The sequence below is a fragment of the Acipenser ruthenus genome, chromosome 12 (assembly GCF_902713425.1).
Source record: "Acipenser ruthenus chromosome 12, fAciRut3.2 maternal haplotype, whole genome shotgun sequence".
Taxonomy (NCBI): Eukaryota; Metazoa; Chordata; class Actinopteri; order Acipenseriformes; family Acipenseridae; genus Acipenser; species Acipenser ruthenus.
In genome coordinates, this window is record NC_081200.1 from 19219705 (window position 1) to 19291793 (window position 72089).

Below are 72089 nucleotides of genomic sequence, written 5' to 3' on the forward strand. Positions count from 1 at the left end.
ACCAATCTGACGAAGATGGTTCAATCACGCCATCCTCTGTCATCTGATGAAGGTGTTCTTTAAATCAGTGCTTTTTTGAAGGGGCATCTCATCTGTAGTATAGATGGTGTGAGTACAAACTGTAGTCATGCCTAATTGGGAGGTGCACACGGCAGGCCATTTCTTCATGAGTTGCCGGAGATCCTGTCGCTGCATCCCGTCGTGTGTATCAGTAGGGGTATGCTCCTCTGTACCCTGGGCAAGACATGTAGGTGCATCAGGCTTCTTAGAGACAGCCAAGTAAAGATGTATGCGAGGCACGTCAGGCATGTTTTGTACTTTCCATGATGATTCCCACTCCATCCTGGGCAAGAATGGATAATATGCATATCCATTTTGTCCTTTGACTCCATACTGTCTCTTACGCAGATCAATCACGGTAGAGGTTTTATATAAAAAATCCAAACCAAGAATCAAAGGAAATGCCAGGTGTTGGTCTGACATAACATAAGTGTCGACCGACCAAATTTCGCCATGAAAATCATATGTAAGGCAGACTTTCCCTAAAGCGCTATGAGACTGTCCATCCGCCAACACAAAGGCTTGATCCTCACATGGCTGCAGCACGTCACTTGGCTTCTGAATTTGATGCCATAATTGGTTTTTCATTAAAGTAAATGTACAACCTGTGTCCAGTAATGCAGAAATGTGTGTGTTCCTTACCCCAACCTTCACGACTAATAGAGTCAATCCTGAGAGACTGGGGGTATCCGGGATGGATCTTCGGATATTTTGCATTACACTCACCTCTGCTGGTTTTCTTAAGGCTCCTTTGGTTCCTTTCTTTCCGGTGATATCTGTGGAAGTTTTATTATTTACTTTAGCCCAATACTGTTTCTGCTCGCTCCAGTCCCTTTCGATCCTGGTGCCTACGCAAACCAGATCAGTCACAGTACTCACTGTGCCACGGAGACCACTGGCGAGCTTTGGGTTGCTGTTATTCAGTATTTGTCGGACAATCTCTGTTTCCGTTATGTCCGGCTTCCACCTCAAGCACAGTGCGCGATAATCATATGCAAAATCTCTAATACTTTCTCCAGGGGACTGTACTCTGTCACGTAGCCTATCCTCTACAGTAGTGAGAAAATCTTCTGGGAGAAAAGCTTTCAGGAATTCATTTTTAAAATGACTCCATGAGCATATTCCATGTTTCTCAGTCATCCACCAGCTTTTGGCAGACCCCTTTAACACTGAAGATAATGTTGCCATAATTTCAATGTCTCTTAATGGCCGCAAAGCTAAAAACTCTTCACACAAATCAATATATCCCACTGCATCACTGCTCTTGTCACCTCCAAACAAAAGGAAAATTAATTTTTATCGGCAGTTTAGGGTCATGGGCCCCTCTAGAAGTGATCTCTGGCTCCTCCGTCCTGCGATCAGCTGGATGGGACCTTGATGTATGAAGGCGCGATGGTATTGCCGACACTCTGGGGGTACTGGCTCTTCTCTCTAGCTTCTTAAATTCTCTGTCCCAATGCTCATTCCAACGGTTAAAATAATCCACCACTGACCGCTCCAGCTGAGCAACAGATGATTCCGTCAAACTATCGACCCTCTGGAACTGGGTGTCCACATATTACCGAAAAGACTCCTCCCTATTAATACTGCTGCTTTGTGCCAGATTAAAACTTTCCTCAAGCGTCTTGACCTGTTCAGTTATCTGAGCCAGCCTATTACCTAACTCTAAGGTTTGCCGTTCCTCAGACAAGCACTGTTCTCCTATTTCCTCCTCTGCCTCATCAGGGTCTGGCTCATTAATGTACAATTCACTCAACAGGGAGCCCACTTCAACAATTGGCTCTCTCGGTCTTCTCTTGGTGATATAAACACTAGGTGGTTCTACTAACATATCAGAGGGACCTATCTCTCGAAACGGGGTTAACAAATCAAAAGACATGACTACAAAATACTACGCCAGAATGCTATAAAAAACGATGCAAGCTTACAACTTAACAAAACTCTTATCCACTCTAACTTAGTCCCCGTACGGGCCACCGCTTCTGTAACAAACTTACCTAGTGTACAATAACCAAACACCTAGGCCATAAGTGTATACTAGCACCGAGCATAAAACATTCAATACTACAGTCCCAGCAGGTAAATCAGTACAGCAAAAAACAAGGATTTCACGAGAACCAAGGGAGTAAATTTTAAACAGGATAGGTTTATTATGTCTATTTGTATATAGTACTAAGCACAGGTGTACCCTGGAGTAATCAGAACAGTAAGTCTTAAGTAAGATCAGAAATCTGGCAAATATCAACCCTGACTCAATGGTAAGCAAACTAAACATCCAGGTTGGTAGAACAAACAATATCCAGTAGAACTATTAGTAGAAGAAACTACCCAGTATATCTCTAGATAATCCTTCAAGGAGCACACCAACACTGCAATGCTAATCACATAAAAATGCAATTGGAATATATATATATATATATTATATATATATTATATGAACAGGCCTTTGTACCGATAATCACAATACCAATGTATAGCAAAACCATTAATAATCTGCCTCGCTGTTGGAACTTGAGTAAGCAAAAAAGAAAAAGAGAGGGAAGGAGACAACAAAAAAATACAGGCAAGCCAACCAATGATCAGGCTGTTCATTCTATGGCCCACGCAGTTGCAATAATTATATCCAAGTGTATGAGAACTTAAAAGTTTCAGTCCCGGGCTTGATATTAAAACGCACCCAGAAAGTAACAAAACAAACAAAAACAAACCAATAAAGTTCTAGAAAAATAACACAACAATCCAGCAATCCCAAAAGAACGCTCTCCAAACAAAAACCTGAATGGCCATCCAAAAAATATTTGTAATCCAAACTGCAGCAAAAAATAGAAAAGGATCGATCTCACCCGGTTATGATGAATCCGTGTGCAAGTCCTCCAGTTCATACAATGTTGGGAGTTGCCATTTGCTTGACTATCTTCTCTCGTTCCGTTGTCCCGTAAAAGCAGTAAAGTATCAAAGTAAATATATAAATCAAACCAACTGGAAGAAAAATAGGACCCAAAACGGAAGTATTGCCCAACGAGTACTGAGCAGCATGTGATACTAGCTATTGCACTAGTATTAGTCGAACCCGCTATAGAAACTGGTAAAAACCAAAACACGGTTGTTTGACATAACACCGACTAGAAGCATGCTATACACAGACTAACTCGTTTTTTCTGCCGTTTGAACAGGTTGCCTGTAAATTCTCTCTCTGTCTCTAATAACTCCGTATTTTTTCTCTCTCTTAAACAGACTTTATTTTTAAACCAGGCAAGGATATAGATTATATATACACGTATGTATGGCGAAATATTAAGGAGCTAATTAAAAACGCTGTCATGAAATAACTAGATTGCCTGGCCAGGCTTACTGGCATGCACTTAAGAATGCGCAGGTGCTACGCTTCTTGCAGCACATTGTGTGGCGGTTGCCACATGTTTACCAATATTATACCTACATTGTGGCATATGAAACATATTGTGAGAGTGGCAACAGTCATCAATTGAATCAAGCATTGGTAGCTTGAAATCATGGAATTAAAGTAATTGATTACATTGAACTGCACTAACTACAAATAAACACACACACACATTATATTTTATATATATATATATATATATATATATATATATATATACACACACACAGTCACAAACTAAAGTATTGGCACTCTCCATTTGAAACAATGTTATTCACTAATTTAATTAGTTTAATAAATATTGTTTATTAAACTATAGTTCTTTAGCAATGATATGTTTTTGAAGTTCACTGAACACTCATTCATTCATTCATTCATTCATACTAGTGAAGACTGCAGGTACATTATTTGAGTTCAGACATGCGGTGGAAATACTCATGTCTGTGACTCTATAGCGATCTCTGGAGTGGCAGTAATTAGCACCCCTGTCTTAACTTAATTCAATCAACTGTAATATTCCTCTCTAAGCTGAATCAGTGTTCAAAAAACAAAGGCGGCAGGAAAAAAGTGTCACTTGGTTATGACGATTCAACAAGGACATACACTTGCTCCAAAAAGTATTGGTCACTTGTTACATTAAATATTTACACTTACCTTGTACAACAAATGAAATACCCTGGGCATAGAGTTAGTGGATCAAAAAATAGGTACTACTACTCCCGTTCATTTTTAATTAAAAGTTTAATGGAATTAAATGAATTTTTTGCCAATATAGACGGAAATAATAATAATTATTATTATTTATTTCTTAGCAGACACCCTTATCCAGGGCGACTTACAATCGTAAGCAAATACATTTCAAGTGTTACAATACAAGTAATACAATAAGAGCAAGAAATACAATAATTTTTGTTCAAGTGTGACAAACCACAATTCAATAATACAGCAAATAATAATAATAATAATAAAAGGATATATACAGTCTATGCTGGGAAAACAACTTACCCTGTGATGTTTCACCTTCATCATTGCCTTCTGCTGGGCTTTGTGGTAGGAACTGCACTGATTTTCCACAGCAACCGCAGAATGACCTACTGTTCCCCAAAGTATTACCACAAAATGGACAATACATCCTAATCTAGAAAAAAAGAGTTATATTTTTAAGCATTAACTTAAATATAAAGGACTTCATAAAAACAACACTTCTATAAAATGTCACAAAGATTAACAAACGTGTCTTGTATAGCAAAATTGATTGGCCAAAAAATTCCTCAGATGGGATTTTTTATTATTTTTTTTTTATTAGTATTACAGCTCCCGAGTCTCAAGACCTTAGGTAATGAAAATACATATTCCCCTAGTGAAGTGCACATGTCAAAGCACATTCACCGTGTAAAAACATGGAACATGTGGATGGAGACATTTGCGGAACCCCGGTCACGTTAAATTTGACTTGACTGTTCCGTTTACAAAGCGGGGTGTTCACTGGGAGGACCCTACCATCACAGCAAACGGTGCTATAAATACTGTATAATCAAAAGCTTTCATGGTAACCTACCTGGATAGTTGTATTCATGTTAAAAAAATTAATCTAACTGCGTTATTAAAACAGCTTTTCATAATTAGGAGGAATCGAAGGGCAACTCCTCTCTGCTTTGCCCAAGTTCAGCCTACACTCCTCGTAAAAGTTTACACATAGGTATATTTAAATTCTTAAAAGGAAGACAGAATGCCTCATAAAGTTACACCATTATGTAATCACTCATATCTATAAAATAGCTGCTCTACATAGACTGTAGTAGTGGTGTGGAAGCTCGGCGCTCTTTACAAATTTATAATGCAGGCTACTATTTTGTATGCTCCATTTTTCAGTCCCACCTTTACTACGGTAATAATATTGTTTTTATAGAAAGAAAATGTGTGTATATATAGAGAGAGAGCGAAAGAGATAGAAAAACACATACCCAAAAGTGTACAAAGACGACAGCTTCCACGGTCCAGGATCACAGTAACTGATAAATATTCATCCAATCGGAGATCTGATTTATGTCTTTCCACAACCAACACCCGCCCACTTGTTTATGTCATTCCGTTTATAGGATTTGATTTGTATGGTGCTTTTTTTTTTTTTTTAAGATGTACGCGTTTTTTTTTTTTTAGTTTGTACGCACATTTTAAGATGTACGCATTTTTTTTTTGTTTTTGTACGCACATTTTAAGATGTAAGCCTTTTTTTGTGTTTGTACTCAAATTTTAAAATGTAAGCCTTTTTTTGTGTGTTTGTACACAGATTTTAAGATGTAAGCGTTTTTTTAATTGCAGGTAAGCTTTTTTTTTTTTTTAATTGCAGCCCTCTACTGTTTTTCCTTAGGTATTAAAGGGGAAATCAAGTGTGTGTGTGTGTGTTGCATGTTCCCATGTTGCTACAACTTCAAGTAAGGTATGTGAATTGTTTTTATTATTATTATTTTGACATCCTAACCATTTATTTTAAATAGTGTTTTCAAGATGGCTTCATATGTACCCTTCAGAAGAACTTCAGAACTACGTTTCTCATTATCCTGCTCACATATGTATGATAGGAGGAAATGGGAAATGTAGTTCTTCCAAAGGGTACAGAAAAAATTAAAATAATGCACACACCTTACTGTTGTAAGAACATGTAACACACAATACAAAAAAAAAAAAATTGGAATAGGTGGCGCCGGATATGTCAATTGTCATCTTACTGTAAAAGCACTATTTAAATGTCTACAGGCCTGCTCTGTACTATTCTACTGTATAAATGAAGGGAAAGTTTGATATTAAAAAAGTTGTTTGGATGCCTAATTTTATTTATGTAGTTTTACATTAATGCTTAAAATGTTTATCTGTAACACGCTATTCATCTTTGTATAGTTGAGGCCTTTGTACACATGTTATACTTCTCATTGACTTGTAATTGTTTGAACTAATTAAGGCTATACCTTTGGAGTGTGTAAACCAGGGGCATGACTGTACTCTTTCACATGAGAGTTATGTCATCATTCCTGGTTGTCTTTGCACTGTCTTCCCTTCCCTATTTCTCAAAGTGTTTGAAATAAACGCTTTATTTCAAATTTAAATATGTGAAATCTTTCATTTTGACATACTGCATAATTATTTATTACTGAATTATTCTGTTAGATCTTGCACTTAATTTACCAGGTACACATAGATTACATTTTAAAGTAAGTAATATATTTTAAACATATTGTAAATACCCAATTCATATATGAAAAATACATATTTAGTATGGATCAGTATATTATTTGTAATATAAAAAGTATTTGTTTTTTATATTTAACATGTATGTATGTATGTATGTATATATGGATAAATATTTTAAAATACATTTTGAATATAGATTTTTGTATATGACTAATATATTTATCCATGCAGTTGCAATATATGTTTTGGTCCATCAACAATATATAATTTTATTATGTGGCCATATATTTTATATGTTTCATATACCCAAAACCGGCCAATTTTGTGGTATTTTAAATATATTTATGTATGTATTCCCATAACTGACTAATATATAATGGACAATTTATTTCAAATATGTGCTTTTCTATATATTTTAAATATATGGTTCTTCTGTATGGGCGGTGCTATGTTTTGAATGCAGTTTATTCATATTGTCGCTTCAATAAGTGCTGGCAGCAACAACCTGCTTGTTTCTCTCCCGGTCGACTGTATAATTATTAAAAGTGAACTCCACCAACACATGTACTCATTCTTGCCAACATTTGAAAGCTGTTCAGAGGGATTGTCTCTTGGGGGGGGGGGGGTCATATGCATCATACACATGTGAGGAGTCATAAGTAAAACAACTCTCATTATTATATAATAGACGTACCTTCCCCCCCAACTCAACACGACACGACACGACCATCATGACAGTAAAAATAGACATAATGAAGTGTTCTTACCTTTATGTAAGTTAGTGATCTGCAGATGTGTCGGCCGCACGAAGTATTGTGCAGAATACATGATTTTTTTCTATGGGTAAATATCGGGACTTTTTTCTTATGCATCGGGACGCGGGACATTTGCTAAGAAGACTGTCCCGACCATATAGGGACTTTTGGCATTTATGTGTACTTTTAGTGTACTCTCCATGATGTTGTTGTTTTGTTTTTTTGGTGTCTGTGACAAAACTCAGAATTGACTATTTTCCTCAGGATTTTCTGTGATCAGTGATCCGAAATCTGTCTTTGCTTCCCGCCTAAACATTTTGATTCTTGTGCTCCCTGCTGCTTGTGACGTTATGATCACAGAACGGTGCTATAGGCTAGAAAGGTGTTTACTGTTTCCTTAGCAATGTTCTTAACCACCATGGCAGAAACCTGTTTATGTGCAAAATGACAAGGTGACTGTGTGTGTTAGAGAGGGGCTGCATGTATTGAAACAATGAATAAAGTCGGATGGAGACTTTTTTGCGTGACTCAAGTTGAGTCACGTCTTTTGAGCAGGGAGTTGAGTCGAGTCTTTGCTGCAGTGACTCGAGTCAAGTCGAGTCACGAAAAATTGTGACTTGATTCTTATAGTCTATCATCTGTATTGAAAAATAGCTTGCAATTTGGAAAAACCTCAACCCCCGGTAGAGATTAATCTTTTGGTGTTTTTGGGATAGACTAGGTCCTAATACATCCATCTAGGGTGGGTACGTCATTGGAAAAATAAAAAAAATACAGACCATATTCCATGTAATTACCTGAAATTAATATTTTAGAAACTATACAGGGGTTGTATTACAAATGACAATAACTGGGGTTTTACACACTGAATTAACACAAAAGTGGTATCAATGTATTCAGCAAGGCCTGTGTTTTTGTTTAATATGTCATAGTTATGAGTAATATAATCATGTGCTGTTGTTAGGGGTCAAAGGTTACATCAAGTCATTTTCTGTGGTGATTTTGGAAATTCTGAGTTTAGATAACCCTCAGATGTGTTCTGCCAGAGCTAGAAGTGATTAAGAAGGTTAGCAATATTACTCAGATTATGTGTCAGCTTTTTACCAATTATATTTGCCACATGTCTTACCATTTGGTTCTGACAGAGTGTCAAAACTGCCCCTTTTTTTACAACGGAATGTGTAATTTTCTGAACATTCTGTGAAAATGTACAGTATTCTGATTACCTAAATTCTATGCAAGTTATACATCTATTAAACACTCTTTGTTTCTCCATTATATTTAACATCATGTTTTTCAATATTTTCAGAGGTAGAAGACATTTTTAGATACTATTATCTATGCTCTTGGACATAAAGTATTTCATCCTGTATATGTAACATGCTAAGTCTTCAATTGAGATTGCAAAATCTAACTGTTAAAAAACATTGGTTATTGCTGTTCAGTTTCTTACTAGATAGGGAAAATACTTTTAACCTTCCAGCTGCCTATCACCCAGGTATGAAAGTGAGCAGTGTTACAGTACAGAGTTCTATAGAACGTGGAAGCAAAACATTTATATTTCTCAAATCTCTGAAGATAAACTCAAGAAACTGCCAAGCCAGCACATACAACTGGGACAGCTGTACATTTTGAAAGAGTTGGTAAGTTTGTTTCATATTGATATGCTTATTAATCATGAAGACATTCCTTTAAAAAAAAGTAAATGTATCCCACACTAGATGAGTTTTAAATAAAACCGAAATGATCATATCTCAATTTGTTTTTATTTTGTGAATTGCTATCTTTGTGGTTTATTTTGTTGCTCAGGAGGTTTTCAGTCTGTCAGTATGTTCTTTATGGTGATATATATATATATATATATATATATATATATATATATATATATATATATACACACACACTACTGGTCAAAAGTTTTAGAACACCTCCATTTTTCCAGTTTTTATTGAAATTTACGCAGTTTAATGTCTCAATGTACTCTGAAATTAAAGCATAGAACAAATAAACAATTGGAGATAAAAAAGAAATCATGGAATCGTTTTGTTTAACAAAATTTAATCTAAATTTTTGACTCATCAATATAGCCACCTTTTGCAGATATAACAGCCGAACACACTCGTGGCATTCTTTCTACAATGGAAATCAAATATTGTTCGGAAAGTTCTTCCCAACACTGTTGCAGAAGTTCCCACAAATGTGTTGCACCTGTAGGTTGCTTTGCTTTCACCCTTCTGTCCAGTTCATCCCAAACCAGCTCAATGGGGTTTAAGTCTGGAGACTGTGCTGGCCATTCCATGATTTGAAGCCTACCGTCTTGTTCTTTTCTTCTAAGGTAGTTCTGACATAGCCTGGAGGTATGTTTTGGGTCATTATCTTGCTGTAGGATGAACCCCTGACTAACTAGGTGCATACCAGAGGGTATTGCATGACGCTGCAAAATGCTGTGGTAGCAGTTTTGGTTCAGGGTGCCACTCACTCTGTGCAAGTCGCCGACTCTGGATCCAGCAAAACAGCCCCAGACCATCACGCTTCCTCCTCCATGTTTGACAGTTGGTGTCACACACCGAGGAACCATCCTTTCGCCTACTCGACGGCGTACAAAAACCCTGCGTGATGAACCGAAGATTTCAAATTTTGATTCATCGGTCCATAAGACCTTCTTCCAGTCTTCAGTAGTCCACTGGCGGTGCTTCATGGCCCAGGCAAGCCTATTTTTCTTATTTTGCCATCTTAGCAATGGCTTTCTTACTGCCACTCGACCTGTCAAACCTGCAGCTCGAAGTCTTCTCTTCACAGTTGAAACTGAGACTTGCTTACTTCGACCAGTGTTAAGCTGTGCTTGAAGCTGTTGTCCTGTGAGCCGCCTATCACGCAAGCTGTTGACTCTCAGAAACTTGTCTTCTGATTCTGTTGTGGCTTTGGGTCTGCCAGACCTCTTCCTGTCAGAGTTTCCACCAGTTTCCAAGTGCCTTTTGATGGTGTAGGAAACTGTACTCACTGACACCTTGGCTTTCTTTGCAATTTCTCTAAAGAAAAGACCTACACTTTTAAGGGTTATAATGGTCGGTCTGTCTTCCTTTGTTAATTGCCTTTTTTCTCGCCATTATGAGAGTGTAACAGGGCGAGCAGCCCTGTACATTGTTTTGTTTATTTTATTTTAGAACGAGGGTTCCCCCTCCGCCCCTGTGCAGTGTATTGTGTATTTATTTTTATTGTATTATATTTATGACTGCGAGCACTGTATGTTTTATTGTTTTGTTTAGTGACGGCGTAGCCGTTTGTTTATTTTATACTGTTTAGTAATGTGGATGGGAAGCCCCATCCACATGGTATTTTAAATAAATAAATAAATAAATAAATAAATAAATACACAATACACTGCACAGGGGCGGAGGGGGAACCCTCGTTCTAAAATAAAATAAACAAAACAATGTACAGGGCTGCTCGCCCTGTTACAGAGAGCAATATACTACTTCCTGCAGTACAATACTGTCCAAATAATGCTTAAGAGGGTGTAGTAACACAGTCTGTTTCAACACTGCTTTTATACAGACAGAGGGTTTCTAAGTAATCAGCAAAAGTTGGGACACCTGTAGGAATTGTTAGCATCAACTTTCAAGGCTTAATTTACTTCCATTGCTGCAGAACAGCTGTAAGTTGTTAACCCATTACTTGTTCCCGGAAAAGGCCTTTTTGTATAACTCTGAAATGTACATTATTTTTCAGTTTTTGGTAACCTAAACTTTTTTTTTTAAGTTTACCGCTTACCTTTGTACCATTTCAGGTTATTCACTGGACTTGAACTGCTTAAATTTCAATAAAAACTGGAAAAATGGGGGTGTTCTAAAACATTTGACCGGTAGTGTGTGTGTGTGTGTGTGTGTGTGTGTATATATATATATATATATATATAAATTTCGATTGGAGTAATGCCTAATATATCCATCCAAGATAGCCAGTATTACTGTAATAAGCCAGTGCTAAACTACACAAACATGTACAAGTTAAATTTCCATTCTACTTGTACAGTACTTTAGACATTAAGGGCCATATTAATAAAACTTAAGTTGTTTTTTTAACGTGAAAACAAAACAAATGTTTGAAAGCGTCACACATAAACAATAATAAACCTTGAAGGATGCTAATGTAGGTGTTACTAAAAGCAGTTTGATGTTTATTTTTTATTTTGATGGATGTGACAATAAACACATTTTTTTATATGTAGGAGAATGGAATCAAGTAGTGGAGAACCAAGTGCAAAGAAGAAGAAGAGCACAACAAACTGGGAAAGGTGCATCAGGTGCCAAATACAATCAAAGGAATCCCTGAGCAATGCAACTAAGGAGGCAATTGAAAGGTTTTCACTGGCGGCAGAAGAGGCGAGATGAACCATTTTTTAGGTTGCAGCAAGAAGATTTGTCCAGTAGGGTGGTTTTCTGGCACAAAAGCTGCTACAAAACCTATACATTACATAATGTTAAAGACCAAATAACAACAAGTACATCAGAAGCTTTAGCATGCAATAAGGCGCAAACACCCTCAACCAGATCAAGTGGGGTCGGAACACAAGATTTCAACAGATGTATAGTTTGCAACTGTTTGAAAAAGCATGGTGATTGCAAACTATTCACTGTTAAAACCTTGAGATTTCAGGATAAATTGGTTCAAGCTGCTTCTTTACGAAAGGATGACACAATGTTGGTGAAAATAGCCATTGGAGGGAAAGATCTGGTTGCTGCTGGAGCACATTACCACAAGCAATGTCATGCTCACTATATAAGTGAACACAATATTAAGGCACAGCAGAGAAAAATGGTAACTATATAACACAGCAGAATCCCTTCATAATGCTGCATTCACAGCATTATTAGAAGAGATGGAGTCTTGACTTTATAGGGGGGAAGTCCTTGACATGGGGAAAGTGGTGGAAATCTTTCTAGGGAAACAAAACTTGATATGTATCCAGTACATAAGCTGAGAGCAAGACTGTTTTTAAGGGAAGAGGGTCAAAGCCAGAGCTAGTCTACTTCAAGGATCAAGTGGAAGTTGACATCATACACAGAGAATCGGAGATCCAGGAGATAGATGACGTAGCAGATGAACAAGCACCAACTACAGAAGAAAATAACACCATGAAGACTCTTTTTGCAGCAGCTGCAATCCTTAGATCTGATTTAAAAGATGTAAAGGGTCTTGTAGTGAATCCAATCGACTGCACTGATATCACTTTGGAAAAAGCAATGAGTATGATTCCAAAGAGTGTCTATACATTTCTGAAGTTCGTTATTCAAGGAGAGATGAGTGAGGACTTCATGGCAGACTGTGAAACACCCAATAATAACATTCATCGGCAGATTTTGTCTGTAGGTCAGGATCTGATCCACATGGTCTCACAGGGTTCAAAGAAAACTCCATACACAACCAAACAAGGAGTAGTTCAATTGTGACTATGCTCAGTAAATTAGGCCATGGTAGCAGCTACAGCACAGTGGAGAGAGTAGACCTAGCACTTGCCAACTTCAACCTGGAGAAATACACAAAAGATGGCATAATAATACCATCTTGCATACATCCTGGGGCATTTACTCAAGTTGCAGCTGATAACATTGATCTCTGTGAGGAGACACTGGATGGCAAAAATACCACCCATTCAACAACAATTGTTTTATATCAAGGGGAGTCTGATCTGCCTAATACAGCATTCACTAATGATAGAAACTCACTACCACATAGCCAACTAATGGATGTTGCCAATCTCTACAACATCAAACCATTCTATGCATCAGGAAAGAAGATGGATACAGAAGAATACACCGGTAAAATTAAAAAAAAAAAAAGATTGGTTTGATCATCACCTCCGGAAAGAGCCAGAGATAGATTTTGCATGGATGCTGTTAAGACAAGGGTTTCACACTGATCCAGATGAGAGAGAGAAGCAGGTCACACCAAGTTGGTCTGCATTCCACTCTGCTATCACAACACACAGACCAAAAAAATCAGTCATTGGTTACTGCCCAATACTGCCTGCCTCACCAACCGAATACAGTACAGTTTATACCATCTTGTGTACAGTGAAAAAGATGATGAAGGTTTTAGGGCAGAAGAATGTAGTCCTGACACTGGATGAAGCAATCTAATGCAAGGCAAAGGAAATTATCTGGAGAAGGTCAAAAGAGTCCCCACACATGGTTCTATGTCTTGGAGGTATGCACATAACACGTGTAATAGGAAAGATGTTTGATTTTTCTGGCTTGGAAGATATTCTTGTTGAATCGGGTGTTTATGCACCGCTGCAAGTATTCTTAAAGGCAAAGTGTATAACCGAGGCATTTGTGCTCACAAGTTGGTCATGCAGGTAATGAAACGGTTGTCCTGGCAGTCGTTTAAGCAAATGGTGTGATCTCCTAGATACCCAAAAAGCTGTTATGGAGCAAGTCACCAGTCTAAAGTATGATGAAGCAATAAGGATATTCAAAGAGGGCACAAATTCCTCCCAACGAATTGCAGTTAACAATTTTGCAAGCAAGCTAAATCCAGTTATGCAGCTGCTGCAACAATTCAAAAAGGAGTATAGCAGGAAGTCACAGCTGTTTCAGTTCTGGCAAGAATACATAACTATGGTGCACATCCTCCTAGATTTCATCCGAGCAGAGAGAGATGGCAAATGGGGCCTCCATCTGAATGCAGCTGCTCCTATGCTTCCCTATTTCTTCCCTTTTGATCACCAGAACTACTCCCGCTGGCTTACTGTCTACATTTGCGATATGCGACTCCTCCCTGACACTGCACCAGAGGTATATATTCCGTTTCAGGAGTAGTGGTTAGGGCTCTGGGCTCTGGACTCTTGACCGGAGGGTCGTGGGTTCAATCCCCGGTGAGGACACTGCTGCTGTACCCTTGAGCAAGGTACTTTACCTAGATTGCTCCAGTAAAAACCCAACTGTATAAATGGGTAATTGTACGTAAAAATAATGTGATGTCTTGTAACAATTGTAAGTCGCCCTGGATAAGGGCGTCAGCTAAGAAATAAATAATAATAATAATAATAATAATAATGCCATTTCTAGATCAGGAAAGCCTTTCTCTGGTGTGTGGATGGACATGGCCCTTGAGCAGTCAGTAAACTGAGACACCAAGTCAACAGGAGGAATCATAGGCATCTCTAGGCAAGCCAAAGCTTTCAACAAGTGGTTCCTGACATCTCATCAAAGATCAGCTATTGTCACTGCAATGAAGCAAATGAACAACATGCAAAGTGATGGTGAATCTGCTCATAAAGAGGCTGGAATTCAAAGGATGAGTCATGATGAAAAAGATGTCCAGCAAATGTTCTCTACAGTCAACACCCTGATGAGGAACCCTTTTGCAGGAAGACTTCATACCTCTAGCAACATTGCAACTGGTATGGCACTTAAGAAGGAAGATACTGTTAGACTGCTTAGTGCTGAACAGTTAGGAAAGGAAGCACACAACACATTTGTTGAAAACAGACTACAGAACAAGTCACTGTCTGTCTTTGATCCCATCAAGAAGATGAAGTTGCCTACGTTTGCCAATATTAACCATCCTATGAAATCCAATAGAGGGAAAGAGAAGACAAACATTATCAAAGCTGATCGGGAGCTCTTTAGCAGACTGCTGACTGCTGATTGTTGCTCGAAAAAGGAAGATTCCTCTCCCTCACATGTTTATGCATGAGCTGTCTGCTGTTCCTTTCTCACTGTTCTCACCTGATGGTTCATACCACAAAACAGACAAGAGCACTCTGATGGCTGAACTGGTTTGTTACGTGCCATATCTGGATGTGATACAACAAGCGCCACTTGAACAAAAGCCACTTAAACATCTTCAGAAATTCCCAGTCAAGTATGCTGCATCACTAGGACAACTGGGGTTAGACCTTAATCTATCTGATGAAATTGTGAAAGGATGTGAAGCTTTCGTAGTTTCTTTATATGGTACCTCACAAACTAAGAGTGAAGAGGTAGATACATTAAGAAATGAGCGCTACTGTAAGAAGCAACTACTTAATGCATCTCTTCCACCCACTACTGACAGTCTTGAACTTCACTTGCAGAGGGCAAACTACCAGACCTACATCTGGTAAAGAGCTGACAGTGCATCTGCAGAGATTCCATCGCCAGTAGGTAATGGATGGGAGCATGATAAGCATGGACTTCTGGTGCCAGTGTATATGAAGAAGATGCAAGCTCCAGAAGCAGTTATAGAACTCTCATAGTAACAATAAATTCAGAAAAATACTTAATAGTTGCTGAAAATGCTTTTTAATTGAGGAAGCTTAAGGTTGATTCAGCTGACATAATAGGCCTAAAGCAACATGTTACATATACAGGATGAAATACTTTATGTCCGAGAGCATAGATAATAGCATCTAAACATTTCTTCTACCTCTGAAAATATTGAAAAACATGATGTTTAATATAATGGATAAACAAAGAGTGTTTAATAGATGTATAACTTGCATAGATTTTAGGTAATCAGAATACTGTACATTTTCACAGAATGTTCATAAAATGACACATTCCGTTGTAAAAAAGGGGCAGTTTTGACAATCTGTCAAAACCAAACGGTAAGACATGGGTCAAATATAATTGGTAAAAAGCTGACACATAATCTGAGTAATATTGTTAACCTTCTTAATCACTTCTAGCTCGGGCAGAACACATCTGAGGGTTATCTAAACTCAGAATTTCCAAAATCACCACAGAAAATGACTTGATGTAACCTTTGATCCCTAACAACAGCACATGATTATATTATGCATAACTGTGACATATTAAACAAAAACACAGGCCTTGCTGAATACATTGATACCACTTTTGTGTTAATTCAGTGTGTAAAACCCCAGTTATTGTCATTTGTAATACAACCCCTGTATAGTTTCTAAAATATTAATTTCAGGTAATTACATGGAATATGGTCTGTATTTTTTTTATTTTTCCAATGACGTACCCACCCTAGATGGATGTATTAGGACCTAGTCTATCCCAAAAACACCAAAAGATTAATCTCTACCGGGGGTTGAGGTTTTTCCAAATTGCAAGCTATTTTTCAATACAGATGATAGACTATAAGAATCAAGTCACAATTTTTCGTGACTCGACTTGACTCGAGTCACTGCAGCAAAGACTCGACTCAACTCCCTGCTCAAAAGACGTGACTCAACTTGAGTCACGCAAAAAAGTCTCCATCCGACTTTATTCATTGTTTCAATACATGCAGCCCCTCTCTAACACACACAGTCACCTTGTCATTTTGCACATAAACAGGTTTCTGCCATGGTGGTTAAGAACATTGCTAAGGAAACAGTAAACACCTTTCTAGCCTATTGCACCGTTCTGTGATCATAACGTCACAAGCAGCAGGGAGCACAAGAATCAAAATGTTTAGGCGGGAAGCAAAGACAGATTTCTGATCACTGATCACAGAAAATCCTGAGGAAAATAGTCAATTCTGAGTTTTGTCACAGACACGAAAAAAACAAAACAACAACATCATGGAGAGTACACTAAAAGTACACATACATGCCAAAAGTCCCTATATGGTCGGGACAGTCTTCTTAGCAAATGTCCCGCGTCCCGATGCATAAGAAAAAAGTCCCGATATTTACCCATAGAAAAAAATCATGTATTCTGCACAATACTTTGTGCGGCCGACACATCTGCAGATCACTAACTTACATAAAGGTAAGAACACTTCATTATGTCTATTTTTACTGTCATGATGGTCGTGTCGTGTCGTGTTGAGTTGGGGGGGAGGGTACGTCTATTATATAATAATGAGAGTTGTTTTACGTATGACTCCTCACATGTGTATGATGCATATGACCCCCCCCCCCCCCCCAAGAGACAATCCCTCTGAACAGCTTTCAAATGTTGGCAAGAATGAGTACATGTGTTGGTGGAGTTCACTTTTAATAATTATACAGTCGACCGGGAGAGAAACAAGCAGGCTGTTGCTGCCAGCACTTATTGAAGCGACAATATGAATAAACTGCATTCAAAACATAGCACCGCCCATACAGAAGAACCATATATTTAAAATATATAGAAAAGCACATATTTGAAATAAATTGTCCATTATATATTAGTCAGTTATGGGAATACATATATAAATATATTTAAAATACCACAAAATTGGCCGGTTTTGGGTATATGAAACATATAAAATATATGGCCACATAATAAAATTATATATTGTTGATGGACCAAAACATATATTGCAACTGCATGGATAAATATATTAGTCATATACAAAAATCTATATTCAAAATGTATTTTAAAATATTTATCCATATATACATACATACATACATGTTAAATATAAAAAACAAATACTTTCTATATTACAAATAATATACTGATCCATACTAAATATGTATTTTTCATATATGAATTGGGTATTTACAATATGTTTAAAATATATTACTTACTTTAAAATGTAATCTATGTGTACCAGGTAAATTAAGTGCAAGATCTAAGAAATATTCCTGCATAAGGGAAGACAGTGCAAAGACAACCAGGAATGATGACATAACTCTCATGTGAAAGAGTACAGTCATGCCTCTGGTTTACACACTCCAAAGGTATAGCCTTAATTAGTTCAAACAATTACAAGTCAATGAGAAGTATAACATGTGTACAAAGGCCTCAACTATACAAAGATGAATAGCGTGTTACAGATAAACATTTTAAGCATTAATGTAAAACTACATAAATAAAATTAGGCATCCAAACAACTTTTTTTAAATCAAACTTTCCCTTCATTTATACAGTACAATAGTACAGAGCAGGCCTCTAGACATTTAAATAGTGCCTTTACAGTAAGATGCCAATTGACATAATTTTTTTTTTTTTTTTTTGTATTGTGTGTTACATGTTCTTACAACTGTAAGTAAGGTGTGTGCATTATTTTAATTTTTTCTGTACCCTGTGGAAGAACTACATTTCCCATTTCCTCCCATCATACATATGTGAGCAGGATAATGAGAAACGTAGTTCTGAAGTTCTTCTGAAGGGTACATATGAAGCCATCTTGAAAACACTATTTAAAATAAATGGTTAGGATGTCAAAATAATAATAATAAAAACAATACACATACCTTACTTGAAGTTGTAGCAACATGGGAACATGCAACACACACACACACTTGATTTCCCCTTTAAAACCTAAGGAAAAACAGTAGAGGGCTGCTCTAGTGTTTGGCCTTTTTTTGTTTTTTTACAGAAAAAAAACAATGTTAAAACTAAGAACAGCAAGTGGATTTGCAAACATATAGGGCATGTCAGTTTTCATCTATTATTTTATTATGGGGAAGTTACATTTTTTACATTGTTTCTGAGCTCAGCTATTTTCCTGTTTATAGTATCTCCAATGGTAGACCTGCTAGTATCTGGAAATGTCTTTAATGTGGCCCATGAATAAAAAATAAATAAAAAAAAAGGAAAATGTAATTATTGAATTCCAATTGCTGTCCAAAACATTCATGGAACTGTAACTTTATGACAGTAATAAAATCCCATGGCCAGTATTGTTTCTTTAGGTTGCTTTTGAATGTGTGTCCCACCCCCAATTGTTTGATGTCTCTAGGAAATAACATTTTGAGGTCATGGGACATCATGCTCATTAAAATAATTTGCATATATTTGAAGAGTAGACTATCCAACTAAGGTCACCAAGGTTATAAAGGTTCATAGGCATAATTAATAAGTAACAGTACAATACATTCAAATTACAACATTAATAATAGTTATAGCCTATATATCTATACACTAGATCCATTTGGTACCTGGTTTGGTTGAGAAGAACAAGCAAGTGTTGACGATGTTGGATCCAGAAATTCTCCTGTAGTAGATGACTGGGAAGAACCGGAGCAACACTTTTGCTCTGTCAGAGCAGCTACCTTTTCAATTAATCCAGGAATCTCTGTCAAGAAAGAAAACCATGCTGAAGAAATACCAAGTATATTTAAAATAAATCACGTATTTGAAAACCCATATATTTAAACAATGTAATTTCAATTGCTTAAAGGTAAGGTCTAAAACTATTTCAAGTTGGCAGAGGATGGAATAACTATTCCAGCATCAGTTTAAATATAAAGCACACTTGTCCTGCATTACTTACACATGAAGGTTTTATCATTTGGTACTGCTATGTATTCCAAACTCTTCTACTGGCTTCCACACCTTTGACCTTTCTTTGCAGCTAATAAAAAAAAAAACGAATGAACTACAATTATAGAATTATGAAGAATTAAGACATATCAAGAAACTGCTTCGTGACACCTAACAATGCACAGTGCATATAATCGGCATATAGTCAGGTGTATGATTAAACAATTATACCAAACAGGTGCTAATGATCATCAATTCAATATGTAGGTTGAAACACAATCATTAACTGAAACAGAAACAGCTGTGTAGGAGGAATAAAACGGTGAGGAACAGCTCACCTCACCTCAACTCAGCTAACAAGGTGAGGTTGCTGAAGACAGTTTACTGTCAAAAGTCATACACCATGGCAAGACTGAGCACAGCAACAAGACACAAGGTAGTTATACTGCATCAGCAAGGTCTCTCCCAGGCAGAAACTTCAAGGCAGACAGGGGTTTCCAGATGTGCTGTCCAAGCTCTTTTGAAGAAGCACAAAGAAACGGGCAACGTTGAGGACCGCAGACGCAGTGGTCGGCCAAGGAAACTTACTGCAGCAGATGAAAGGCACATCATGCTTACTTCCCTTCGCAATCGGAAGATGTCCAGCAGTGCCATCAGCTCAGAATTGGCAGAAAACAGTGGGACCCTGGTACACCCATCTACTGTCCAGAGAAGTCTGGTCAGAAGTGGCCTTCATGGAAGACTTGCAGCCAAAAAGCCATACCTCCGACGTGGAAACAAGGCCAAGCGACTCAACTATATACGAAAACACAGGAACTGGGGTGCAGAAAAATGGCAGCAGGTGCTCTGGACTAATGAGTCAAAATTTGAAATATTTGGCTGTAGCAGAAGGCAGTTTGTTCGCCGAAGGGCTGGAGAGCAGTACACGAATGAGTGTCTGCAGGCAACAGTGAAGCATGGTGTAGGTTCCTTGCAAGTTTGGGGCTGCATTTCTGCAAATGGAGTTGGGGATTTGGTCAGAATTAATGGTCTCCTCAATGCTGAGAAGTACAGGCAGATACTTATCCATCATGCAATACCATCAGGGAGGCATCTGATGGCCCCAAATTTATTCTGCAGCATGACAACGACCCCAAACATACAGCTAAAGTCATTAAGAACTATCTTCAGCATAAAGAAGAACAAGGAGTCCTGGAAGTGATGGTATGGCCCCCACAGAGCCCTGATCTCAACATCATTGAGTCTGTCTGGGATTACATGAAGAGAGAGAAGCAACTGAGGCTGCCTAAATCCACAGAAGAACTGTGGTTAGTTCTCCAAGATGTTTGGGCCAACCTACCTGCCGAGTTCCTTCAAAAACTGTGTGCAAGTGTACCTAGAAGAATTGATGCTGTTTTGAAGGCAAAGGGTGGTCACACCAAATATTGATTTGATGTAGATTTTTCTTCTGTTCACTCACTTTGCATTTTGTTAATTGATAAATATAAACTATTAACATGTCTATTTTTTAAAGCATTCTTACTTTACAGCATTTTTTCACACCTGCCTAAAACTTTTGCACAGTACTATATATATAAATATATATACTGTATATTCAATGGCAAAAACTTTGTTAAAGTAACATTAAGGTTTGTTTGCAAATGTCCAAAAGGTTAGGAAATTGCAAGTTAAGGTAGCCACGCAACCTTAACTCTGCACCCTTATGTGTATGTTTCCTGTCACACTTTACATCACATATGACATCATCAATGACATGAGCAATGACATCACTAAGCACATGACAAATTCTCCCCGAAGACTGGCCATACGGAAGTCATTGTGATTGGTAACATGTTCAGTAACTGCATTATCTTTGCTGTCGAAATGTGCTTTAACCAACAACAGATTTCCATATACTCAGAAATGTGTAATTCATGTTGAGGTATGTAGTGATGAGTATTTGATATTTGGAAAGGAGTACCTGAAAATGGATGGGACATGCAATATGTGAAACCCTACATGTAAGATAACACTCTCCATTAAATTTCACTCAGAAGACGCCAGTGAATGTCCCGTAGTACTGTATGGTATACTGCTGCTCCATGTATACTGTGGTACACAAAGCAGTGTTTTATGTTTCTTGGAAGCATAAAATCCATGCATTACAATCCACTTCTGCTTTATGTACTTCATTGAACTGCAGAAATCTGCAATTGTACCTAAACATTTCAATGTCATAATTGGCTTCCAGCCATAAGATTATGTTAGCAAGAATTCTTACTGAACTGTAAAGTTTGAAAGAAGAATGGGTAACAGTGCAAAAATAAAATGAATAATCATACTGTAGAAAATGCAGTGACTCCTTTTGCCATGTGAAACAGTGTAGTTCATACAAGAAAGCCAATGTTGTGGATTCCAATATTAGAGTTTGGAGAAATATGGCTTGTGGAAGGTCCCAACTAATTAATTAGCTCTACTGAATTCTGAGTTAATTGGTTTTATTTAGAACACTGGTGAAATAATGAGCTTGACAGCAAAGATTGTGGGAATGCAGTTACTGAACATGTTACCAATCACAATGACTTCCGTATGGCCAGTCTTCGGGGAGAATTTGTCATGTGCTTAGTGATGTCATTGCCCATGTCATTGATGATGTCATATGTGATGTCAAGTGTGACAGGAAACATACACATAAGGGTGCAATTTCTTAACCTTTTGGACATTTGCAAACAAACCTTAACGTTACTTTAACAAAGTTTTTGCCATTGAATTTCCATAGTTTTGCAGAAGGCATCTTGGAAAATCAAACAACCAACAAGAAGTATGTAAAGATTTCTTTTAAAAGCCAGGTTTATTGAGGCAAAATCAAATGTTGTTAATCCCTGCCCCTGAGGCTAGAGGAGGGGGAAAGCAAAGACTGTCCCTGGAATCCCCAGCAACGGCTGCCCTGGTGGCTGGAGAGTTGGGGACAGCAAGGACTGTACCTGAGGCTGGAGAGGTGGGGATAGCAAGGACTGTACCTAAGGCTGAAGAGGTGGGGACAGCAACTCCTGCCCTGGAGGCTGAAGAGGTGGGAGAGAGCAATGGCTGTATCTGAGGCTGGAGAGGTGGGGATAGCAAAGGCCTGTACCTGAGGCTGGAGGGGTGAGGACAGCAATGGCTGCCTTGGAGGCTGAAGAGGTGGGGACAGCAACGGCTGCCCTGGAGGCTACAGAGGTGGGGACAGCAAGGACAGTACCTGAGGCTGAGGACGTGGAAACAGAAATTGCTGTACCGAGGCTGGAGAGGTGGGGAAAGCAACGGCTGTACCTGAGGCTGAAGAGGTGGGGACAGCAACCGCTGCCTTGGAGGCTGAAGAGGTGGAAGCAGCAATGGCTGTACGTGAGGCTGGAGAGGTGGGGAAAGCAACGGCTCTGTACCTGAGGCTGGAGAGGTGGGGACAGCAATGGCTGCCTTGGAGGCTGGAGAGGTGGGGACAGTAACATCTGTACCCAAGGCTGGAGATGTGGCAACAGCAATGGCTGTACCTGAGGCTGGAGATGTGGCAACAGCAATGGCTGTACCTGAGGCTGGAGATGTGGCAACAGCAACGGCTGTACCTGAGGCTGGAGAGGTGGGGAAAGCAACGGCTGTACCTGAGGCTGCAGATGTGGCAACAGCAACGGCTGTACCTGAGGCTGGAGAGGTGGGGGCAGCAACGGCTGCCTTGGAGGCTGAAGAGGTGGAAGCAGCAATGGCTGTACCTGAGGTTGGAGAGGTTGGGGCGGCAACGGCTGCCAGAGAGGCTGCAGATATGGCGACAGCAAGGACTGGACTTGAGGTTGGAGAGGTGGGGACAGCAATGGCTCTATCTGAGGCTGGAAAAGTGGGGAAAGCAAGGGCTGTACCTGAGGCTGAAGAGCTGGTGACATTATTTGAACAGTACTGCTGGGGAGCAGTTATTCTTCATGTTGTGTGGCTCTGTCCACTCTCTCTAGAAAGATCATGTAAGAATCCTGCAGGTTTTTAGGAAGACAGATGTGTTGTGTGCAATTTAAGGTCTTGATGCCATATTGGATTTGCCGTTGCTTCTTCTCTCTTCTATCTGTCAGGCGCATCTTTCAAATCTTGTCAGTTCTTACCTGAATTAGATAGGAGATATTTGGACCAACCACCAAAGGAAAAAAAAGGTTTCTGAAATAAATAGAATTCTGTATAGTGATTTGGATATCTGAAAATGTATATAATAATCTGTGATCTACTAAGAGTATTTATAAAAAATGAAATAATAACAATAACAGGTTACATGCATTTTTTATTTGAATTGCCCAAAAGTTTACTGGAAATGTAATAAATAGAATTCTGTATAGTTGTACTTTACTGTACTGCCTTGACGAGTTTTACACATAAACAATTACAATACGAATATTACTACAGTTGTATTGTCACTAATAATAATATACTGTACTGTAATGTTTTTTTTTGTTTGTTTTTTTTACCGGCTTTAGACTGCTCGCTGCGAGTGTCATCAGCAATGTCTTATACTTTCTAAAAAATATATTGTTATTGACCCATTTCATTAACAAAAGTTAAATAACTTTTTTTTATTTTAGTCGTGGATGTTCTACTGCTGTCTGATACATCCTTATTTCAGGGGTTTCTTAAATCAACACAAATGATTAATAATAGCTTTTACCCACCTGTCAGTAAATTACTTCGCTTTGTGAAGAAGGTCTCTTTCAAAATAAACATTCTGTAGCAGATGAAGAACAACTTCGTGGACCAGCGCGCGCTGTTAATTTAAAAAATCTCAAACTTCCTTTGGCAGCGATATACAGTAAACAAACAGCAGAAAGTGTTTAATGTATGTGCTTAAATATGGAATATATAACATGCATACATATAATAGTATGCATTTGTATTTTATTAAACATTATTAAACATTATCTCACTTTTTTTCTTTTTTTTTTAGAACCTACGCTATACAAGATCATAACCATTTACAGTATTGCGTTTACAAGTATTGACTCCTTTCTTTTTTCGTATCCAGCAGGCAGTATGTATTTATTTTATGTGAATCAATGTGTTCCTTGACGAACAAAAGTTTTGTTCAAGCTGGGCCAGGTAAAGCTGTCAGTCAGATCATTAGTTTAACAAAGCAAATTACAACTTTGATAGAAAAAAATAATCACAAACCCAATAACAACGATCTTCAATAAACAAAAAGCAATTGGAGTTTAAAATAGGAGGCGTCATAACAAATACATTGTAGTCTTTATTATTTTTTTATCTATTTGGTAGACGCCTTTATCCGAGGCTTACATTTTATTATTTAACTAGTGCTTAATTTGTGCCAAGGCTCTCCAGGGTTGAGCCACGGCACCTCTTAGTTTCCCCTCTTTAGTTATGAAAGTTTTTTTTTTTTTTTTTCGCTGGTGAGCAACAATACAACCCAGCTAACAGGGTAATACCGTAAAGTGCCTCTGCATTCTTTCATTTGTTCGTTTCTCTGACCGCTGACGCTGTGTGTGTGGAATGGAACACTGACAGTTTTGATGAACTCCCGACCGTATCATAAATTAAGGCGGGGGGACGTGGACGACGACGACGACGTATTTCCTAAATGAACAAATTATTATTAATTTGCCCAGTACTGAAGGCACAAACACTAATTATCATCACTGATTACCAGTTTTATCCAGACAGAAACACAGATCTGACCCGTGTGTGCTGAACTATAGGCTATAGTCAATGTCTCTCTATTCAGTGAAATGGAATTGGTTCAATTTCGGTAAAACCAGGACCCCCCCGTAAATATAAATACCCCGTTGCACACTCCTGGGACTATGTGTATGCCAAGTGTGGTTCCTTAATTAGCAGTACTTTTTGAGATACAGGTGTATATAAAAGCGTCTTAATTTTTTTTTTTTTTTTTTTTTTTAAACAGCTGTTTTTATCGCCACGCTGTATCTCAAAAAGTATTTCACCAAATGCTACCCCGTTCACAGGGTTTGTTGAGCCTGTCAATCCGACCGCAAACACCAATTTTTATGCATATTGTTGGGGATTTACCCCCCTTTTGAGCTGGTTGTAAAATCGATTTTAAACAGAACCTTCGTTCAAACCTTAATATATATATATATATATATATATATATATATATATATATATATATATATATAACGGAATGTTCGGATGCACCTTTGAACCGGAGCCCCCCCCCCCAACCCGCTGTCTAATTTGAATCTATACCTTTAAATCTAATGTTTAAATAATACCGCTTAAAAAAAATACTACTTTACTGTACTCTACTCACCTACTACACAGGGTCTCGATTTCAATCAGAAACCCAGGTATAAAGTAAAGACTTATTTTAATTGTTTTAGTTCTTACCTTACTGAGGCAGATAGGCTAGCTCCTGCTTCAAGTAATCTTTAATTAATTACATTTGGTAACTCTGTAAGGTGGTGTTTGAATTAGCTGAGTTGGTGTGTGATTAGTACCAGGTGAGTGGTTTAATTGAATAGAAGTTGTTTTGCTATCTGATTGGTTTCCACGCAGTTGTTTTTTATATATTAAGCAGCCTATTTTAGCGCCAGCCCACAGAAGAGCCTCAACAAAAGAGCCGGGAGTCTAGCTGTGGGAGTCCAGCGAGGGGAGGCCTGCACTGAGACGCTGTTCCAATAGATCCAAACCTAACGGGGCTCTAGAAGAAGCTATCTACTAGTCAGGTCTGTACCCTCCACCCTACTGCTCCTACTGTGCCTTTTGTCCTGCTATGACTGTCTCTCACATCCCTGTTCTGTCCTACCGTCCTCGTCCTCTGCCCTCACTCCGCTGCTGCTCCTCCAACCCCTCTAACCTCATTTCTCTGCCTCTTCCCCCCTCCCGCACACTCTCTGGTGCACTCTGGAACTGTCACTCTTCTGCTAACAAAGCTGATTTCATATCTGCCTTTGCCTCCCACCTCTCGCTGGATTTCCTTGCTCTCACTGAAACCTGGCTGTCCCCTGATAACACTGTAACTCCTGCTGCCCTGTCCTCTCTCTACGTCCTGTCCCATACCCCGCGCCTCACTGGACGGGGAGGTGGGACGGGTCTTCTCCTCTCTCCCTCCTTACTCTTTTCTGTCCCCTCCGATCTCATCTCACTCTCTGTCAGTACCTTTGAATTTCATGCAGTCCAACTAACCTTTCCCTGTCAACTCCTGCTCATTGTTCTTTACCGCCCCCCTGGGCCTCTCACTCACTTTCTGGATGAACTCGACTATCTACTCTCCTCCCTCCCCTCCCTGTCTACCCCGACTGTCCTGTTGGGTGACTTCAACATCCATCTCTCCAACCCCAGCCACTCTGCTGGATTCCTCCCTCTCCTGCACTCCTTCGACTTCTGTCTCTCTCCGTCCCCTCCTACCCACAAAGCTGGCCGTCAACTGGACCTCACCTTCTCCAGGGCCTGCTGCCCCTCCACCCTCTCTGTCACCCCCCTGGACCTCTCTGATCACTATTTCATCTCTTTTTCTCTGTCTCTCCCCCCTCTCCCTGCTCCTCCTACCCCCACTGTCACCTCTCGCCGTAACCTCCGCTCTCTCTCCCCCTCTGTCCTTGCCTCCACTGCTCTCTCTCACCTCCCTCCTATCGACTCCTTCTCACAACTCTCCATAGACTCTGCTACCTCCACCCTCTTCTCCTCACTCACCTCCTCCCTCGACTCCCTCTGTCCCCTCACCTCCCGTCCTGCTCGCCCCTCCCCTCCCCATCCCTGGCTCTTCTCTGCGCTCCACTCGGCAAGAATCACACTGCGATCTGCTGAAAAGAAATGGAAGAGAACCAAACTCCCTGCTGCCCTAGACCTTTACCGCACTCTCCTCTCCTCCTTCTCCTCTACTCTCTCCTCTGCTAAATGTGCTTATTTCCAATCTGTAATCCAAGCCTCCACTAACAACCCACGTAAACTATTCTCTACCTTCTCCTCCCTCCTAAACCCTCCCCCTCCTCCTCCCTCCTCTATCTCCCCTGATGACTTTGCCTCCTTCTTCTCTTCTAAAATTTCAGATATCCGCAAACTCTTTAACACCTCTCCCTCCCCCGCACCCCCTCCCGCTCCAACTCCTACACCCACTGCAACCCCTACTAACTCACCCTCCTTCTCCACCTTCTTGCCCCTCTCAGACTCTGACCTCTCCTCCCTGCTCCAGGGTCACAAACCCACCACGTGTGCCTTGGACCCCCTCCCCACTCACCTCTTTCAAGCTGCTGCTCCTGCTCTACTCCCCTTCATCTCCTCCCTCCTCAACACCTCTCTACTTTCTGGTATCTTCCCCTCTGCCTTCAAAAAAGCCTCGATCACTCCCCTCCTCAAAAAACCTACCCTCGATCCCACCTCCCTCCAGAGCTACCGTCCTGTCTTCCTCCTACCCTTCCTCTCCAAAACCCTCGAGCGGACTGTACACCGCCAGCTCTCTGCTTTCCTGTCCAACCACTCTCTGCTTGACCCTCTCCAATCTGGCTTCCGCTCTGCTCACTCCACTGAAACCGCCCTCCTGTCTGTCACCAACTCACTTAAATGTGCCCGAGCTGCCTCTCTCTTCTCTGTCCTAATTCTCCTCGACCTCTCTGCTGCCTTTGACACTGTTGATCACTCTATTCTACTATCATCTCTTGCTGACCTGGGGATCTCTGGCACTGCTCTGGCCTGGTTCTCCTCCTACCTCTCCAACCGCACTTACCAGGTAACCTGGTGTGGAGCAACCTCCACACCTCACCCTCTCTTAACTGGAGTCCCCCAAAGGTCAGTCTTGGGTCCTCTCCTGTTCTCTCTCTACACCCGCTCCCTGGGCCCCCTCATCGCATCCTATGGTTTCTCATACCATTTCTATGCTGATGATGCTCAGATTTTCCTCTCCTTCCCCACCTCTGACTCCACCATCTCCTCCCGTATCTCTACCTGTCTGTCTGCTATTTCCTCCTGGATGCACTTGCATCACCTCAAACTCAACCGCTCTAAATCTGACCTCCTTTTCTTTCCCTCCTCCTCCCCCTCCTCTGATCTCTCTATCTCTGTTCCTCTGGAATCTACCACACTCTCTCCCTCTTCCTCAGCTAAGAACCTTGGAGTCACCCTGGACCCCTGCCTCTCTTATTCCCAGCACATCTCCACTCTGGCACGCACTTGCCGATTCTTCCTGAGCAACATCCGAAGAATCCGACCCTTCCTCACCAACTATGCTACCCAGCTCCTGGTCCAGGCCCTGGTACTCTCCCGCCTAGACTACTGCAACTCCCTCCTGGCTGGCCTCCCTGCGTCCGCCACCCGTCCGCTCCAGCTCATCCAGAACTCTGCTGCCCGCCTGGTGTTCTCTCTGCCTCGCTTCGCCCACGCTACTCCACTACTCCGCTCGCTCCACTGGCTCCCGATCACCGCTCGCATCCAGTTCAAGACTCTTGTACTAGCCTACAGATGCCTTGACCAGTCTGCACCCAGCTACCTCCAGACCCTCATCTCTCCCTACACCCCCACTCGACCTCTCCGCTCCGCCTGCACTAGAAGACTAGCTCTACCACCGCTACGCTCCCCTGCCTCCAAAGCCCGCTCCTTCTCCACCCTTGCTCCGCAGTGGTGGAATGACCTTCCTACAGATGTCAGGACTGCCCAGTCCCTGACCACATTCCGGCACCTCCTTAAGACTCACCTCTTCAAAGAGCACCTGTAGAACTCCTCTGTTTGTATCCTGGGACACTATCACCCTTCATGTAAATGTGTTTTATTTTGCTCTTATCAGCCCCTATTTTACTGCATTTAATCCTCTACTTCAGAATACTGTAATCTGCCAAGTTTTTAACCTGTAGTACTTTGTATTTAATCACATCCTGACGTAACTATCACTATTTAATCATATCCTGATGTAACTATCACTATTACCTGCTGTATTATTGAATTGTGGTTTGTCAAACTTGTACTTTACTTGAACAAAAGTTATTGTATTTCTTGCTCTTATTGTATTACTTGTATTGTAACGCTTGAAATGTTTTTGCTTACGATTGTAAGTCGCCCTGGATAAGGGCGTCTGCTAAGAAATAAATAATAAATAATAATAATAATAATAATATTTCACCACCAACTAGCTGGAAAAGTTAATCGTGGTTGTAACGTAATGCTTTTTCGTATACAGGTTTTATTATTGGTATTATAATTACCTGTAATAATAATACCAATAATACCAAATAATAATAATAATAATAATAATAATAGGTAAATGCATTTTAATAATCTAATACCAGTTAAAAGTAAAACAACAACATAAATCTGTTTGGGCCAAAGAGTTCATTTATTTTAGACAGTCTGTCATATTGTCATATTAAACATATTTTAGTTTTTTTTTTTCAATTGATTTCCTAATATTGATTTTGCAATTAGGTTTCTGTACATGGTGAAATTGGTGAAAGAAGCAATCTGGATGATGATGGGAGTGCAACTGACTTAGTGGATGAAGATGATGTTACGGAATCATGCAATATCTTGGAAGATGGTGATGAAAATGTAGCCCAGTGGTAAAATACTAGTGGTATATACTACGTATATACAGAAATTCTGTATAGACTATATTGGGATGGCTTTAGGACCTGTTTTCAGCAGAGTAGACTCAGAGGGAGGAGAGGTGTTCTCATGGCCAATGAGGCGTCGTGTGTTAAACTGATCTCCCGAGAGCCAATAGAAATCGTCCCTGCAAGAGTGGGAGGGAGTCTCAGGGAAAAGTTTTGAAAAAAAAGAGAATAGAGGGGAGTCTGAAAAAAAAAATAAAACCGGGAGTTAGAATAGAGCAGTACAGGGTAAGTGATTCAGCAGAGTAAAAGTGAGGATTTCTTAAGTCAGGAAATTCCTATAAACTTTAGTAGACAGTACTTCAGTTTAAACAAGTTTCAGAAGAGTATTCTGTTACTTCTGCTTTTATTTCTTTTGAGTTCACGTACCAAGCTCGTGTTTTATTTTAAGCAGCGTAGGTCTGTCACTTCACGTAGTCACTCAGTGCAAGTTATTTTCTTTAGGCATTGTTATATACAGTCTTGTTAAAACAACATATTGTATTGCAAAGTTTAAGTTTATGCACCGTTAATACGTGCTCGAAATGAAAGTAAAGAGACAGTGACTAGATCGTAAAATAAACGAAGCAATTGAGAGGCAGCTGGACAGTGTTTCAGAAGGACCACGTTTAGATAGAGAGAGCGAGGTAGACTGCAGCGACAGAGGTTTGCCGTGATCCAGAGACTGCAAGTAACCGAGAGCTACAACTGGGAGAAGCCTTTCAGAATTGTGAGTTTTTCCACGTGTTTTCTTTTAAAATAGCAAGCGTAACTGTGTGTTCTCAATAAAGCTTGTGAAGGCTGTGTGGTCTGTGTGGTCCAGTGGTTAAAGAAAAGGGTTTGTAACCAGGAGGTCCCCGGTTCAAATCCCACCTCAGCCACTGACTCATTGTGTGACCCTGAGCAAGTCACTTAACCTCCTTGTGCTCCGTCTTTCGGGTGAGACGTAATTGAAAATGACTCTGTAGCTGATGCATAGTTCACACACCCTAGTCTCTGTAAGTCGCCTTGGGTAAAGGCGTTTGCTAAATAAACAAATAATAATAATAATAATGAAGGGGCCATTTTGTTTTATTTCTAGGCCACAACGTACCCGAGCCACGATTCAGGCCTGCAACAGTGTTTGTTTGTTCGTCTGTCTACATGTGTGTTACACGTGGGGCTGGAGTGCACTCCACTAGCGTTTATTTTGAATAGAATATATTGGAAGAGTACATTTGAGTTAAAAACCACTGAAGCCTAGAGTTTTTAGTTACTGTTTGGTGACTTAAAAGAAGTTACATTTTGGGGAAAGTATTTTGTTATTGGAATTGTTTATATTGTATGTACAATTTACTTACCTGCAGTTCATTATATTAGTTTAACTTGAATCCCCATTTATAAAGATTATTTTTATATAAAATTCAGGACTGTGTGAGTGATTTTATTAGTTGTATATTGCTCTTGCTTAATTTGCATTTGTTATATGGTTGAATATAAATTCCTGTGGGCGCGTGCCAATAATAGGGAAACCACGTGACCATCAGGTGGAGGCATCGCTAAAGAAGAAAAGTAAGTGTGATAGTTTAAGTCTGGTAACAGTGTGCAAAAACAAAAGGACCATTGGTTCTGGGATAATAGATAAGAATCCAGGGCCCTTACTGTTAGGTGCAAGGCCTATTTGTGTAGGGGTAAGTGAGACAAGTGTTACAAAAATGAAACAATCCAAAGTGAACAAGAGAGTGCACAACACTGACTCAGAATATATGGTAGGCCTATACAGTGAATAATAAGTATTTTAAAACATTCTCACAAGTGTATGCAAGTAAATATATATAAATGTTTAAATTGCAGGTACAGGACACTGAGAATCTCTAATCAAATTCAGAGGATGAAACAGTAGAGGAATCTACAGTACAGGTGGCTTACAGTCGATTATGTGATTGTATTCCACCCTGTAGTTGCTTTGTGTGTTTTTAGGAATTGCTGGAAAGTACTACTTGTCCTGTTTTTTTTCTTCAGAGAAGACCTTAGGAAAGCCCAATCAGAAGAAAATAAACTTGTTTATGGGGTATTTTTGGGCTGCCATATATACTGTCGTGGTTACCAGTAGGTCTAAATTGCACACCAAGCTGATGTGCTTATTAATTCTTGTATGTTCTTGTATGTTAAGCCATCTTGATTCTTGGAGCTTTATGTAAACCAGCATGACCATGCTCATCTGTCTGAAATTGTGTGGCCCTGTTTCAAAAGTATCGGAAATCTTTTGTACCTGAAAGCCAATATATAAATAGCATGCACAGAGGACTGTTGTCAGAATGTCATCTCAAGCTTGTGAACTTGTAAAAAAAATGGCCTAAGAGCACAAGACTTAAGTTTAAGATAAAGAAAGAAACAAGAAGTATCTAACACATTGGTATGCCATTGATTGATCGCATAGTTATACCCTCAGTACTTTTTCCGTGTCTGTATAATTGTATTCCTTGTAAGGATTGTGGATTTACTTCTGGAATGAACAAAATGATTGATATATAACCCATTACTGAACAAATCTGTTTCAGGTTGATCCAGTTAACTTGACTCTGCAACAGAATGGACTGCTGCTTATGGCATGGAAATTGAAGCATAGACTTAGCAATGAAGCCACCTCGGACATACTGGACATTATTAATTCAATAGCTGGTAAAGAAACAGTACCAAAATCTTTGTACCATTTGGAAAAGCAGTTTCAGGGTGTAAAAGATTTTTTTTAAGTACATCATGTTTGCAAATTCTGTGATAGTTACTTGGGTATAGAAACCTCTGGGAAGAAGAGTGGGAAGAGAATAGAAGTGTTAAAGAAATAATACATTCAAAGGAGTACAGAAAAGTAAAAAAGCAGAACAGCTGTACTGTTCAGTTAGTTGATGATTAATTTTTTGCCATCAAAACTTTTGTAGCAGCTGATTTCAGTGAAGGCACAAAGTGTTTTGCTGTTGGGTGGTTTCTAAAGAGGAAGATTTTCAGTTTGTGCAGTGACCGGCCAATTAAATTATTTCTTTCACATATCATTGTAGTTAGAGACAAGTCATCTTTCTGCAGTTAACTGTGGGGAAATTAAAAGAAAGTGTGTATTTGTCGACATTCCTTGCCATAAGAAATGTCTTGTATGTATCCCCCCCCCCCCCCCCCCCCCCAACAGATTGGAAGTCACAAAGTAAAGCACTGCTTATCCTTTTGCTGTGTTACTAGCCTGGAACACAATGAATTAAAACGTAATATGACAGTACAGAAAAGTGCACTGTAATTTTAAATCAAATAGAAATGTATTTTCAAAAAATATATTGCAATCTTAAAATTGTGTACAAACTAAAGTGTTTTGTAACTAATTATTTTATTTGTTTTACCAAGTAAAACAAATAGTATTGGGCTAAAATGTGGTAGTGATTTCTGTTATTTGAGAATGTATTGTAATTTTAAATGTTGTAAACATAAACATAAGTCATTTGTTGTAATATTTGGGCTTTTTTATTCAGTAATACACATTAAGAATACCGTGTGTTTTGCACTACTTGGGAACTACTTACTCCTAAACTATACATTAACAAAAAAAGTACTATACACTCCTAATTACTTAGAGACAACTGCCAGCACTGCAAAATGACAATTAAAAATTTAAAAAGTTTATTTTATTTAATCCAAGATGGTGATTTTCAGTAAGGTTTATTAAATGTTACAGTACTCAATTTAACACTTAAGCAGGGTGGCTGTTATTTAGTGGATGGGATTTAAATAAGGACTTTGTATCTTGTGCTTTGTATGAACCACTTGATTACACTGAAAATACATACAATTCCATTTTACTAAATTATGCAGTTGTTATAGAAATATATAATATAGTGTACATGATATTTAGTATATCTAACATAAATATGCAATATAAAAAGATATCACCTATGATTTCAAATTGATCAGAAGCATTTTTGTTCATATATATTTTCACAAGTATGTCATCATATATGGTGCATTTATGTGAAAAAATATATGGACATTAAAATAAAAAATATATATTTCAACTATATTAAACCATACTGCAATATATATTTAATATAATTTAAATATGGTTCTTCCATATGGGCGGTAACGGACCATAATTTATACCGGTTTTTCCACGGCTAAAATTAGAATTTGAATTAATTAGAAACTCAGGCACATTGCAACAGCTGTATTTTTCCAAAATGAGTAGGCAGTCAGTATTCGATATTTAATAAATAAATAAATAAAATAAAATGCCAGGGCAAATTAAACAACACGGCAGAAAAAGCACTGATTAGGAGTTATTTTTCAGGTTTTGTAAGCACACAAATAAAGGTAATGAATGTATCTAAAACGTCTCTAATAAGTAAACTTTTGCCTTGTGAAAGCTTGAAAAGTAAATCATTTGGGAAGTATTTGGTGCTCACTATTCTCTTTATTTCATGTATGTCACAGGAAGGTGAAGCAGTCATGGTTTAAAACATACATACCTTTTCACAGACAGCAAGCCAGAAACACGCAGCTTCAAAAGATCTCAGCTAAGTTTTTATTTTGTTTGTTTCATTGTTTGCTATCTCTTCAAAATGTGCTGAAATATATTTTGGAAATGGTAACAAAGTGGATTCGAAAGAGGAACAATTTAATAAAAGAATAAATCCATGTACTATTTTAAAAGAAGATTTTGTATCACTATGATTTATTGAGTTTTATGTCAGAATCTCTGCAATATTACTATAAGTAGTGAAAGAACACGGTAAAAAAACAAACACGTTTTTTAAACGCAGCAGTGGCTGTACAATCCTACTAATATTATTAATCACATTAGGGACAATCTTGTGTAACTAAAGAGCTGCGGTTGGTCAGGGAGGCATTAATATTAACATACACTAATAGCACTGTCTACAGGCACAATTTTGCCTGCGTTATGTAAAAAATAACCCCCGATAGGGTGTGCGTTGTGAGAGAATTGTCTTACCGCACACCCTGGAGTGAGTTATTTCGCTTATAAAATGGCTAGGTTTTTTTTTTTTTTTTTTTTTTTTTAATAATTATAAAAACTAGCTTTTTTAAGGAAAAGAATAATACATATATTATGTATCCTTCCACTATCCTAAACACTGCACTGCACTGGCACTCAAGGGAGGGGCTTCCAAGGGTTTTTTTTTTTTTTTTGTAGGAAATGATCCTAATCAGGCTTGTGGTCTTCAAGAGAAGCTGACTAATAATTTCTGAGGCTGTTTTCACACCGATGCCGGTAACTGGATTATAAACCAGCATTAGATGATATGTGGACTAAACGACTTCCGTGTCAGTTTCCGCAGTCCTTCCCGTCCGCGGCGAGCACAATAGAATTCTATGCCGAACCTGACATTGTTTTAAAAGCCCAACGGTTGTGTCAGCAGAGAGCTGGAGAGGTTTTAATTTTGTTTTAAATATGTTTCTGAAATTGGAGGGGAGTGGTGAGATGTATCTGTTGTGTCAAATTTAAAAATGGCATCCTTGCCAGTCAGGCGATATTTAGTTTAATAAGTAGATGCCACTGATGCATATACAGTATATTACATGATGAGTGAGACTTGCGTGGTGATTTCTCAGATGGCTTTTCAATAGTGTTACTGCGACTGCTTGCCTCTTGAGTTTTCTTTGTTTTGAAAACACACAACAAACAACACATAATCCAAAAAACACAACGCTCCGGCTGGCGGCTCAGTTTCTCAGCGCAAGAGGAAGAACTGACGTAGCTGCTTCCCCTTTGTACCCAGCAAACTCCTCCCTGCAGTCAACGCGTCGCCATGGTTTCTCCAATAGAGGGCTGCCCCGCAGCTGAGTGCAATGGAATTGTCCTGAGTACTTGCAGCTACGCGCCCCTCCTAATATGGTCACCTTCCGGTTTCCACCTACCACTGAGGTGGCAGATCTAGGAGGCAGCTTACCTTCCCCCTTACACAGCGCCCTTTCTAATCGGGAGGGAGATTTACAGCATCGATCCTTTATCTCTATCACAAACAACGACAACTTTTTCATGAAAAAAAAAATATTGTAGCCCACTTCAATAGGAACATTAGCCTGCTACTGTATATTATATTAAACCAAAATAATAAAACAGTCTGGTCCTCTGTTGCCTTTCATTGAATATAATTTAATTAAAGAGAAAAATATCCCTAGAGTCTGCGAGAGCGGGGGCGGAAGATGACTCAGCGTTGGACAACATGGTTAACGACTTAGGAACGGAAACGGATATGAGTATGGAGAGTACTTCACAAAAGACTAGTTCAAGATCTGCAATTAGCAAAGACATGGAACTCCAGGTTTGTGTCTGCGGCTGGAGCAATGCAACAACGGTCAGGGGTTTGAAGATTCACCAAGGGAGAATGAAATGCTTGAGGGAGAAGGGACAAGGGCCTCGCATTGATCAGTACTTCTTACGAAGTCAGTCAAGTCAGTCGAATGAAATCCAGCGACAGGAAGCAAACCACAGTTCACAGGATATCAGCACCCCTGTCATAGACCTGAGGAGGACTTGCATGGACACAGTTAGTGATGAACCTAATGATCCTTTTGAACCAGGTCAGACAAACCAGCATAAGAGAGAAAAGAACCTCAACGGGCACAAGCCTGGAGTTAAATGGCCAAGAGCTTGTGAGAAAACTGCACGGGACACAGTAAACACAGATCAATGCTTTGCATTGGAAAGATTAAGTGGAACAGTTGAAAAGAAGCTGGATAAATTTGGGGACAACATCTACACATATGGAAGCGAGAGGTTTGGAGTTGAAAAAAGGAAGGAAAAAGTACAAACTATTCCTGGAAAGTCTAGATGGCAGCAGGAAATTGAACGCTTAGAGAAAGGAGGCAGCTGAGGAAGCAATAGAGAAGAGCAGAACAAAATCAGAAGGAGTGACTCAATCTCTTGCAAAGGGTCATAAAAGATAAGCTTGCAACATTGCACAGAGCTGAGTGCCTACGGAAATGCTACAAAAAGAAGGAGCATGCGAGAACTAACTTTTATAAAGACCCATTCAAGTTATTCACCAGTGAGAAGACTAAAAGTGGCACCAGTGGCACACTAAAAGCATCTAAGTTTGAGCTGGAGAGAGATTTGGAGGAAACACATACAGATTCAAAAAGACAAGAGCCTATGTAAATTCCTTCAGACATCCCACCTATCAATCCACCAGAATACCAAATGGAGGACTGTGCACCTAAGTGGAAAGAAGTAGAGCAACCGGTGAAAAAAAAACAAGGGCTTCATCATCTCCAGGGCCTAATGAAGTTCCATACAGAGTGTACAAGAGTGCTTCAGGAGTTCTACGAATTCTGTGGAAATTGATGAAAGTGGCATGGGAAAAACAGGTTGTACCAAGAGCATGGCGCCGAGCAGGTGGACCTAAAGAAAAAGTTTCTACAAGCATCAGTCAGTTTTGTCCTATTTCCCTATTAAACGTAGAAGGCAAGATTTTTTTCAGCATTATTGCTCAGAGATTGTCAATTTACCTATTAAAGAACTGCTTCATTGACACTTCAATACAAAAAGCGGGCATTCCAGGTTTCCCAGGAACACATCAATGTGATCTGGCAACAAATTCAATCAGCTAAAAAGGAGAGTAAGGTGCTCCATGTGACATTCCTGGATTTGGCTAATGCATATGGTTCAGTGCCACATGAACTTCTTTGGGCAGCATTTGATTTTTTTAGTGTACCGATGACAATAACAAATTTAGTGAAAGCCTACTTGAGATTTGCAATTTAGTTTTTCAACTTCAGAATTCAGCACTACATGGTAATGCCTAGAAGTTGGAATAATGGCAGGATGCACCATTTCTCCACTGGCTTTTACCATGGCAATGGAAGTAATCATTAGAGCATCAAAATGGGTAGTAGGAGGAGAGCGCTTGGCTTCTGGAATGTGACTACCACCAATTCAAGCATACATGGATGACATGAGAACCATGACTACAACAGTAGCCTGCACTAATCGGTTATTGGGCAAATTAACCAATAACATTGAATGGGCATAAATGCAATTCAAGCCCACTAATCAAGGAGCTTCTCTATAATTAAAGGTAAAGTAGTAGATAAAACGTTCTTCATTAATGGTGAGGCAATACCAATAGTGTCTGAGAAGCCAATGTAGAGTCTTGGGAGATGGTACGATGGGAATCTAAAGGACACAGTTTGTGTGGGAGAAGTTCGACAACAAGCAGTGGAAGGGTTGAAGAGCATAGACAGCAGTGCTCTACCAGGCAAACTAAAACTCTGGTGCTTTCAGTTTGGTCTACTACCGAGGTTGTTATGGCCACTGTACGAGGCTGTGTACGAGGTTTGTTTGACAACAGTAGAGAAGCTGGAAGCTTTAATCAGTTCATACATCAGGAAATGGTTGGGAGTTCCACGCTGCCTCAGCAGAGTGGGACTTTATGGTAAAGGAATACTGCAGCTACCAGTCTCCGCTCTAACCGAGGAGTTTAAGTGCGCCAAGGTCAGACTGGAAATGACATTAGTAGAGTCACGCGACAAATGCGTAAGGGAGGCAGCACCTGTGTTGAAAACTGGAAGAAAGTGGGCGGCAAAGAAAGCTGTGGAGGATGCAAAGGCTGCCCTTCGAATTGGTGATATCATGGGGCAAGTTCAGCATGGAAGAGGGGAGGCTTGGTCTCAGTTCAGCTCCTCCTACATGGCACAAGGCAGCCCCAGCTCAATGGAGGAAGCTGGTAGTCAACGAGGTGCAAAAACAGGAGGAGAGGATGAGGTGTATAAAGGCCATTTCCCAGGTCAAGCAGGGAGAATGGATGAGATGGGAGAGTGTGGAACTACGCAAGATTGGCTGGCAAGACCTACGGTCAGTGGAACAGAGCAGTATCAGTTTCCTCATCAGGTCAACATATGATGTTCTCCCATCACCACAGAACCTAAACCTCTGGGTAGGAAAGGATCTCTCTCGTCCTTTGTGTTCATCACCTGCAACATTAAGGCACATTTTGACAGGATGTAAGGTGGCTCTTAGCCAAGGACGGTTTACTTGGCGCCATGACCAGGTGCTGCGATGTGTGGCCTTAGCATTGGAAGACAAGCGTAACATGACCAATAAGTTGCCACCTGTTCCATCAAAACATTACACACAAAAGACAATATTCCTCCGCCCAGGAGAGCAACCACCAAGAAAAGGTGTTAAAACCAATCCTCGCCCAAGACAACTGGAAGCTGCTAGAGACTGGAAAATGCTGGCAGATGTTGGTCAATGGCTTATTTTTCCACCTGAGATTGCCACCACTAACCTTCAACCAGATCTTGTCTTGTGGTCTGGATCAGCCGCCTTTTTCACCTGGTAGAGTTAACAGTGCCATGGGAGGATGCTGTAGATGAGGCGTATGAGAGAAAGAAACTGCGGTATGCTCAGCTCTAGCCACTGAAGCAGAACAGCGAGGATGGAGAGTCCGTGTTTACCCAGTAGAGGTGGGTTGTCGAGGATTTGTGGCACGCTGTACAACCCGGTTTCTCAGAGACGTCGGATTTAGTGGCCAAGAGTTGCGTCGCACAGTGAAGAACTTATCTGAAGCAGCAGAGAGGAGCAGCAACTGGCTGTAGTTGAGACGGAAAGATTCTGGCTGGGTATCTCAAGCACAATAGAAAGAAAGAAACGCTGATGTACGGGTAAGTAAGCTGGGCCGAGTTGAGTGGGGGTGTGGCGGAGTGTCCCTATTTATTATTTATTATTATTTATTATTATTTGTATTTTTGTTTGCGGCGCGGATAAAAGCCACGCATCTTTTGTTATTGTTATTTATAATTTAAAACCTGTGAGGATGTGTGGCTGATCAGCTACTGATTATTTAACTAGCTGACAGTCACGCATCCTTACCAAACGCGTGCAGACTGTGGCCGAGGGGTAATAAGATAATTAACACCTAGTTAAACCCCTCGGCCAGAGTATAAGAACCTGCAGCTGTCAGTGCTGCAGGGTTGAGTGTAGAGAGGAGAGTACGGGAGAGCAGAGAGAGAGCGAGGAGAATATAACGAACAATTGCTATATTTAACATATACTTGTTGCTGTTTATTTGTTTGGCAAACACACCTTTTTGTTTTGTGTTTTATTGTTGGTTTAAATCTTTTATTTTGTTAATTTGGTTAATAAATCACACTGAGTGCCGTAGCATTCAGCTTCACCCGCCCATCCACTGTTTTGGTTCAGTTACTTCCTGGTCCGTGACGTCACCACTCCTCACCACTGCAAGCCATCCTGCCACAGGGGGACTCAACTCAGCCCAGTTAGACAGTATTCCTTTACCAGTTCAAAAAAAAAAAAAGCAGTGCACTTTTTCTTCTTGTCTGACATGCCGCAGCTCCTTGATCCTGTGCTGCACTCCGGTATATGCTACACGCTGCTCTGTTGTATGACTGCACATGGTCCAGAACCAGGTTATCGCCGCGCTGCACCAGCACTGTGCAATTCCCTGTACTACTCTCCTGATTGCCTACTGCAGCCACTTGAGAATGTGTATCCACCCTGGTGTGTGCTATGCGCTACCCCAGGTTGTGTTGACTACACACGGTTAACCACTTCAACACCATGACGTACGCAGGTACGTCAGATGCAAACCCACTTACAGTACCATGTCGTACGTGTATACGTCAAGTTTCCCATTTTATTCGGAGGATTTCGCTACCAGCGGCAGTGATGCTGACTTGTCACTCAGCGATGATGATGATGAAGAGGATGTGGAGCCAAGAACAGCAGGGGACTGGGTGTTTATTACTGATCCCTACCATGATGCCAGTCCTCCATCATTTGATTTTGCATCTTACACAGATGTGCACCCCGCCATGGAACCTGAGAGTTTGCATTCTCCATTGGAGTGCTTTTTGGCTTTTTTTCCCGAAAAGCTAATCACTTACCTTTGTGACTGTACAAACAAAAGAGCATGCAGCTACTTTACAGGTAAGCCAGCTGCAAACGGGAAGGTGTTTAGTTTGAAGTGGCAGTGCTGTGACGAAATACTATCTAAACACATTACTGGGTACAAGACAATGAAGCAGGCATCTCTGGCAGCCAGATCCATCACAATGCCTGCGTAAAGTAGCCCTGTACATACATTTGTAACTATCCCTCCAACACAAGGGAAGCAGAGACCGCAAAAAAGGTGCAGGGTCTGCTACGAAAATGAAAAAACAAACAATGAAAACTTTTTTTTATTTCTATATTGAACATGGGTATGTAGTACACAGGAGCATAAGGGTTACAGGTTTGAAAACATTATTATTATTTTCAAAATCTGGTACGTGGGGAGAGGTTTCAGTTTTACATCTGGAGTTAAATTCCACACTTGCATGTCCTGTACAACGTCCCCCTGCTAGCATGGCTGAGCTGCGCGTGGCATTGGGAGCCCCTCTCTCCCTCCCCCCTCCTCAATCTGTCCCTGAGCCCTTCACGTAGTATTCCCTGTGCTCATGATACCTCCCCTGACCATACCTTTGGACTAGTGGTAGAGGAATTGCTGCAGCACTCTCACCGAGAACGCGAGGCGTCTCGACAGGTAGCCTCAATGCTCCCCTCCTGTACTCTGGTATGGGAGAGAACGAGACGCTAGCATCCGCCCTACTCACACGAACGGTTCTGATCCCCACTGCCCCGCGTGATGACCTGAGGCACCGCCTTCAGGCTTCCGCGGCAGCTAACAGCCGGCCTACCCGCAATGACGGACATGGGATTCCTACTGACATGGGATTCCTACACAGCAGCGATCTCGGAGGCAGTTCTAACGCTGCCCCAGGCAGCCACACAATGGGCTCCACCTCAGCCTCAGCAGCCCCAGCAGGGTCCCTGAAGGCTTGCGGCTCAGGTGCACTTGCACCTCAGACATTTGGGTGCTCGCCACCGTACTCACCAGTTATGCACATCGTCACATTCTCCAATCTGCCTGGCCGGGTGATTGGTTTACAACAGTGGACTTGAAGGACGTGTATTTTCACATTCCTATCCATACAGCGCACAGGAAATATCTCTGCTTCACCTTTCAGGGGAGCATCTTAGAGTTTTCTGTGCTGCCATTCTGCTTCACCATGCGAGCCTACCTGTCGCGGCTATTCAAAACTGCCTGACCCTGTTTCAACAGGGGTCCACGGTACAACTGGTGTTGTGTCGAAAACTATTGGGTCTGATGGCCGCAGCATCATCAGCCATCCACCTAGGGTTACTGCACATGCGCCCCATCCAAGCGTGGCTCAGTGCCTTTCAGCTACACCTCAAGCGCGACAGACACCGTCGGTGGACGGTCTCACTCATGCTGGGAAGCCCTACACTGGTAGAGACAAACCTCCCACCTGTGTGAAGGTGTAGTGATGGGAGTGATACACAACTGTGACAACAGACCCATCCAATCTGGGTTGGGTTGAGGTCTGGCCAGGCAGAGGAGTCAGTGGGTCCAGGACATTCCTGCACATAAATGGCCCAGTAGAATCTATTTTTGAACCTTTGCCAGCTGCTGCAGGGCCAGCCCTGGGAGATCCTGCTGCACAAAGATCTCCTAAGTCAGGCGCAAGACACCCTTTGGCACCCAGAGCCGGGCAGACTCCAACTGTGGATCTTGCCCTTGAACGGGACCGCTAGGGCTTCCTCCACAAGAGCACTATATGCTTACAAGGAGGTATTTTTAAAAGTGGTGTATGGCCAGAGGTAATGACCCTATCTACTACCCCATAGCAATTATTTTACAGTTTCTGCAAGATCTGCTAGAGGTGGGCAGGTCCTCTTCTATGCTGAAAGTGTACCTGGCAGCTATATTTACATGCCACGTCCCTGTAGACTCAGTATCTCCGGGCGTATATATTCTCCGGGGTGCTTTGCGGCTGCGTCCCCCTAGAAAGGACGTCCTCCCTGAGTGGAGTCTAGATGTGGTATTGGAGGCTCTCACTAAGGCCCCGTTTGAGCCTATACATTCCATACAGCTGACATTAGTTTTCATCTAATTAATGTATTTAATGTATTATAGTTTTGCCAGCATAGGGGCTGTAATGAGCTCCAATGGACAAGGCCATGGGCTAAATACAAATAACATAATCATTTACGGGCATATTAATCTGTCAGTTTAATAAATCATTAATTTCATGCTGAATTAAGATATATACATACCTTTTTTTTTTTTGCTGTTTCCCCTGTAGCGCGAGCGAGCGGGGGAGCTTGTTAAAGAAAGTTTATTTAAGGTAATAATGCATTACAATTGGCAATCTAAATTATTGGGAGTTTCATGAGTCTCACCGAGAGATGGGAGATCACACCTGTATATTGGAAGTCTCCAGATGAAATCGGGAGACTTGGCAGGTATGCATTGGTGGTTGTCTCCTTTCTGAAATTGTTTCTTTACAAAAAAAATGAGTTCTGCTTTTACCATTTACAAAGGCTGAAAAATATGCCAATTCCAGCTTTCCCGGGGCGTCTGGTAACCCTATGTGTGATTGAAGAATTAGTTTGTAATATATTGCTAGTCACTGTAATTGTTAATTATACAGTCAGTTCTCGATAATACAAATTTAAAGGAACCTTCAAAAACATTAGTATTATTAGGAGTCTAAGCCAAATGCATAGTCAGTTTTTATTGAAATTACAGTAACACTGAAATCAAATTTCAATTACAAAACAATGAAAAGTATTATACATTTTAAAGTACTGTGCATTTTATTGAAAATACAGTTGTGATAGGGTGCAAGCACCTGTATAAAATGTATTATTTATTGATTGTTCCAGATTGGCAGGGATAGGGTTAATACTATCCCTGCCAAATACATGTGCAGACTGTGGCTGGGACTTCATTGATTAATTAACAAGTAATTAATTAAGATCAGATCAGTTATAGCTCCAGAAGCCAGACTTTAGTCAGAGGACACTGAGCAAGCTCTGATGTTACGTGGACCTCTCCAGAACATGGTGTCCCTTCTACAGCTCCAGCAGGCATCATTAATTGTACTGTAATTCTTGATATGTATTTTTTGTATACAACTGTAAGTTGCCCTGGGTAAGGGCATCTGCTATGAAATAAATTATAATAATAATAATAGTAATCAAAGGAGGACTCTCTTCTCTGCACCCTGTGCTCCTATATTACAGAGGGCTGGCCATCCCGGGTGGCGGACAAACTGACACAATTTTTTAAGGATCAAAGAAGAGCTGTCCTGCTGGAATGATTTCTGTGTGGCCCAGGGTCACTGCACAGTGGTGCTGAATTTGGCACACAAGGGTCAGGCAACGTTGCCGGGACCTGGTGTGGTGGCCTGGCATTGAGCAGCATATCGAATTACTGGTCAAGGACTGTGCAGCTTGTTTGGGTTTGCGAAGATGGATCTTCCAGCAGCAGTGACAGTGAGGAGGATGCCAGCAGTGCCAGGACCAAGTGAGCGAAAACGGCACAGGGGATCCCATGGAGCAAGGATGCCAGCCACTTCAACTGCATCATCCCCTGCACCTGATCCAGCTGCTACTTCACCTGAGGCAACCGCTTCTCCAGTGGTAGCGCCAGCACCACCTAGCACTCAAGAGGCTGGTAATGAAGCTGCAAGTAGAGGGGTGAACATAATATTTTGAAGAAAGTTCCAGTGCCCACGGCATATACTGAAATGCAACATTGATGAGAGCGCATTGGGTGCTTTTTGCCTATTGATTTGACATGCATATGCTTCACCACATCCAACGCTGCACTGAAGCCCACGACAACTACAAGATGATTCCTGGTCAATTCCATTGGAGGAATTAGAAGCTTTCATTGCACTAGTATGTGCCCGTGGAGCACTTGGTGCCAGAAGCTTGGGTTACTGTTGATAGCTGTGCCAAATGCGAAGGCAGTAAGTGCAATGCATATTTTGAAAAGCGCAGGATCCGTGCCAGCACGTATATTTTGTAAAAGACTGTAAATGAAGCCCATTCCGTTCAAATGTTTATTTATTCATGTCATTTCGATTATAATATGTCTGTATATAAACAAATAGCTTTGGTTGCATATATGCGCTTTGTTTTGTAAGCAATATAAATCCATTAATTTAAAACAAATGGATACTTATTTACATTGTTTCAGTTGTACAGTTTTCTATGTGCATGCTATACCTGTATATACACATTTATTTTCAAATATTAGTTTATTTAATTTTTTACCATTTTTTGAGGTTGTGCTTTATATAATATGTCTGTATATAAACATATTTTTGTTCAAATGTCCGTTTATTTACAATGTTTCGGTTGGTTTATATGATGTTCCTGAATAAAACTACTTATATTCAATTGTTGTCCTTTCATTATAATATTTATGTTGTTTTTAATACGCAAATTAACTGCTCATGGATGTTCTAGGTATGTATATGAACTCAGTCGTTCTAGTATTAAACACATCTGTACAGCAGTCTACCACCCACAAGCTAATGGGGGGGGGGGGGTTGAGAGGTTTAACACCCGCCACAGCAATCATAATGAAGGTTACATTTTAAACAACATCAGTAATAAAATGAAAGAGAAACTACTTGATACAACTCCAGCTCCAGCTCATCCAGAACTCTGCTGCCCGCCTGGTGTTCTCTCTGCCTCGCTTCGCCCACGCTACTCCACTACTCCGCTCGCTCCACTGGCTCCCGATCACCGCTCGCATCCAGTTCAAGACTCTTGTACTAGCCTACAGATGCCTTGACCAGTCTGCACCCAGCTACCTCCAGACCCTCATCTCTCCCTACACCCCCACTCGACCTCTCCGCTCCGCCTGCACTAGAAGACTAGCTCTACCACCGCTACACTCCCCTGCCTCCAAAGCCCGCTCCTTCTCCACCCTTGCTCCGCAGTGGTGGAATGACCTTCCTACAGATGTCAGGACTGCCCAGTCCCTGACCACATTCCGGCGCCTCCTTAAGACTCACCTCTTCAAAGAGCACCTGTAGAACTCCTCTGTTTGTATCCCGAGACACTATCACCCTTCATGTAAATGTGCTTTATTTTGTTTGCTCTTATCAGCCCCTATTTTACTGCATTTAATCCTGTACTTCAGAATACTGTAATCTGCCAAGTTTTTAACCTGTAGTACTTTGTATTTAATCACATCCTGATGTAACTATCACTATTTAATCATATCCTGATGTAACTATCACTATTACCTGCTGTATTATTTGAATTGTGGTTTGTCAAACTTGTACTTTGCTTGAACAAAAGTTATTGTATTTCTTGCTCTTATTGTATTACTTGTATTGTAACGCTTGAAATGTTTTTGCTTACGATTGTAAGTCGCCCTGGATAAGGGCGTCTGCTAAGAAATAAATAATAATAATAATAACTCAAAAGTTTTATTCAAGCACGACATATCAAACATCTGCACAGCCAAAACGCCATATTTAAATGAACAATTAAACATAAAAGGGTTTATTTTCTAACTTACCACATATAAAGCACTATCAAAAAAAGAAAAAAGAAAATAAAACATTTCAAAAGAAACTAGTGTGTAAACAGGTATATGTACATACAAAACTCCAGCCTGCTGCTTTGCAGTTTTCTGATCAAAATGTTTCTGCCGAAGCGCAGTGGCTAGCTTCAAGATGAAATCTCTCCTACTGATATTTTCTCCGCTGCATTCCTTGTACAAAACAAAGGAATTGATGGCTGCCAGGTCCAGTAGAGATAACAGGCTTGTGTGTATATACCTGTATATGTGTATATATATATATATATATATCAGCGGTGGCCAATACGTGTGTCATGTATGTATGTAGTACCCCAGAGTACCGTAGGGTGTCGCTGTTTTAATGTACGACATTTGTTGGTGCTTGTACGGTACTTGTGGGATTAGAATCAATAAACGTTCATTAGCTACCCACAACCCTGGCCTGACGTGAAAATATTACAACGTGGATCGCGATCCACAGGTGGATTGCAAAAGATTTTCAGTGGATCTCGGGACAAATCAGAACAAGCACTAGCATATAAGCATACAACAGTTTTTGTTTCGGCTGATGGGGAGAGCCTTCCGTGTCGTCCAGTAGCACAGATGAAAATATCCCAACAGTTTCTGCATATGAGTCTAACAAAATGCTTGTACGAACATACATTTTAATTTAGGCGCATGTATGCAACTAGAAATTCCTAAAAGTTGACTATAAACAATAAACGTGATTTATGTTTTAAAATGAAAAATAAAAGAAATAATAAAAAAAAGTCAGATCTAAACTCATAGCTCAATAGTAATGTACTCTGGGAATGTAGTTTATTAGTCCAGTGCCCACTGTAATCACACATTAAAAACTACAAATCCCATACATTGCCAATTTCACTGATTTATGAGTGCGATGGCTAAGGTCCTGTGTTTTTCAATTGTAATTCAACTGCTATCCCCTAGATGTACCTGCAGCCACTCCAGTTATAGTAATCGAATTAAGAAATCAACACATTACGCTTTGACTAATTAGAAAAACAAAAGCTAATTATGATTAGCTATAAATAAATGGTAATTGAATAAATTGGTGCGTTAAAAGGAAAATCGAGAGACCTAAACATGGAGTCAAAGACATCGCAATCAAAAAGCATTTCATTGCGTGAACGCACGCAACAATATCCACCTGGTGTTCTGTACACCGATGGGTATAATTTATTTTGCACAACTTGCAATTTATCTTTGGACCACACTCGAAAGTCAACAATTGACCGACATTTATCATCAGAAAAACATAGAAAACGAAAGGCTGAGATTGACAGCTATGAGACAGTGTCCTCCAGTAAAAAATGTAAGGGGAACGAAAATTATGAACACCGACAAGATGTTATTTTCGATTTGACAGAGGCATTTATTTGTGCTAATGATAATCCCAAACTACGTGCATTTCTGAACAAACATGTAATAAATGTGGGAGCAATTCCTACAGCAGGTCAACTGAGAAGGGAATATCTACCCCAAATTGCAAGATGAAAATTGTACAACTGGTAAAGAAACAACTGCAGAAGCAGCTATCTTGTTTGTTTATGTCCTTGTTATCTATGTGGTGTCGGGGCTATCTGTATTAATGAGATAAGCCCATTTTTTTTCAGCTTCCCTTGGCTCCTACCGGTCTCACTGGGCCATTGAATGGTTTTCTCGGCTTTTTCCGGAGAAAAAACGACTAGAGACCTGTTTTTTACGTCTATTTGATGATGTCGGACAGGGTCCGACATAGGACCGCAAAGGGTTAAAGGACCCTCACAAATTGCTTAACCCTTTGCGGTCCATTGTCGGACTGGGTCCGACATTGCAATTATTCCTCACAGGTCCTTTGTCGGACTGGGTCCGACATCATTATAGCAACGCAATAAACGGGTGTTTAGTCGTTTTTTCTCCGGAAAAAGCCGAGAAAACCATTCAATTGCCGAGTGGTAGCGACAGGAGCCGAGACAAGTCGGAAAAAAAAAAAAAAAAAAAAAAAAAGGCGTATTTCATGAATAGTCATACATGGTATCAGGTATCAGATAATGGGCGTCCATAATAAACAAGCTGGCTAAGTGCGTCAGCGCACTGAGACTATCATGGACATTTGCAGAGCTTTTTTCAGATGTTATAGTAATAAAATAATGACTTGGATCGCATTATTGAGGAGTTTGGTGATAAAACGAGTGATCTGGAGATGATCGATCGGTATGTACGACTATTATTATTATTATTATTTATTTCTTACACAGCTGAACGCTATAGCAAACAAAAGGCTGGGGAGGGGCTGGAGATGCCTAGTGTGTGCTTTGTTGATATGCAGGGCCATTTAAACCCGTTTGACTGTGAAAAAAAATACTTTTAAACAGCGCGTATAAAATTAACTGCGCGTGTGAAAATTAATTAGACCTGGCGTGCCTGACGCACGATTAATAAATGGACCGCAAAGGGTTAAAGATGTGCAAAGTTTAAAATCTCAACTTTCCCTAATTGCAACGCATGCAGTTAGCAAAGACATGGAACACCAGGTTTGTGTCTGCGGCTTGAGCAAGGCGACAGCGGTCAGGGGTTTGAAGATTCATCAAGGGAGAATGAAATGCTTGAAGGAGAAGGGACAAGGGCCTCGCATTGATCAGTACATTTTACAAAGTCAGTCAAGTCAGTCGAATGAAATCCAGCGACAGGAAGCAAACCACAGTTCGCAGGATATCAGCACCCCTGTCATAGATGTGAGAAGGACTTGCATGGACACAGTTAGTGATGAACCTAATGATCCTTGTGAACCCGGTCAGATAAACCAGCATAAGAGAGAAAAGAACCTCAACAGGCACAAGCCTGGAGTTAAATGGCCAAGAACTTGTGAGACAAACTGCATGGGACACAGTAAACACAGATCTCTGCTTTGCATTGGAAAGATTAAGTGGAACAGTTGAAAAGAAGCTGGATAAATTTGGGGACATCATTTACGCATATGGAAGCGAGAGGTTTGGAGTTGAAAAAAGGAAGGAAAAAGTACAAACTATTCCTGGAAAGTCTAGACGGCAGCAGGAGATTGAACGCTTAGAGAAAGGAGACAGCTGAAGAAGCAATAGAGAAGAGCAGAACAAAGTCAGAAGGAGGGACTCAATCTCTTACAAAGGGTCATAAAAGATAAACTTGCAACATTGAGCAGAGCTGAGTGCCTACGGAAATGCTACAAAAAGAAGGAGCGTGCGAAAACTGACTTTTATAAAGACCCATTCAGATTTGTAAAGTTATTCACCAGTGAGAAGAATGGCACACTAAAAGCATCTAAGTTTGAACTGGAGAGATATTTGGAGGAAACACATACAGATTCAAAAAGGCAGGAGCCTATGTCAATTCCTTCAGACATCCCACCTATCAATCCAACAGAATACCAAATGGAGGACTGTGCACCTAAGTGGAAAGAAGTAGAGCAAGTTGTGAAAAAAGCAAGGGCTTCATCATCACCAGGGCCTAATGGAGTTCCGTACAGAGCGTACAAGAGTGCTTCAGGAGTTCTACGAATTCTGTGGAAATTGATAAAAGTGGCATGGGAAAAACAGGTTGTACCAAGAGCATGGCGCCGATCAGGTGGAGTATTTATACCTAAAGAAAAAGATTCTACAAGCATCAGTCAGTTTCGTCCTATTTCCCTATTAAACGTAGAAGGCAAGATTTTCTTCAGCATTATTGCTCAGAGATTGTCAACTTACCTATTAAAGAACTGCTTCATTGACACTTCAATACAAAAAGCGGGCATTCCAGGTTTCCCAGGATGCTTAGAACACATCAATGTGATCTGGCAACAAATTCAATCAGCTAAAAAGGAGAGCAAGGAGCTCCATGTGACATTCCTGGATTTGGCTAATGCATATGGTTCAGTGCCACATGAACTTCTTTGGGCAGCATTTGATTTTTTCAGTGTACTGATGAAAATAACAAATTTAGTGAAAGCCTGCTTTGGATATTTGCAATTTAGTTTTTCAACTTCAGAATTCAGCACTACATGGCAATGCCTAGAAGTTTGAATAATGGCAGGATGCACCATTTCTCCACTGGCTTTTACCATGGCAATGGAGGTAATCATTAGGGCATCAAAATGGTTAGTAGGAGTTGGCTTCTGGAATGCGACTACCACCAATTCGAGCATACATGGATGACATGAGAATCATGACTACAACAGTAGCCTGCACTAATCGGTTATTGGGCAAATTAACCAATAACATTGAATGGGCACGAATGCAATTCAAGCCCACTAAATCAAGGAGCATCTCTATAATTAAAGGTAAAGTAGTAGATAAAACGTTCTTCATTAATGGTGAGGCAATACCAACAGTGTCTGAGAAGCCAGTGAAGAGTCTTGGGAGATGGTACGACGGGGATCTAAAGGACACAGTTTGTGTGTGAGAAGTTAGACAACAAGCAGTGGAAGGGTTGAAGAGCATAGACAGCAGTGCTCTACCAGGCAAACTAAAACTCTGGTACTTTCAGTTTGGTCTACTGCCGAGGTTGCTGTGGCCACTGACTGTGTACGAGGTTTGTTTGACAACAGTAGAGAAGCTGGAAGCTTTAATCAGTTCATACATCAGGAAATGGTTGGGAGTTCCACGCTGCCTCAGCAGAGTGGGACTTTGTGGTAAAGGAATACTGCAGCTACCAGTCTCCGCTCTAACCGAGGAGTTTAAGTGCGCCAAGGTCAGACTGGAAATGAGATTAGTAGAGTCACGCGACAAATGCGTAAGGGAGGCAGCACCTGTGTTGAAAACTGGAAGAAAGTGGGCGGCAAAGAAAGCTGTGGAGGATGCAAAGGCTGCCCTTCGAATTGGTGATATCATGGGGCAAGTTCAGCATGGAAGAGGGGAGTCTTGGTCTCAGTTCAGCTCCTCCTACATGGCACAAGGCAGCCCCAGCTCAATGGAGGAAGCTGGTAGTCAACGAGGTGCAAAAACAGGAGGAGAGGATGAGGTGTATAAAGGCCATTTCCCAGGCCAAGCAGGGAGAATGGATGAGATGGGAGAGTGTGGAACTACGCAAGATTGGCTGGCAAGACCTATGGTCAATGGAACAGAGCAGTATCAGTTTCCTCATCAGGTCAACATATGATGTTCTCCTATCACCACAGAACCTAAACCTCTGGGTAGGAGAGGATCCCTCATGTCCTTTATGTTCATCACCTGCAACATTAAGGCACATTTTGACAGGATGTAAGGTGGCTCTTAGCCAAGAAAAGGTGTTAAAATGAATCCTCGCCCAGGACAACTGGAAGCTGCTAGAGACTGGAAAATGCTGGCAAATGTTGGTCAACGGCTTATTTTTCCACCTGAGATTGCCACCACTAACCTTCGACCAGATATTGCCTTGTGGTCTGGATCAGCATGCCTTGTTCACCTGGTAAAGTTAACAGTGCCATGGGAGGATGCTGTAGATTGAGGCGTATGAGAGGAAGAAACAATGGTATGCTCAACTAGCTACTGAAGCGGAACAGCGAGGATGGAGAGTCCGGGTTTACCCAGTGGAGGTGGGTTGTCGAGGATTTGTGGCACACTCTACAATCCGGTTTCTCAGAGACGTCTGATTCAGTGGCCAAGAGTTGCGTCGCACAGTGAAGAACTTATCTGAAGCAGCAGAGAGGAGCAGCAACTGGCTGTGGTTGAGATGGAAAGATTCTGGCTGGGGATCTCAAGCACAATAGAAAGAAAGAAACGCTGATGTATGGGTAAGTAAGCTGGGTTGAGTTGAGTGGGGGACGGAGGGGGGTGATGCTGGGACGCCAGAATCACCGTCGAGCCTTCTTGAGGTGTCGTGGGCTAGTCTACGAAACACAGAGGATGGAAGGTGCCCACTTGAAGACCCCAAAGATGTACCCTACTTACCTCAATCCAGACAGTTATTATGCTGACACGCTGTGGAGACCGCACTGTGGTTGATCCCCGGAGCCAGCATCGCAGCTGTTGTGTGTGCTGATGCGCTAGGGAGGTAATAAGCTGATCCCTGGAGCCAGTATTACAGTTCAGCCATTAACACCTGACAGAAGGATATCTACATCATCATATGGAAGGAAACGCAAATGGATGGAGACACATATGGATCACATTAGTTTACTGTAAAGCTACGTCTTATTTGATGCTTATCTTGGCGAGAGCGGAGTTCAAATCAACATGAAGTTTTAACATCTACTCTCGTGTAATGGAAATCATTATTATTATTATTATTATTATTATTATTATTATTATTATTATTATTATTATTATTTTATTTTTTTGTGTGTGTGTGTGTGTGCCCCTAAATTTTAGCCTAGTGTATTTGTTAAGTTTTTGTTGTTGTGGTTGTTTTGTTTTATTATTGCTATTACGTATTGGACACTATTATATTAAATCCTGCTAATTTTGGTCATAGTTTACTGGTGGATCGCGGAGCCCGTTGAGATCCATCAAAATGGATCGCAGTGTTTGGTGTATTGGATTGGCCACCACTGAGATATATATTATTATTATTTATTTATTTATTAGCAGACGCCCTTATCCAGGGCGACTTACAATCGTAAGCAAATACATTTCAAGTGTTACAATACAAGTAATACAATAAGAGCAAGAAATACAATAACTTTTGTTCAAGCAAAGTACAAGTGTGACAAACCACAATTCAATAATACAGCAGATAATAGTGATAGTTACATCAGGATATGATTAAATACAAAGTACTACAGGTTAAGCACTTGGCAGATTACAGTATTCTGAAGTACAGGATTAAATGCAGTAAAATAGGGGCTGATAAGAGCAAAATAAAGCACATTTACATGAAGGGTGATAGTGTCCCAGGATACAAACAGAGGAGTTCTACAGGTGCTCTTTGAAGAGGTGAGTCTTAAGGAGGCGCCGGAATGTGGTCAGGGACTGGGCAGTTCTGACATCTGTAGGAAGGTCATTCCACCACTGCGGAGCAAGGGTGGAGAAGGAGCGGGCTCTGGAGGCAGGGGAGCGTAGCGGAGGTAGAGCTAGTCTTCTAGTGCAGGCGGAGCGGAGAGGTCGAGTGGGGGTGTAGGGAGAGATGAGGGTCTGGAGGTAGCTGGGTGCAGTCTGGTCAAGGCATCTGTAGGCTAGTACAAGAGTCTTGAACTGGATGCGAGCGGTGATCGGGAGCCAGTGGAGCGAGCGGAGTAGTGGAGTAGCGTGGGCGAAGCGAGGCAGAGAGAACACCAGGCGGGCAGCAGAGTTCTGGATGAGCTGGAGCGGACGGGTGGCGGACGCAGGGAGGCCAGCCAGGAGGGAGTTGCAGTAGTCTAGGCGGGAGAGTACCAGGGCCTGGACCAGGAGCTGGGTAGCATAGTTGGTGAGGAAGGGTTAGATTCTTCGGATGTTGCTCAGGAAGAATCGGCAAGTGCGTGCCAGAGTGGAGATGTGCTGGGAATAAGAGAGGCAGGGGTCCAGGGTGACTCCAAGGTTCTTAGCTGAAGAAGAGGGAGAGAGTGTGGTAGATTCCAGAGGAACAGAGATAGAGAGATCAGAGGAGGAGGGAAAGAAAAGGAGGTCAGATTTAGAGAGGTTGAGTTTGAGGTGATGCGAGTGCATCCAGGAGGAAATAGCAGACAGACAGGTAGAGATACAGGAGGAGATGGTGGAGTCAGAGGTGGGGAAGGAGAGGAAAATCTGAGCATCATCAGCATAGAAATGGTATGAGAAACCATAGGATGCGATGAGGGGGCCCAGGGAGCGGGTGTAGAGAGAGAACAGGAGAGGACCCAAGACTGACCCTTGGGGGACTCCAGTTAAGAGAGGGTGAGGTGTGGAGGTTGCTCCACGCCAGGTTACCTGGTAAGTGCGGTTGGAGAGGTAGGAGGAGAACCAGGCCAGAGCAGTGCCAGAGATCCCCAGGTCAGCAAGAGATGATAGTAGAATAGAGTGATCAACAGTGTCAAAGGCAGCAGAGAGGTCGAGGAGAATTAGGACAGGGGATATATATATATATATATATATATATAAAATATGCACATATATACCCTTTACATTGTACAGTACGCTGAGTTATACAACAGTTCCTAGCTCCTGAAGACTAACTCGCAAGAGAAAGCTATTTAACCGATGAAAGTCTTCATGATAAGGAGTAAATTAAGTCATGTGGGTCTCAGGGATGTGCAAGTTATTATTGGGACTGACATACTGATGATCGAGCCCGATCTTGCTTTTGTTCTGAGAAAGTGAGTGTAACTGCAATGCAAAATGATGGCTCGTCTACCAAAATGACAATATTGTAAGGACTGAGAGAGAAATTGCAAAAGAAGAGAAAATCAAATGAGGGTACCACACTCTCTTAGTATCAAGCACTAACTCGTGCTCACCAGATACTAACCTTTTTTTAATTCACACCATGTCCCTTTAGGGGTTCCGTAGAACTGAATAATTCAGGAAGGATTTTTTAAAATGTGAAAGGCAGGACACAGTGGATCTGCGGAAGCTCAGAAAACTGGCAAGCTCCAGGCCCCTGAGATGGCTCGAGGGCTCTGGAGTCGGAGCATGGCCAATCCTAGCTTAAATTGCCTCCTTTTGCCTCTGCCTGCTGCTTTAATGTTTTATCAAAATAAAATTCTAGATATTAGAAATAAAATCATACAGACTCATCCTATTATGGATGAACCTTAACCAATTCATCTAGACTGGTTAAAGAAATGATATAGTCTTTTTTTAATGATTTCTTTAGAAGACCTGACGGAGCTAGTTCTGCATATGAGACCCACGCTATGTTCTTGTGATCCCATCCCTTCTAAATAATTAATAGAAGTACTTTGTGTTCTCAATACACACATAAAAGAAATTATAAATGAATCACTTGACTTTGGCTTAGTTCCTTTAGCACTCAAGGTAGTGGTGATAAAGCCATTACTTAATAAAACAAATTTAGACCCTAAAGACCTCAATAACTTTATGCCAAATTCCGATCTGCCATTTTTAGCAAACGTTCTTGAGCGGATTGTTGTAAACCAAGTACAAAGTTTCTTAACTACCCACAGCATGTATGAGTAATTCCAGTCTGGATTTTGAGCTGCACATAGCTCAGCCTGAGTTAGAGTATTAAATGATCTGTTGATAAGCTCTTGTCATAAGTGACCAAATTGAGCACTGCACTTTTTCACTTTTCAATGATTGATTGATTTGCACTGTTTGTTATAATTTTGCTGTGATTATTTATTTATTTGTTTTATTTTATATCACTTATTATGTTTAGTTTTTGCTTTGTGTGTTTTACTGTTTTGTTGTATTTATTATGAGTACACTGGTGATCAAATGGTAGAACTGATTGACATTCTGAGGAACCTAATTGCATCACCTGTTACTTCATTTGATTACTAACTGCCCTATAAGAGGTGTGCTGCCTGCACAGTGCAGGTAGAGAGCAGGGCAGACTGTGTTGCTGGAGGACCAAGTCTAGGAAGAACCTGCAGGGACAAGTGGGACCAAGGGAAGTTACAACCAAGAAGTTGTAGTACTTTTGTTTGAGTGGTGAACCCTGTCTAGCTTGCAAATAAGTGCACAGGGCTAGAATAATTTTGTTCAGTGTCTGATTGGAAACAATTTTATTTGACAGTACAACACATATATTGACTTTACTACTAATATAGGAGTTATGAAGTCTGTCAAATAGCATTATACTGATTGTACATAACTATTGTGGTGGTCTGTATATAAGACAACCTGCTGGAATATTGTTAGAAACTTCAAATTGGGATACAATACGTTGCAATGCAACTGCACTGACTTGTCTGTTCTTTTTGCTTGTTACAGCAGGTACCTGGGCCTGGGCTTTTGGGCTGACCCCCTGTTGGACAGTGACCAGTGGGACAGCATTTGGGATGGGCAGAAGATGGCCCCAGGTTTCGATGGGGCCTGTCTGTGTGGGGCTAATTTTATAGTGAAGAGGACAAGGGCCATTTATGGCCTGGAGTGATACTACAAGCTGGGACACAAGGAATACAAGGTTGTTTCTTTCTGTGCTACGGCCTCTCTTCTCATGGTCGAGAAGCACCGGGAGCCTCCCTGACTATTTGCACAATTGAACTTGTTTTTAGATACTGTTAACCTAATTCAATTGTTTAAGTAGGACTTGTTGTTTTAGAGAGATGTCATATTTCTAGGTTTAGTTGGGATTGTATTTTTTTTTTTTGTATAAACTGTTATTTGGATAAAGATTATTGTAGCCATTCATTGCAATAAAAATTGAAGCTTGCTTACCTGTGTTGTGGTCCTTGGATGTTCATCTGGGGGGGTTGGAGTTGCAGACTCCCAAAAGAACCTGTAGAGAGTGGAAAATGGGAGGGTTAATGTTTGTACACATAGTTAACAGTGTTTGGTTTATTGTCGGCTCTACCAGATACTTAGATAGGCACTTACATAGCCAGAGTGTGCATTAAAGCACACTCTGGCTATGTAAGTGCCTATCTAAGTATCTGCATTTCATAATGTTGACCACTCCATTTTATTGATTCGTCTTGGAAGCTTGGTAGGTCTCTCGGGTGGTGTCCTATCATGGTTTAGGTCATATCATTCCAGTATGTCTCCATTGGGAAGAATAAATTGGTATTATCTGAAGTTATCTGCAGTGTTTCTCAGGGTTCTATTTTAGGCCTCTTGTTATTTTCTTTATACATGTTACCATTCTGCAACATTAGCAGACATGGGAGTTAACTTCCATTGTTGTGCTGATGACACACAGCTGTACTCTGTAAATCCAGGCAACCCCTCTACTGGGGCGCTATTAGTTGCATTCCTTGCTGCCATAAAAGTACAGTCAGAACCAAATAAAAATAAAAACTTGCATGAGTTTGGGGTCAGCAGTTTTGATCCAAATTTATCATTAGAGTCTCACATTAAAAATAAAGTGTCTTTTTATCATTTGAGGAATATAGTCAAACTTAGACCCATTCTCTCTGTACCTGATTCCGAAAAGCTAATGCATGTCTTTGTTTCATCCAGAATGGATTATTGTAATGCTGTTTTCTGGTATTCCTAAACGTGTGGTGTCTCGTTTACAGCTAGTTCAAAACACTGCTGCCAGAATTTTAACTAAAATCCCCAACCATGAGCAAATTACCCCTGTCAACCTCTTTGCACTGGCTTCCTGTGCATTTTAGAATTGATTATAAGATTTTGCTTTTAACTTATAAAACCTTAAATGGATTGACAATCCAAGTCGCACTCTAAGATCGATGTGTGGCTGTTGGTTGTTCCAAGAGTGAATACAGATGGTGCGGGAGGGAGGGCCTTCTCTTGTAAAGGCCAATATTGTGGAATGCTCTACCATCTTCAGTAAAAAAAAAGCAGGGAAACTTTCTATTTTTAAAACGGTATTGAAAATCCATTTTTATAAAATGGCTTTTTACCATAATTTTATTACTGACTATATAACGTTTTAGACTCTCTAACAGTTTTATGGGAATTAACTTTGCCTTTAAAATGTTGTCTTATATTGTAAAGCACCTTGAGGTCCTTGTGATGAAAGGTGCTATATACAGTAAATGTAAATAAATAAATACATATTCTTATAGCCGTTAAAGGCTGCACCACCACGCTGCCCATTCACAATGGTTGAAAGCTTTAAATAGTATACATGGCAAATGAACTGCACTTGAAATCTGCATGTCCCATTCTGATCACATTTTTAAACCACAAAAGCAAGGCGTATTGAGCAAATCGTAAATGCTGATTACTTGCATCCACAGTTTGTTGTTCATATGCCTGTATTGATGTATCCTGTTTTTTTTCTGAATTTCTTGTACGGTGGTGCATTATCCACCGCTTTAAACAACACCACTTTTGTCTGCAAGGATAGGGCAGGTATTTTTGCAAGAGCATATGGCAACTCGAAATGCATCATATGAAATGAAGGGAATGCATGCTGCTCGGATAAGTCAGATGGTAGCTGTCAGATTGGTAACTGGCATTTCTTTACAAAACTCGTTCTCTAGGAAATCGGGGTCCAAATCAAAACAGCAATAGAAATCAGAATTTTTTTCAGGCATTTTAAAGTTATATATATCACGTATCCCATCCTGAACTTTAGCAGTACACCAACTGGATTGGAATGTAAGCAAAGACACATTCGAAACTAGTCCTAGTTTGCATTATTCCACTTAGACTAAATAGCGGGGTTCCAAAGAATTTAGCATTATACATCCCCATGTGTTGCTAAACTGTTTAAATAACCTAACTGTACTTTTTCTTTTCTTTGATAACATGCTGGCAACTATTTACACTTATAACTTTAAAGGCTGTTTCAAAGCTATTTTCAAAATGGCCGCTCTAGTGCACTGGGGTTTGAGACCTGTCTTCTAAATCATTGCAGGAAAAGCGATAAAAAAAACATAACAAGTGCTCTGGCTTTTCAGTTTTGTACCACCTTATGGATCGTATGTTTTAATACTCAACAGCTCCTGCTCAGTACAGGACAAACCCAGCCAGGGCAAAAGCCTTCGAGGGAAATGTTTCTAAATGAGCTGCCAGTTTACCGATTTAATTTAAACATGGCCAGGTTCAACTTTAAGCAATTATGGTAGTAGGCATCAATAAACCCAGCTGGCACTGTCTGAAGCTCATTTATTTGAACATGTTAAAGAGGGAAAAACAGGATGTCTAAAGAATAATTATGTAGTCATCTTGTGATTTAAGCTGCAGCACCCAAGCCTTATTGCTTTTTAAATTTAAACAGTTATCATACAAATAAGACAGGTTCCATTTTATATGGAAATAAAATAAGTGATAGGCAGACTGACATTACTGGCATTTATTATTTGTTGTGGGAATATATTCATGGTATGTTTATGGAAGGTTGTAAAGGTCTGCACGTTACAAAATACAGAGGTTCCCTATTAAGACTGAACCAGTTAAACAAAGTACTTTTTGCATCCACAATAAACTACAGGGTTTGACTTGAACCCACCATGATAAAACACAACTGGACAAAGCAGTTTACAGCAATGTAGAATGCCCCTGGATTGCATTAATCACTCATCTGTGGTTATACAGCAGTGGGCAGCAGTGTGGAGTAGTGGTTAGGGCTCTGGACTCTTGCTTGTTGTACCCTTGAGCAAGGTACTTTACCTAGATTGCTCCAGTAAAAACCCAACTGTATAAATGGGTAATTGTATGTAATTGTATGTATGATATCTGTATAATGTGAAATAATGTATAATGTGATATCTTGTAACAATTGTAAGTCGCCCTGGATAAGGGCGTCTGCTAAGAAATAAATAATAATAATAATAATAATAATAATAATAATAATATACTGGAATAGCACAAAAAACAGATGGTCAGTAATATTCCCCCATGCTGTATTGGATTATCCAGGCAGGGTGGATTATCCAGGCAGGGTATAAATTGATCTAATCAACCCCTAATAATAAGTTTAGAGGGGGTTTAAAAGGAGTTTTCAATGTTTCCATTCAAATATATCCCTTCACACAACAAACAGAAAGCACAGTTCTGGACACATGAACATATTTCTTCTTTGCTAATATACTGAAAATCTAACAATAATTATTAACAAATCCTGAACGATCCAGGGTAAGGAATTTGTAGCCCATTTTCTCCACTTAGACCCCTTGCTTACTAAATATCTTAGGTCGTAGTTAATCAATAATTCCGTCTTTAAATACATGCCAATGATAAAAAGGAGAAGTTTGCCCCACAGAGTTAGTACAATTGCACAATGACAGTGTGGGACATGTGTTCTTTGAAATATCTTCAAATCACATTTTATTCATTTGTTTACTTTACCTTTGCCTTTTTATGTTTGCAGTATTTCTTTGCTGTTTCCTATTGCACTTAAACAGGGGCGGTGGCAAGGGAGTGCTTGGGGAGGCAGAATTTTACCTTATCCCCTTCTATAGCCCCCCATAGCGAAATTACTAAATCAGGTTTATTTTCTACTGCTGTTTTTAAGTAAGCAAAGCCATATGAAGTTACACACTGTCTTACGTTAACCTAAGCAAGCACAGGAGGGCCAGCTTTTTTGTGAAAATATATTGAGGCATCTCTACCTTACCTTAGAACAAAGGTCATCGCTATTTTTAACATTACTACTAAATTATCTACTGGACAAATTTGTATTCTTGAGCTTATAACTAAGGTAATACCCTCTGTTGGTATCTGAGCATATTTTGAAAAAGAGCTTTGAGTCTACTACAGTTCCCTTTCACGGAATCAGTGACCCCTGATTCAGCCTTTTTCTTTCTATCTTTCCTAAGCAACCTGCGTGCGCTCGCATTGCAGGCTGCTGCTTTCCTATCTGTGGTATGTGAGTCGACTAAGCTCCCACACAATGGTATATATATATATATATATATATATATATATATATATATATATATATATATATATATACCATTGTATATATATAATGGTATATACAGACGTGCTCAAATTTGTTGGTACCCTTACAGCTCATTGAAATAATGCTTAATTCCTTCTGAAAAGTGATGAAATTAAAAGCTATTTTATCATGTATACTTGCATGCCTTTGGTATGTCATAGAATAAAGCAAAGAAGCTGTGAAAAGAGATGAATTATTGCTTATTCTACAAAGATATTCTAAAATGGCCTGGACACATTTGTTGGTACCCCTTAGAAAAGATAATAAATAATTGGATTATAGTGATATTTCAAACTAATTAGTTTATTTAATTAGTATCACACATGTCTCCAATCTTGTAATCAGTCATTCAGCCTATTTAAATGGAGAAAAGTAGTCACTGTGCTGTTTGGTATCATTGTGTGCACCACACTGAACATGGACCAGAGAAAGCAAAGGAGAGAGTTGTCTGAGGAGATCAGAAAGAAAATAATAGACAAGCATGGTAAAGGTAAAGGCTACAAGACCATCTCCAAGCAGCTTGATGTTCCTGTGACAACAGTTGCAAATATTATTAAGACGTTTAAGGTCCATGGAACTGTAGCCAACCTCCCTGGGCGCGGCCGCAAGAGGAAAATTGACCCCAGATTGAATAGAAAGATAGTGCGAATGGTAGAAAAAGAACCAAGGATAACTGCCAAAGAGATACCAGCTGAACTCCAAGGTGAAGGTACGTCAGTTTCTGATCGCACCATCCGTCGCTTTTTGAGCGAAAGTGGGCTCCATGGAAGAAGACCCAGGAGGACTCCACTTTTGAAAGAAAAACATAAAAAAGCCCGGCTGAAATTTGCTAAAATGCATATTGACAAGCCACAATCCTTCTGGGAGAATGTCCTTTGGACAAATGAGTCAAAACTGGAGCTTTTTGGCAAGTCACATCAGCTCAATGTTCACAGATGAAAAAATGAAGCTTTCAAAGAAAAGAACACCATACCTACAGTGAAACATGGAGGAGGTTCGGTTATGTTTTGGGGCTGCTTTGCTGCGCCTGGCACAGGGTGCCTTGAATCTGTGTAGGGCACAATGAAATCTCAAGACTATCAAGGCATTCTGGAGCGAAACGTACTGCCCAGTGTCAGAAAGCTCTGTCTCAGTCGCAGGTCATGGGTCCTCCAACAGGATAATGACCCAAAACACACAGCTAAAAGCACCCAAGAATGGATAAGAACAAAACATTGGACTATTCTGAAGTGGCCTTCTATGAGTCCTGATCTGAATCCTATCAAACATCTATGGAAAGAGCTGAAACTTGCAGTCTGGAGAAGGCACCCATCAAACCTGAGACAGCTGGAGCAGTTTGCTCAGGAAGAGTGGGCCAAACTACCTGTTAACAGGTGCAGAAGTCTCATTGAGAGCTACAGAAAACGTTTGATTGCAGTGATTGCCTCTAAAGGTTGTGCAACAAAATATTCGGTTAGCGGTCCCATCATTTTTGTCCATGCCATTTTCATTTGTTTTCTTATTTACAATATTATGTTGAATAAAAAATCAAAAGCAAAGTCTGATTTCTATTAAATATGGAATAGACAATGGTGGATGCCAATTACTTTTGTCAGTTTCAAGTTATTTCAGAGAAAATTGTGCATTCTTCGTTTTTTGTGGAGGGGTACCAACAAATTTGAGCACGTCTGTGTATATATATATATATATATATATATATATATATATATATATATATACAGTGCCTATAGAAAGTCTACACCCCCTTTCAAAATGTTTGCAGGGTTACGGAGACACATCTGAAGAGGAGGTGCAGTTGACCCGACTGGCTAACACGGCGGGTATACTGATTGCGTATTTGGATGGTGTGCTCACAGAGACCCCGCTCCCAGAGCCGGTGGCCATTGATCTTCGTCTCCTTTCAAGCACACTGCTCCAGATCTCCGGTCTTCAAGGGCAAGCCCTAGGCCGGAGCCTGGCAAGCTTGGTGGTGGCTCGCAGACAGCTGTGGCTGTCACAGGCAAAGGTGCCTGACATGGATAAGGCGGCGTTGCTGGACGCGCTGATATCCCCGGGACAAGCCTTCGGGCCAGCTGTGAAGGAGATCTTACAACTCTGTCACCGAGAGCACAAAGCATCTCGACAAGTGGCTGCGCTGCTCCCTCCCCATGCTCCACCGTGGCGTAGGTCGAGCTGATGGCAGCATACCTTCACAAGGATGGTCCCGGTGCCCACGGCTCCTCTAGGTGACCCGAGGCATCGCCTACAGGCCACAGCGGTGGCAGGCAACTGAGCCCATCCACAAGGCATAGGGAATGCAGGGTGCAGTGTGTCCACGCAACAGCGTTGCAGGAGGCAATTCTAATTCCAACCTCAGCAGCTTCAGAAAGGGCCCTGAAGGCCTGCGGCCTCAGACACACCAGCTGCAATACTGGTGCGCTTGCACTTCGGACATCTGGGTGCTCGCTACCGTGCAAAACAGTTACGTGCTGCAGTTCTGTTTGGGACCTCCACCCTTCCGAGGAGTCAAGCACACATCTGTGATGGTCCCTCTTCAGGTATCAGTACTCCAGAAAGAAGTGGCCGCCTTGCTGTGCAAGCGAGCCATTCATCTCGTAGAGCGTACCTCCTACGGAGAGGGGTTCTACTCAAGATATTTTCTGGTACCCAAGAAGGATGCCAGGTTCCAAATGTTGACTCACCGTCACATTCTCCAGTCAGTCTGGCCGGGCGACTGGTTTACCACGGTGGACTTACGGGACGCGTATTTTCATGTTCCTATTCATCCAGAGCACAGGATGTACCTCCGCTTTACCTTTCAGGGAAGCGTTTACAAGTTATCCGTGCTGTCATTCGGCCTCTCCCTAACTCCTCGCATGTTCTCAAAGTACGTGGACACTATCCTTGTCCCCTTGCGGTTGCAGATTGATTTACTCTCAGTCGTGAGAGGGAGCAGTGGCCCACACGGCGATTGTGACAGAACATCTGGCGAGGCTGGGCCTCACCATCAACGATGTGAAGAGTCGGCTTATACCGGTGCAGTGCACAATGTACTTGGGGCTCCGGCTGGACTCTTGTATGATGCGTGCATACCTGTCAGACGACAGGGTAGCAGCTATTCAGGGTTGTCTCTCCCTGTTTCAACAGGGATCGCAGGTCCCTTTGGTACCAAAAACTGTTGGGACTGATGGCTGCAGCAGCCATCGAGCTGGGTTTGTTACGCATGCGCCCGCTACAAGCGTGGCTCAATGCTTTTCATTTACACCCCAAGCACTGCTGACAGTGTCTCACATGCGCTCCGTGGCCTTTCGATGGTGGAGGATGCCCTCTCACCTGCGCGAGGGCGTGAGGATGGGAGTGGTGTTAACTCGCCAAGTGGTGACGACGGACATCTCCAACTTGGGTTGGTGGGTGGTCTGGGAAGGCAGAGGACTCCTGTCGAGGGAGGGTGCACATCCATCAGAGTGGGGACTCCACCCGCAGGTGGTGGAGCACATTTGGGAATGGTTTGGGAAGGCCCAGGTCGATCTCTTCACCTCTGTGGAGACGACACATTGCCCCCTGTGGTATTCCCTCCACCGCTTAGGAGGCCCACTCGGCGTTGACGCCCTAGCCCATGAGTGGCCCAGGACTCTCCTTTATGCATTCCCGCCAGTACAGTTACTCCCGGCCTTCTTGGAGAAGGTCCAGTTAGAGAAAGTGACAGTTCTTCTAGTGGCCCGTCGGTGGCCCAGGAGAATCTGATTCTGATTCTGCTTCGCCTGGATCTCCTCAAGTCAGGCAAGAGGCACTCTCTGGCATCCAGAACCAGGCATGTTCCAATTATGGGTCTGGCCCCTGAACGGGACCGCTGGACAGTCCTAGGGCTATCAGACGTCGTTGTGGGTACTCTGTAAAGTGCTAGGGCAGACTCCACTAGGTCACCTTACGCATATACATGGAAGTATTTTCAGAATTGGTGTCCCAGTTTCTTTCCCCATGCCAGTTATCTTGCAGTTTCTGCAAAAACTGCTTGATGCTTGTAGGTCACCTTCCACATTAAAGGTGTATTTAGCAGCTACTGTATCTCTGCATGCCATGCCCCCGTAGATTCACATTATTTGGCTACCCAGTTTCTTAAAGGCGCCAGCGGTTTCACCCTCCCAGGAGGGCCGTTCTCCCCGAATTGAGCCTTGATGTTGTACTGGAGGCTCTGACGAAGGCCCCGTTGAAGCCCATGCACTCCATAGAGTTGAAGCATCTGTCTATGAAGACAGCCTTCCACTTGGCTATCACTTGCACAAAGCGGTTCAGTGAGCTACAGGCGCTGTCTCTGCACAGCTCCTGTATGCAGATTTGGGATGATGGCAGCAGGGTGTCACTGCGTACAAACTCTGCTTCCTCCCCAAGGTGATCACAGCCTTCCACGTGATTCAGTCTGTGGAACTGGAGTCTTTCTATCCACCTCCGTTTTCTTCAGAGGAGGATGGGAGATTGATAGGAGGTTACGGTAAGTAACCTAACATTTTAAGAAAATACATCATGACAATTTCACTTTTTTGTTATCCTTTTCGAGGGTAAAAAACAGAAAATGATGCAAATGTATTTTATGCATGCCTGCACAGAGTGGGGTGTAGCCCCCTTAATGTTTTGTTCTGCCCTTCTTAGCCCCCTCTTACGGGAAAGTCTGGCGCCGCCATTGCACTTAAATAACTTTGTTTTTTATATGTGTATAAAGTTCACTTCTAATTGCCTACAATAGATAGATGTAATGGGGGTTGGATCAGCCAACGTATTTTTGTATTAGTAAGCGCCAGAACCACCTAATGCACAGCAGTGCACAGGAAACTTGATGTGCAAAGTGGCAGATTGCTAAATGGTACAGGCTTTTACTTTTATAAAAACACTGATCTAGCGTACATTACAAATGTATATGGCAGGAAACTTTAATGAAAAGCAACTCCTTTACTCAGATGAAAGCACCTTAACATAGATTAAAAAATAAATAAATAAATAAATAAAAAAACGTACAAAATAATGTGTTTCTGTAGTGGTGATTGGTATGGTATTGATTTTAACCAGTTTTTGAAGTCTTTTGGTAAAACAAAAAATGTCTCAGCCAGTCATTCTGCATCTGCCATTCCATCGCTCAGCATGTATTCATCTTGGAGAGAAGCGGATCTCAAAATCCCTAAACCTGAACAATGGCTTCAGTCTTTCATTTTCACAAGCAATTGTTTTGCAACAATGTGTTGTCAAACTTAAAACAATTAGTACAGAATTTTCTATGAAAATCCTGATATCTCTTTCTCAAATAACACCCTTAGAATGTCAGTGTGTGCCACCTTGCCAATTGTTTGAAGTTCCATGGAGAGAAACTGATTATCTTTCAACAGAAGCCGACAACCTCAGGCCCAGCATAATCAGGCCCTTTCCCCTCTCAAGTAAGACGATTTACATTACATTCAGTCCTAATTTTCAGGCTCCGTAAAGCGAGTGCAGTCACTCATGACTTCTCTCTCCCTGGATAGAAAGAAAAGCGTGCACGCACATACACACTCAAAAAAGACTAGCATGTTTTAATTGAAAAGATGGCAGCTTGAATAGGCACAGAGAATAAAAAAGAGTCAGCCAGGACCTGACTGGGAAGGTCAAATACATCCCCCCCCCCCCCCCCCCGCAATAAGACTTAGTCCCTGTTTCATCCCAATCAGAACCAATACAGGTGCTGAGTGTTCCATGAAGGACAGGCAAGCCACCAGCAACCTGGAATCAACATGTAGAATTCACATTTGTAATTCTTAACCACGGTTTTACTGACAAGCTGAGTTTAATGATAATGAGTGTGCCAATCCTCTGGCGGTGTTTCTCTTGAAGCAGATAGCTATCTTGTTCTCTCTCTCTCTCTCTCTTGCTCTCTGACATTCAGGCTCGCTGATTGTCGCTGAGCTATTCATACAGAATGTGTTGAGAGGGGGAGGGAAGGTGGGTCAAGGAGGGTTACATCTACTTGTTAGAAATGAAAAACAGTTGTATTGTTTCTGCCTTTGTTTTGTTATTTGTGTGCAGTAAATGGTTTCTGGGGTAAGGTCAACTGAAAAACAGCTGACTGGACTTGTTTTCCTGCAGTGAGGTAACTGGGTGGATAGACACAGAGGTAGTTACAAATGGTAGGCAGATACTTAGATAAACTTATTAGTTGGTATACACATATTACTAGATGGATACACAGTTAGTGTGATAGACTAAATAGATAGAGCTATGGATAATAAGTCTAGTACGTACACATTGATTGAACATTAAAAAAAGATAGACAGGTAGAGGGACAGATAGACTGATAGAGGGGCAAATAAACTAGTAGATAGCAATATATAGAAAGATAGATATTTTATACTTTTTAAATATCCCTTTCTGAACAATAATTATGAAATCATTAGGACAGATCAAATATACATAAACTGTAACAGAAATACTACACAGTTCAAGAGCAGGTAGCTTCAATTGCATTTTATTTATTTATCCTCCTTTTCTTTATCTTGTTATAATGTTTGCAATTATGTTGAGTGGTTCTGGGTTCTGTTGAGCCAATATTGAGTTATTAGAATTTTTTCTGTCTCACCTGTCTTCCTTTGATTTTGTCTGAAGAATTCTAACTGCCTTACAATCATGTGACACAATGGCCTTTCAACATGGCTGGTTCCACCTACTTACCCTGTAGACAGTAGAGTTATCTACATTTGCATTAACATTTGATATAAAGAATGGAACGAATTGAAAAATCATCATCTTACTGAGACAGAAATACACTTCCTTACCGCCTGTAATCCCGTTGTAAAACTTGTTTGAAATGTATATCGTACTACATCAAAACAACTAACCAATTAAACTTTCTATCAAAAACAAAACAAAAAAAACCCAAAAAGACGCGAAGTACAAAAGTAAAAAAGTACAATATCAGGAATTTCAAAATATATCTGTCAAACCGGTTTCATCTGTTTATACTGTGTGTTTGTATACATATACAATGCAATACAGTATACGAGCTGATACACATGCCTCCAGACTGTGGCTTATAAATCACTGAGCTCTCCATTTAGCTTATGGCCCTTAAGATCATAGCATTGAAAAATATTTTAATACAAATTACTTTAATAATAATAATAGTAGTTATAGCCTTTGAAAAATTAATTAATTTGAAGAATCTTTTATCAGACACTGTGACAGGGTGGACGAGTGCTGACGTCAGGCCAGAAGCAGGAACCAAAAAAAAAACTGACATCAGTACTGCAGTTCAAAAAGACGCTGCGCGCCGTTTATTTAAATACAAAAATAAAATAAAAAGTTCAAACAGAAAACACTTGCTCACAGAGCGAAAATAAAATATTTAAACAAAATAATCACAAACACAAAATACAAACTGAATAGGTCAGGCTGGGCTACCGCCTTCACTGTTCCTATATAGTTTTATTTTTAGTTTCGTTTCTCTCCTCTTGCTCTCCAGTTCCTCCTCCGAACACCCACCCCGAACATGGAGAGCTGCAGGCTTTTTATACCGTGGCCGAGGGGTTTAACTAGCTAGCAATTATTCTATTACCCCTCGGCCACAATCTGCATGAGTTTTTTAAATTACTGTGGATGGGGCTTCCCACCCACGCTATTAAACAATACAAAAATAAAACAAATAATGCGGCTACGCCATCATATATGTAAAACCATAAACAAACAATAACACACCGTCAAATACAATAACTAAACACGGCTCCACCGCTATATTTATACATAAATACAAAAACAAATAAATACAAAACAATAACCTGCACCTGGCTCCTCGCCCTGTTACAGACACATATGTATGAAGTCACAATGCTGAGTAACCAAACAACAAAGCACATATTGTATTTATATATTTAGTTAAAAAAAATGTAATTAGTAGAAGAGGGAATCTTAACAAAAACATTTAAGAAATAATTACATTTACAGAGATAAGAAAAAACAGAGATGACCAGTAAAATGCTCTAGTTACATTTTTGTAAACCTGGATGGCCACGATTAGGTATGTCAAATTGGAACGTTTCTGTAATACAATTCTAAAATCTTACAAAGTAATTGTAAACACTATTTTAATGCAATGTGCGTTTAATTATTGGTACTTTTTTATGCTGCATGCTATATGAAATATTAGCATATCCCCGCCTTAATTACCATAACATGAGATCCCTTGGCGTGGCATAGAAAACCCCAGTCAAAATAAAAGAGAAAAAATTCAAGGGATTTTTTTCAGGAATAATAGTGCACCAATCATAGCGTGACACCTCTGTTTTTGTTGTAAATGTAGCCACTGTCACATGGTTTGAATGAAATGAGGCAGTTTGTTCAGGGCTAGGCAGAATTATACAGGCAAGTTCAAAGTCATAATCCATAATACATATATATATATATATATATATATATATATATATATATATATATATATATAACTGCAGTGTACAAAATTGAAGGCATATGAAAGAAAAGGTTTTTAAAAAAATATTTTATTTTCAGGACGTTTCGGGCAAAAGACCTTCAGCTGTTTAAAAAGAAAAAAAAACATAAAATACATAACAAATAAAACAAATAATAATAAATAAAACAAATGAATAAATAACACGCCTCGGATATAACGCTCCTACAGCATGTCCCCCAATTCCCTAAACTAGTGATTCATGCAATATTTCTACAGTAAATACAGTACCGGTCATGTTCAAACTGTAAACAACTTCTCAGTCTAACTTCCGTTTCTGTCTCTCCCTTTTGATACAGTATCTGAACTGAAGAAAAGCTGCGCTTGCACTTTATAACACAGACATCTCATTCAGCATAAATTTTGTAACTAAATAAATATTAGGCCTATTACGTGGTTACTTTCCTAATGTATTTACTTTTTTGCTGCGAGAGGAGCTGCAGCTTTCTCCGGGAGACAAGACGCTTCAGCTTCGCTTCAGCCCCGCTCCGGCAGCCGAACCAGGGGCGAGCCCATTCTCTCTTCCCCTCGCCTGACCCGCTCTCCTTCTCGCACTTGGCTTGCCATGCTATTTATAGTTTAAAAACTGCTAATTAAAATGATCCACTGGTGGGAATGTTACCTTTTTTTTTGTAAAAAATATAGTGTTGATTACATGGTGCTTTATGCATGGTTAATTCACGGAGTTACATTTTTGCTTCACTATATGTGCATTATAGAGAAGGAGTTATTTTATTTTGTATTTTAGTCAGATGTGTGCTGTTCTGTGTCCCGCGGCGCCCCCCACCCCCTCCCCCGTTTATAACGCTCTTCGGTTATAACGCTCATATTGTGTGTCCTCTGACATATAAATAATAATTATATATAATTATATATATATAATTTTAAATGACATCTGAAGCTAATTTCTCATTAATATTTTAGAAACTATACAATTAAACTCAGTATATACAGTAAATGCTTATTATAAAATGCTGAGCTTTTGCACTACCACACAGTTGAACACTGAATGTCATTATCTTTTAATTGCTCATTTTATAAGTGCAATAACACTCTTCCAGGCTTTAGCTAAGAAAATACTGCACTTCCTGGGTGGATGAAGGCTTACAAATACTGCAAAGTTCATTGGTCCTAGTTTCACAGATCACACCTCAACACCCCATAGCATCTCAATGACTGAACCGTGTACTGTACATGTTGATCAAGAAAGTCCTTAGAGTTGCCTTAGAGTTGCCAGAGCGAACTAGTCAACTGAAAACAGGAGTGTCACAGAGCTCCTGTCCTGATGGCATCCTCAGGCAAGGAATCAGTTTCAGCTGCTTTCTTTTCCACAGCAAAGAAAAACACTTTCAGACTGTGAAATCTGGCTCCCTGCTCCTTCATACACATCAGATCAGCCAGACCTTTAGAACTTCAGGTCCCCAAACAGCCTGTCATTACAGCAGGACTCCGGAGCTGTTTTGCTGTATCACTAGAACTAAATGTCATACATGTCAACCCCTAAGTGTTTGTACCAGTAAGACTCCTGGTGAAAAACCTTGGGACTGATGAAAAACCTTAAACTAAACCACTAGATTTTGTTTCGGGGGGAGGACTGGTGATCAAGATTTTTACACATGGCTGACAGCTATGCCACTGACCTAAACTTAAGGGCTATGCACACCGGGAGTGAAGCAAACGACACGAATACACTACAAGTACATAAAAAAAAAAACACCACAACTGTAGCTAGTCATGAAAAGAAAATACTGTCTGCTTTTGCTCCTTTTGTGGAGATGACATCAAATAAATAAAACAAAGAAATAGTCTGGGTATACCGCACACTAAAAAAAATTAAATTTAACAGTGAATGTTTATATGTGATCTGGTTTAACACGTAAATCATTCAAAAAGAATACAGCTACATATTTCTTTGTAAATACTAACAGTTTTAATAAAATCTTCAGTTAGTGTGTGAATATGATTATTATTATTGGTCAACGTTATTAAAACAAAGAAGCGTCATTTTACAGAAATACGAAACCAGTGTGTGGCGCTCCCCGTCACTTTGACTAAAATTAAGGTGAAATAAGAGATAGACATACTATCAATTTCCAATTGTTCTGTTATTTCTTACCATATGGCATCTTTCTTAGTATTGTCTTTATAACCACTGACACTGGCATCATAAAGAACATTATATTTTTTTACTTTAATAATTACATTCTAATTGATGTCCATTTCTCTTTTATTTTTTGTGGTAATTTCTGCGTGAACAAGACAGTGACAGTCTGACAGCCTCTCCTTCGACTCTGTCCAAGTAATGACGTGTTGTGTACAGAAACATAAAAGGCTCGCGCAGACAAACCGTCAGTTTGAGACAACAAGACAGTTCTATCTTTGGAGTAAGGGCAGAGTTTGCGTAGCAGCTACAGGAATATAGAATGGTAATGTACACCTCTTCATGGTGACCCCCCACCATGCCCCCTTCAAAATGAAATAATACGCTTGGACAGTTGTATTGGATTTACCGCTGTATCATGTACAGTGCCGAGAAAAAGTTTGTGAACCCCTTAGGATTTTCACATATTTCACATATTTCAAACCAAAAATGTTATTAGATCTTAATCTAAGTCCTAATAATAGATAAAGATAACCTGATTAAACAAATGACACAAAAACATGATACTTTTTCAACATTTATTTATCCACAAATGATTCAACATTCAATATCCATGTGTGAAAAAGTATGTGAACCTTTAGATTCAGTAACTGGTGGCACCCCCTTGAGCAGCAATGACTTCAA

The 72089-nt window shown here is 40.6% G+C and overlaps 2 long non-coding RNA genes across 2 annotated transcripts in view; one reads left to right on the top strand and one right to left on the bottom strand.

Moving 5' to 3' along the window:
* The window catches only part of LOC131740070 (uncharacterized), a 12383-nt gene extending 6877 nt beyond the window's left edge, over positions 1-5506 (bottom strand). Inside the window, exons 1-2 of the long non-coding RNA XR_009330704.1 lie at positions 5425-5506; positions 4466-4598 (exon numbers count right to left, since the gene is read on the bottom strand). This is a non-coding gene — a long non-coding RNA (uncharacterized LOC131740070). The remainder of the gene's footprint in view (positions 1-4465; positions 4599-5424) is intronic.
* Positions 5507-30295: 24789 nt separating this feature from the next.
* LOC131740071 (uncharacterized) lies at positions 30296-56690 on the top strand. The gene is made up of 3 exons (XR_009330705.1): positions 30296-30809; positions 32620-32740; positions 56262-56690. It is a non-coding gene; the product is annotated as an uncharacterized LOC131740071 (long non-coding RNA).
* The last annotated feature ends 15399 nt before the right edge of the window (positions 56691-72089 follow it).